Genomic DNA, 72,089 nt, shown 5'->3' on the forward strand with positions numbered 1-72,089 from the left:
CTCCCAGTTGACTGTGCCTGAAACCCTATGTCAGTGATTCACCAACTTCCTGACAGATAGGAAGCAGCGTGTGAGGCTGGGAGAGCACATCTGAGACCCGCTAACCCCCAGCTTAGGAGCACCGCAAGGCTGCGTATTCTTCCACTCCCCCTTACTCTCTCGACACCAACGACTGCACCTCCACAGACACCTCTGTCAAGCTTCTCAAGTTTGTGGACGACAAGTAAGTAAGTAAGTATGTTTTATTTATATAGCACGTTTTAAGTCAACTCGCATTGACACCAAAGTGCTTTACATAAAATAGCTAATAAGTTTCCATACCATAGAAAAAGGTTAACAAAAAAATAAAGAAAATGGACACAACACATAGAGTTCAACACAAACATCCCCCCGCAGCAGAATCAAAAATTTCCACTGTGGGGAAAGGCACCAGAAAGTTAAGTCCTCTTCCTCTGAAACACCCGAGGTCGGGGCCCATTTGTGGCCTTGCAGCCAGTCCGATGATTTTCAGGGCCCTCTTGCCGAGAAGATGGAACTCCGGCGTCGGGTGAAACAATTCCTCAAGCGGCTTGGAAAGTCTGGAGCGGCTGCCTCCTCCCTGGAGACCGGGGCACTCGTAGCCCTCAGGCCGCGCCGGTTGGAACTCCGACCCCAGCGAACTCGATCCCTGGCTCCGCGGCGCTCCAAATCCAGCGTCGCCCGCGGCCGGACGCCCGCAACCACAGCTCCGCGATGTTGGGAGTCAGTGGCCACAGCGCTCCGGAGCTTACCGCACGGCGACCAGGTAAGGCATCGCCCGCTCCCTGTTGGTATCCCAGCGCTGCACCGCCGCCGAAGCTGTAGTCCCGGCCGGTCCCGACAGGAAACGCCGCTCCACTCTCGATGGCAGGCCGCGAGGACGGGGCGAAGAAGCAGCTTGGAGAGATGCTGCCTCTCCAACCAGGTAGGGGACTAAAAAATAAAGTTTCCCCCTTCCCCCCCCCACCCACCACATAAAAGACCTCCAACTAACTAACAAACATTTTTTTTTAACAGGTCTTAAAATAAAAAAAAGTGAAGAGACGGACTGCGGGCAGGCTCCCATACACAGACGGCGCCCACTCCTGCACATCCGACAAAACCCTGATTGGACTGATCCAGGATGGGGAGGAATCTGCCTACAGACAGGAAGTGACACAGCTGGCGTCCTGGTGCCATTGCAACAACCTGGAGCTCAATACTCCAAAGATGGTGGAATTGATTGTAGTCTTTAGGAGAGCTCCCCCGCCCCTCCCCCAACTCATCATCAACAACACCACAGTCTCATCTGTGGAGTCATTTAAGTTCCTTGGAACCATCATCTCCAGGGACCTTAAATGGGAGGCCACCATCGACTCCACAGTCAAAGAGGCCCAACAGAGGATGAACTTCCTGCGGCAGTTGAGGAAACACAATCTGCCACAGGCCATGATGGTCCACTTTTATACTGCCATCATAGAGTCTGTCCTCAACTTCTCCATCGCGGTCTGGTTTGGCTCAGCCACCAAGCACGACATCCGGAGGCTGCAGGCAGCGCATCGTTCACTCAGCCGAGAAGGTTATTGGCTGCAACCTCCCCCCCCCCCCCCCATTGATGAACAGTACACTGCAAGGACCAGGAAGCGAGCGGGTAAGATCATCTCTGACCCCTCTCACCCTGGCCACAAACGCTTTGAAGCACTTCCCTCTGGAAGGCGACTCCGGATTGTCAAAGCCAGACATAAAAACAGCTTTTGTTCCACAAGCAGTAGCTCTACTCAGCAGCCACAAGTCTGTAACCTGCTTTTGCCCTGGTATTTTGTTTCATTCTTCACATGTTTAAATTAGAATGTTTTACTTTTAATTGTCTACTGTATATTGTGTTGTTTCTTGCGAGCAAAGCACCGGCAACTTCCTTGTATGTATACATACTTGGCAAATAAAATTTACTCAATTCAATTAAATCCTTACTGCATCCCTTCTGTGCATTTACACCTTTCTCGTAATGTGGTGACCAAAACTATACAAGTACTCAAGCAGTGGTGTAATCAATATTGTCTAACTTTCCAGCATAGCCTCCTGTTATTATATTTTATGCCTCTCAAATTAATAATGGTTCAATAAAATTGGCACATTTTCAGCTAACCTTAGAAAAATAATAAGCTCTTTGGTTCCATTTTTCTTTGCATAAAGCCATTCATCTTTACTGCAGGGTCATTTATCTTCTGTGAGCACAACATTTATATAATCAAGTTCCACTTGCACAAGCTCATTTTTCACAGTGAAATGTCATTTGAGTCTGCCAGTTGTGGTTTGATAGATTCCCATACAATTGTGTCTTCAATTTCTTTAAAATATTTTATTGGAAATTGAAGATATATGATGCATGTTTCTGCTGACTCGTAAGCTGTCTTACATTTAAGTCAATTTCAAGTCAAGTCAATTTTATTTCGACAGCACATTTAAAAACAACTCTCGTTGACCAAAGTGCTTTACATCAGTGCAGGTACTAACGTTCTACAAACAGTGGTACATAGATCTAACAATACATACATAAATAAATACATACAGCGCTCCCTCAGAGGACCTCAAAAAACGCTTGTGAGTAAAAATGTTTTAAGTCTAGACTTAAAAGAGTTGATGGAGGGGGCAGTTCTGATGGGAAGAGGGATGCTGTTCCATAGTCTAGGTGCTGCAACCGCAAAAGCGCAGTCGCCCCTGAGTTTATGCCTGGACCGCGGGATGGTCAGTAATCCCAGGTCGGCCGACCTGAGGGACCTGGAGGTGGTGTGGTGGGTAAGCAGATTTCTGATGTAGGTGGGGGCAAGCCCGTTAAGGGCTTTGTATACATAAAGGAGGAGCTTGAAATTGATTCTGAACCGCACAGGGAGCCAGTGGAGAGAGGCCAGAATTGGGGTGATGTGGTCCCTTTTTCGGGTGCCCGTCAGAAGTCTCGCTGCGGCGTTTTGGACGAATTGCAGTCGGGACAGGGATGATTGACCGATGCCAGTGTAAAGGGAGTTGCAGTAATCTAGGCGGGAGGAGATAAATACGTGGATGATCTTTTCCAAGTTGTCAAATCGGAGGAATGGTTTTATTTTAGCTATCATGCGAAGCTGGAAGAAGCTAGCTTTTACCACGGCATTGACTTGTTTGTCAAACTTCAACGCAAAGTCAAATATCAGGCCAAGGTATTTGACGTGAGGTTTGAGTAAGGGGGTAAGGCTTCCAAGGCTGCCTGCTATCGTTTTGATGGAGTCCGAGGGGCCGGGTAGGATGACCTCAGACTTGCTCTCGTTTAGTTGGAGGAAGTTCTGGGCCATCCAACACTTTATATCCTCGAGGCATTGCATAAGGCTGAGTAGATTTGATCAGTTGGTGGGTTTCAGGGGGAGATAGAGCTGTGTATCGTCTGCATAGTGGAAGGAAATGCCGTGCCTTTGAATGACTTGGCCTAAGGGGAGCATATACAGGGAGAAGAGAATGGGGCCTAGGATAGAGCCTTGTGGAACCCCGCAGCAAAGGCTAGCTAGGGAGGCTAACTCCTATCTTTGAGGTAGGAGACGAACCAGCTCAGGGCAGTGCCATCAATACCAACCCTGTACCGGAGACGGTCAATTAGGATGGTGTGGTCCACTGTATCAAATTTAAGACCATTTCATGTGGTGGCTCCATGCTCCTCCATGCACAAAGAGTGACTTTCGCCCTCAATTGTGTGAGTTATCACACAAGGGCCAGTAAGAGTTTGTATTTAAAAGTAAACTAAAATATTAGATCTCACACCTTGTAAACACTAGGGACGTGATGTTAGAGTAATTCAGGTGAATAACCAGTGCATTTTGCAGCCAAATTACCACAGTAGTTTCCCTCTCACCTGACCCAGTCACAAGAAGGGTCTCGACCCGAAACATTACCTATTCCTTTTCTCCATAGATGTTGCCTGACTCCTGCATTTTGTGTCTATCTTCAGTGGAAGAACAAATGTTGCTTTTTCCTGAATGCTGTTGAGTTTCTTCAGTGACATTAGCTGGTAGTTCCATGCAAGTGGTAGTATTCGATCAGACTGGGACCGGAGATTGCAAGAGTGTTGGAAGGTCAGGATGTGAAATACTCACCACAGATGTGGCTAGTTTTCTCTTACACGTATCCCCGGAGTTCAAAGTGGCCCTATCTGTGGGGAAAATCTAGTCAAGGGTCAGAGAGCAGAAATCTTAGAAGTTTATTGAAACTGTAAATGTTAAAAGCAAAATAATGTAAACACAAGGTCATAAGAGATAGGAGTAGAATTAAGCCATTTGGCCCATCAAGTCCGCTCTGCCATTCAATCATGGCTGATCTATTTCTCCCTCCTAACCCCATTCTCCTGCCTTCTCCTCATAACCTCTGACACTTGCACTAATCATATGATTCATATGTACTAATTATATTCAATTATTATGTATTAAATTACCAAAGATGGCATCAAATACTACAATTGCTGCATACCAAACTGATTTCTGCATTTTCGATCTCAGTGCAAACTGGCAACAATTTTCCAAAACCCTCCTTCCCTTATAATCCAAACATTGTGGCGGTGCCTGCTAGCGCACGCAGATATCGAACCCGGCGTTCGGAAGCCGCGGTCACGTGACTCGGGAGGAGCTGTTGTTTTCGCGCGGTTTTTCGTTTGCGCGTGTTAGTTCAGCGCTGACCACCGTTGTGGGCAGACATGTCTAACAAGCCTGCATGCTGGATATTGAACTTTTGAATAAAGATCTGTTGGAAACTCCAGTAGTCGTTTCTCAGACCATTAAAACATAACCATGGTGACAATTTGATTGATCTGAAACGTCACAGGTGACACTTTTGTCTCGATCTGAAAATTTGACTATCTATTTCTATACATAGATGCTGCCTGACCAGTTGACTCTTTCCAACAGTTTGTTCATTGTTTGGGATTCCAGCATCTGCAATCTTTTGCATCTCCAAATGTCATGGGTAATTTTTAGATACTCCTTTGGAGTTGTTGACTGACTACAATTTATTTGATGCAAATGGTTCTTGCCACGTATCAACCCGGCGGGAACACTCTATGTCTCCCTGCACGCAGGCATGGGCTGCTTCATATTCCATGGAGTTGCTGGTGGAATTGGACATCACCGTTCTGGAGGAAGGTCATTGTTATGCTGTGGCTGGAATGGACATCAACAATGATGTCCTCAGATCAACTTGACAAATGCATATGTGTTGAGGGTCGGAGCGCCGCGTCCGGCCCCGCTTCACCTGTCTCGACGAAGTGCAGCCCATGGAGTGCAGCAGCAGCGCCTCGCCCGTGGCCCCGTCAGTCGGCAGCCCGGCCTGCTGTCAAGTCAAGTCAAGTTTATTTGTCACATACACATACGAGATGTGCAGTGAAATGAAAGTGGCAATGCTCGCGGACTTTTGTGCAAAAGACAAACAACCAAACAACCAAACAAACTATAAACACAATCATAACACACATATTCTTTTACATAATAAATAATGGAAGGAAAAATGTTCAGTAGAGTTAGTCCCTGGTGAGATAGGCGTTTACAGTCCGAATGGCCTCTGGGAAGAAACTCCTTCTCAACCTCTCCGTTCTCACCGTATGGCAACGGAGGCGTTTGCCTGACCGTAGCAGCTGGAACAGTCCGTTGCAGGGGTGGAAGGGGTCTCTCATGATATTGTTGGCTCTGGAGTTGCACCTCCTGACGTATAGTTCCTGCAGGGGGGCAAGTGAAGTTCCCATAGTGCGTTCAGCCGAACGCACTACTCTCTGCAGAGCCTTCTTGTCCTTGGCAGAGCAATTCCCAAACCAGATGGTAATGTTCCCGGACAAGATGCTTTCCACCACCGCTGCGTAGAAACACTGGAGGATCCTCGGAGACACTCTGAATTTCCTCAATTGCCTGAGGTGGTAAAGTCGCTGCCTTGCCTTACTCACGAGTGCTGAGGCGTGTGATGCCCATGTCATATCCTCGGAGATGTGGACTCCCAGATATTTAAAACAGTTCACCCTATCCACAGGATCCCCGTTTATCCTCAATGGAGTGTACGTCCTCGGATGATGTGCCCTCCTAAAGTCCATGTCCGACCTTCGCTTACCGCCGACACCACCAACCCTCCTTCTTTTGACCGATCGTCGGTTCATGAGTTGGATGGGGTGCCGAGTTTGCGCGCAATATCGCGCCCGGGCCAAAACTCCTCAGCTGACCCGCCGGCTGGGCTTCGTGCAGTCCAGCACCCGGGCCAACTCATCATTCACCCAAACACGGCCGAGTCGGACAACGAATTGTCGTTGAGAATTTGTCCCTTATTTTGACCTTTTGTCCCTTAGTTGGGAGTGAGAAAGTTGGCAACCCTAGTAGAGGACAACAGTGTATTCCCAGTTGGGCGTGTGAGCATAAGGAAATAAACAAATTTGGGTCAGGCCAATCTGCCCTTCAAACCTGTTCACCAGGTGATAAGATCATGGCACATCCAACCCAAGCTTATTTGTTAACTGTCCATGGGGTATCGCCTCAGCGCAGAGGGAGAAGAGGAGGGAAGAGACAGCAACCCTAAGACTTTTGCCTCCATCACAGTGAGGAGGTGCTTGGTGAACCCACTGTGGTGGATGTTAATTTGTGTTTATTGTGTGTTGTTTATTATTACATGTATGGCTGCAGGCAACTACATTTCGTTCAGACCGAAAGGTCTGAATGACAAATAAATAAATAAAGGATTCAATTTCCCAACACCACTTTCCCCTGCTTTCCCCATACACCTTGGCTCTCGTGTAGTTCAAATTACTCTACATTCTCTGCATTGAATAGGTTCAATTACCATCTCCACAGCTCTTTGATGGAATAATTCCAAAAAGTTCCAGTGACCCGGCCTTGAGCGAAGAAATCCTTCTTTATCTCCATCTGAAATGAACACCATTTGAATCCATGTTCTCCATAGATACTGCCTGGCCCGCTGTGTTATTCTAGCACTTTGTGTCCTTTTTTGTAAACCAGCATCTGCAGTTCTTTGTTTGTACTCTCATATGCTGTTTGTATATAATTTACTAGCTTACTTTCTTACTCTATCTCCTACCTCTCTATTACAATGAGATTTGTAGTACCTTCATGCCAAATGGCTGCTCTCTCTCTCTCTCGGATATGTTTCTGGCTGGACGTCCCTGGAGTGCGAGCAGCCAGTGTCCCTGTGTTCTGGACCCAGTGAGAAATGCAAGGACTCAACCCATACTTTTATTGGAGAAACAAGGAACTGCAGATGCTGGTTTACACAAAAGGCGATGTTTCCGCCTGAGCCACTGAGCCAGCACTCTGTTGAGTGGTTTGTGTCCAAACGCTTGGTGATATATATATATTTTAAAACGATATGGAAATTAAATCAAATAAAACAAACGGGGAGCCGGGGATAAGAGCCAAAGAAACAGAAATTTGGACGCAAACTGGTCTTCCCTATTGGGCGGAGAGTGAGACCGAAGCCGCTAGAGTCGCGTGGAATCTGTAGGGGGCAGCATTCCACAATGACTGTTCAACGTTCGAACATTCGACCGATGTGTGCGTCACAATGAGCGGATGGAACGTGAAACATTAACTGACGGATACTTGTGCAATGATTACATTGAGTTCTCAAAAGAGCTAAAGTCACGAATTAATGATTCTACAGACTGGAATCAGGCCGATCTCACACACTCCTGTTGTCAAGTACATATATTTATAACAGTTCCTGCATGAATGGGGGTATAGCTCAGTGGTAGAGCATTTGACTGCAGATCAAGAGGTCCCCGGTTCAAATCCGGGTGCCCCCTCTTTTTGCTCTTATTTTTGCGACAATTTTATTTATGTGCCTTTTAAGATATATTATAAGATTTAGTTATAATAAATTTGGAGATAATAATCTGAAATGTATTTTTGCAGGTTAATTTATTATCGTCACATGCATAAATATACTGTTAGAAACGCGCGATCTTGGCAAATTATACCATACATGGGGACATACCAAGCTGTGATGTATTTCAATAGTATTTATATGATTAATTTCGAATTTTTGAGTTGTTGGAGACATGAAAATGTCCTTCATTTTCTGATGAAGTAGAGGTGTTTGTGTGCTTTCCTGGCCATAATATCAATGTGTTTGAATGGGACAAATTGTTCATGCTCATAAATTATAGAAGCAAAATTAGGTCATTCGGCCCATCAAGTCTACTCCACCAATCTATCTTTCCCTCTCAACCCCATTCTCCTGCCTTCTCCCCATAATCCCTGACACCCTTCACTGCCATCTGTGGCAATTAATTCAACAAATTAATCACCCTCTGACTAAAGAAATTCCTCCCATCTCCTTTTGAAAGGTACATCCTTTTACTCTGAGACTATGGCCTCTAATCATATACTCTCCAACTAGTGGAAACATGCTCTCCACATCCACTCTATCCAAGCCTTTCACTATTTGGTAAGTTTCAATGAGCTCTCCCCTCATCCTCTAAATTCCAGCGAGTACAGACCTGGTGCTCATCATATGTTAACCCAATCTTTCCTGGGATCATTCTGGTAAATCTCCTCTAGATCTTCTCAAAGCTAGCATATCCTTCCTCAGATATGGGACCCAAAACTGCTCACAATATTCCAGTGCCTTAGCATTATATTGTTGGTTATATTTAGCCTAGGAACATGAAACGTTTGCAAATCCCCACTTTAGCGCTATTGATACAGACTAGGGTGTGTACTTCACCCTGCTGCCTAATATCAATGATTGCTCCTTCATTTTGTGGACATCAAGGGAAAGGTTGCACTCATGTTACTAGGATCTCCATCTCCTTCCTGTACGCTGTCTCTTAATTGTTTTCCATCCGGCCCACTATAGTGGTGTCATCTGCAAAATTGCAAATGGAGTTAGAGAATATATATTGGTTACACAGGTCGTAGATGTGTAGGCTGTATAGTAAGGGACTGAGAATGCATCCTTGAACCAATGTTTAGAACTATCTTGGAGGATGTTTTGTCAGGTATCCTGAATGAATGTGATCTATGATCAGATCCATTTGCAGTCATAGGTCCAGGGTTTTGGAGATGGGTTTGGTTAGAATGCAGAGATTTATGAAGATGTTGCCAGGATTCAACGGCCTGAGCGATAGAGAGGTTGTGTAGGAAGGAACTACAGATGTTAGTTTACACCGAAGATGGACACAAAATGCTGGAGTAACTGAGCAGGTCAGGTAGCTCTCTGAAGAAAAGGAATAGGTGATGTTTCGGGTCAAGGCCCTTCTTCAGACCAAAGAATATTATAGAAGGTTATAAAATCACGAGGGGAATACCCAGCAAGAATGCATGGTGTCTTTATCCCTGGATAGGTAAATCAAGAATTACAGGGCATAGGTTTAAGGTGAGAGGGAAAAGATTTACTAGAAATCTGAGTGCCAACCTTTTCACACCGAGTGTGGTGAATATATATAATTAGCTTCCAGATGAAATAGTTGAAGCAGGCACAATAACAACAATTAAAAGACATGGAGGATGCTAGGAGACTGCAAGGTGACTTGGATAGGCTGGGTGAGTGGGCAAATGTTTGGCAGATGCAGTATAATGTGGATAAATGTGAGGTTATCCATTTTGGTGGCAAAAACAGGAAAGCAGACTATTATCTAAATGGTGGCCGACTAGGAAAAGGGGAGATGCAGCGAGACCTGGGTGTCATGGTACACCAGTCATTGAAAGTGGGCATGCAGGTGCAGCAGGCAGTGAAGAAAGCAAATGGTATGTTAGCTTTCATAGCAAAAGGATTTGAGTATAGGAGCAGGGAGGTTCTACTGCAGTTGTACAGGGTCTTGGTGAGACCACACCTGGAGTATTGCGTACAGTTTTGGTCTCCAAATCTGAGGAAGGACATTATTGCCATAGAGGGAGTGCAGAGAAGGTTCACCAGACTGATTCCTGGGATGTCAGGACTGTCTTATGAAGAAAGACTGGATAGACTTGGTTTATACTCTCTAGAATTTAGGAGATTGAGAGGGGATCTTATAGAAACTTACAAAATTCTTAAGGGGTTGGACAGGCTAGATGCAGGAAGATTGCTCCCGATGTTGGGGAAGTCCAGGACAAGGGGTCACAGCTTAAGGATAAGGGGGAAATCCTTTAAAACCGAGATGAGAAGAACTTTTTTCACACAGAGAGTGGTGAATCTCTGGAACTCCCTGCCACAGAGGGTAGTCGAGGCCAGTTCATTGGCTATATTTAAGAGGGAGTTAGATGTGGCCCTTGTGGCTAAGGGGATCAGAGGGTATGGAGAGAAGGCAGGTACGGGATACTGAGTTGGATGATCAGCCATGATCATATTGAATGGCGGTGCAGGCTCGAAGGGCCGAATGGCCTACTCCTGCACCTAATTTCTATGTTTCTATGTGGACAGGTACATGGAGAGGAAAGGTTTAGAGGGATATTGGCCAGGTGCAGGCAAATTGGACTAGCTTGGAGGGCCATCTTGGTTGGCATGGATGAGTTGAGTCTCTGCCCTATGACTTTTAAAACCTGCTACTTTTGTTTTAAAAACCTGCTACTTTTGTTTTTAAAACCTGTTACTTTTACCTTTACTCACTGTTACTTTTACTTACTTGCCCGTTTTGGTGGCATATACATTTTGTGTTTATTTTGCAAATACAGTAGCACATTTCTGGACGCTAGTACAGTCTGAAAGCAAAGGTAGAATATATATTTACTTTAATCATTTCACACATAAGTTCCATTGCAATATTTTGAAGAACAACCATGAAGTAATAATGAACAAGTATTACAACAGGCACTGATATAACATATACTACTTCATTAAGGAAGCCAATTTCTCAATTTCTTGAAGCCAGACCTTTTGACAAAAGTAAATTGATGACAAATTATACACAAGAGCACATGGTAAATAATTCCTGGTCATTCTTTAATACCACAGCTATATCAATGTTCAACCAAGAAAATAAGTTATTTTAGGTGATTTCACTATTCAAAAGTAAATTTATACTTGGAACAGCTTTTTGATGATTCTTCAATTGATTTCTTCTTGGTTAACAGCTGTACTGAGCAATGCACTGCCTCATGCTTTGTTGAGCTTTACAAATAGAAGACTGCCGAGTCCATTCTCTGAGGGATAGGATTGTCTAAAAATAAATTCAAAAAACAGAATTTAATGCATGATTTTTTAATATTTGGCTCTAAGAGTCTTTATTTAAAGACGTTAGCTTTTTAAGCTTACAATTATACATCTTATTTGGCTATTGCAAACTTACAAAATGCATTTGGGAAATACATTTTGGGTTACAATATACAGAAAATGAAATCTTTAAACAGATTGGTAACTAATGGATTACAATATCCAAAGGGAAAGTTCAAGTTCAAGTTCAAGTGAGTTCAAGTGAGTTTATTGTCATGTGTCCCTGTGTAGGACAATGAAATTCTTGCTTTGCTTAAGCACACAGAAAATAGTAGGCATTTACTACAAAACAGATAAATGTGTCCATATACCATGATATAAATATATACACACATGAATAAATAAACTGATAAAGTGCAAATAGCAGAAAGTGGTTATTAATAATCAGAGTTTTGTCCGAGCCAGGTTTAATAGCCTGATGGCTGTGGGGAAGTAACTATTCCTGAACCTGGTTGTTGCAGTCTTCAGGCTCCTGTACCTTCTACCTGAAGGTAGCAGGGAGATGAGTGTGTGGCCAGGATGGTGTGGGTCTTTGATGATACTGCCAGCCTTTTTGAGGCAGCGACTGCGATAAATCCCCTCGATGGAAGGAAGGTCAGAGCCAATGATGGACTGGGCAGTGTTTACTACTTTTTGTAGTCTTTTCCTCTAAAGGGCGCTCAAATTGCCGAACCAAGCCACGATGCAACCGGTCAGCATGCTCTCTACTGTGCACCTGTAGAAGTTAGAGAGAGTCTTCCTTGACAAACCGACTCTCCGTAAACTTCTCAGGAAGTAGAGGCGCTGATGAGCTTTTTTGGTAATTGCGTTAGTGTTCTCGGACCAGGAAAGATCTTCAGAGATGTGCACGCCCAGGAATTTGAAGTTCTTAATAATAATAATAATGGATGGGATTTATATAGCGCCTTTCTAATACTCAAGGTGCTTTACATCGCATTATTCATTCACTCCTCAGTCACTACTTCTGTAGCCACAGCTGCCCTGGGGCAGACTGCCGGAAGCGTGGCTGCCAATCTGCGCCTACGGCCCCTCCGACCACCACCAATCACTCACACACATTCACACACATTCACACACAGGCAAAGGTGGGTGAAGTGTCTTGCCCAAGGACACAACGACAGTCCTTTCAACCATCGACCCGTTGATATAAATGGGGCTGTGGGTCCCCCTCCTACTCCTTCCAAAGTCCACAATCAGTTCCTTGGTTTTGCTGGTGTTGAGGGCCAGGTTATTGCACTGGCACCATATGGATAGTTGCTCGATCTCCCTTCTATATTCTGACTCATCCCCATCAGTGATACGTCCCACAACAGTGGTGTCATCAGCGAACATGATGATGGAGTTCGCACTGTGGTTGGCTACGCAGTCATGGGTATAGAGTGAGTACAGCAGGGGGCTGAGCACGCAGCCTTGAGGTGCTCGCGTGCTGATTGTTATCGAGGCTGGCACATTTCCACCAATACGAACAGACTGTGGTCTGTGGATGAGGAAGTCGAGGATCCAGTTGCAGAGGGATGCGCAGAGACCCAGTTCTGCGAGTTTGGTAACCAGTTTGGAGGGGATGATTGTGTTGAATGCCGAGCTGTAATCGATGAATAACAGCCTGACATATGAGTTTTTGTTGTCCAAGTGGTCCAGTGCGGAGTGGAGGGCCAGCGAGATCGCATCCACCGTTGATCTGTTGTGGCGGTAAACGAACTGCAGTGGGTCCAGGTTTTTGTCGAGGTAGGAGTTGATTTGCTCCATGATCAACCTCTCAAAGCACTTCATCACCACCGGCGTTAGTGCCACTGGTCGATAGTCATTGAGGCACGTCACCTTACTCTTAGCACCGGTATAATTGATGCCCTTTTAAAGCAGGTGGGGACCTCAGACCTCAGAAGTGAGAGGTTGAAAATGTCCGTAAAAACTCCCGCCAGTTGGTCCGCACAGGTTTTTAGAACACGACCGGTATACCATCAGGACCAGGTGCTTTTCGGGGGTTCACCCCTCTGAAGGATTTCCTGACATCGGCCTCTGTGACTGAGACTGAAATGCCATCACAGCGAATGGGGGATCGGGAAGGCACATCAGTATTCTCCCTGTCAAAGCGTGCGTAAAACGCATTGAGCTCGTCAGGGAGTGATGTTTCACCGACATTCGAGCTGCCTCCTGGTTTCGCCTTGTAGGAGGTGATTGCATTCAGGCCCCGCCACAGCTTCCGAACATCTGTCTCATCCTCCAGTTTGGAGCAGAAGTCCCTTTTGGCCTTTTTGATGGCCTTACCAAGGTCGTATCTGGACTTCATGTAGGCCGCTGTATCATCGGACATGAATGCCCTGTGACTGGACTTTAGAAGAGTGCGGATCTCAAAGTTCATCCAAGGTTTCTGATTGGGAAACACTCGGAAGGTTTTTGTAGGGATGCAGTCCTCCACACATTTCTTTATGAAGTCTGTAACGACTGTGGCGTATTCGTTCAAGTCCGTTGCCGAGTCCTTGAACATTGCCCAGTCTACAGACTCCAAACAGCCCTGGAGTTGTTCTTCTGCCCCACCCCCCCCCCCCCCCCGACCAGCTCTGTGCTGTCCTCACTTCTGGGGGTGCGCTCTTCAATTGCTGCCTGTAGGCAGGAAGAAGCAGCACCGCGGTATGGTCGGACTTACCGAAGTGAGGGCGAGGGATAGAATGATAGGCATTCTTGATGGTGGTGTAGCAGTGGTCGAGGGTGTTAGGTCCTCTGGTGCAGCAGGAGACATGTTGGTGGAAGTTGGGGAGTGATTTCTTGAGGTTCGCCTTATTGAAGTCCCCAGCAATGGTGGTAAATGCCTCGGGGTAAGACGTCTGGTGTTTGTTGACCATGGCGTGCAGCTCCTCCAGTGCCAGACGGACGTCTGCCTGGGGTGGGATGTAGACCGCGGTCAGGATAACGGAGGTGAAAGTAGTTTAAGAAAGAGAATGTGCCCAAAATAGAATACATTTCCTTAATCCATTGTTACCTGCCCTTCTGTTACATACTTTAGTTTCAGTTTTAGAGATATAGCATGGAAACAAGCCCTTCAGCCCACCAAGCCCATGCCAGCCATCGATCAACTGGTCACACTATGTTTTGGAAAGAACTGCAGATGCTGGTTTAAATCAAAGGAATAGAGTCTGAAGAAGGGTCTCGACCCGAAACGTCACCCATTCCTTTTCTCCAGAGATGCTGCCTGTCCCGCTGAGTTACTCCTGTATTTTGTGTCTACAAACTGTTCACACTAGTTCTGTAATCGCACTTTCTCATCCACTCCCTACACACCAGGGGCAATTTACAGAGGCCGATTAACATACAAACCCACACATCTTTGGCTTGTGGGAAGAAACCAGAGCGCCCAGAGGAAACCCGGGTGGTCAGAGAGAACGTGCAAACTCTAAACAGATAGCACCCAAGATCAGGATGAATCCTGGGACTCTGGTGCTGTGAGGCAGTGGCTCTACCAGCTACACTGCTTCATCGCCCTACCTCAAAAAGAAAATATCCAGTACTTTTGTGAGAAAGTTTAATGATTTTTGTGCTTGTATATTCTTTATGGCATGCTAGAATTAAAACCAAATTACATCTGTCCAAAGCGCATAAATTCATTCGGTCAACAGCAGGACACTTGTAGGTATCAGGGGAGTATTGATATTTAATTATCTTACATTGTTTCTTGTTTGCCTAATGGTGTGTTCATTGATTCCAAAGGGTGAATCATAGTTGTATTATTCCAGCAATTGTTCCCTGTTCAATATTTTGCATAAGGAAGAATTACATTTATTTGCAAATGCTCTGTGCTGTGACTTTAACTTCACCAGTTATGGAGCAATAGAGCAGCAGTTTTGTGTCTATATCTCATGGCTTCTGTATTTCAATGCAGGTAAATGTCTGGTCAATGATGACTCAGTGCCCAACATCTACCCAGAGAGATTCACGGATTCATACAATATGGAAACAGGCCCTTCGGCAGAACCCTTCCATGCCAACCAAGATGCCTGCCTAAGCTAGTCCCATTTGAGGCCTAGACAGGGTAGACAGTCAGAACCTTTACCCAGGATGGAAATGTCAAAGACTGGAGGGCAAACTTTAAGGTGGCAGGGGCAAACTTTAAAGGGGGTGTGCAGGTGAAGTTTTTTACAGAGGATATTAAGTGCCTGGAACGTACTCTGTGGGGTGATGGTGGAGGCAGATTTGAAATTTAGAGACTTTTAAGAGACTTTTACACAGGCACTTGGATATGCAGAGAATGAAGGGATGTGGATTATGTGAAGATAGCTAAGAGTTGGTCTTGGCATCATGTTCAGCATAGACAGTGTAGACCGTTCCTGTACAATACTTTTCCATGTACCTGTACTATGTGCCTGTGCCTGTATTTGGCCCACATCCCTCGGAACCTTTCCTGTCCATGTACCTGTCCAAGTGTCTTTTAAGTGTTGCAATTGTATCTACCACTAACAGATCCTCTGGCAACTCGTTCCATATATCCACCACCCTCTGTATGAAATATTTACCCTTGAATGAATTAATACGTTTATGAATGAATGAATAAGTTTATTGGCCAAGTATTCACATACAAGGAATTTGCCTTGGTGCTCCGCCCGCAAGTGACAACATGACATACAGTGACAGTTAGGAATGACACATAAAACATTAAACATTAATAATAAAACATTATTGATTAAACATGTGAATTAAATAAAATACCAGAGCAAAAAGAGGCTACAGATTTTTGGTTATTGAGCAGAGCTACTACACGTGGAAAAAAGCTGTTTTTATGTTGGCTGTGGCAGCTTTGACAGTACAGAGTAACCTTCCAGAGGGAAGTGATTCAAAGAGTTTGTGGCCAGGGTGAGAGGGGTCAGAGATGATCTTACCCGCTCGCTTCCTGGCCCTTGCAGTGTACAGTTCATCAATGGAGAGAAGGTTCAGCTCCCTTTGAATCTTTTGCCTCTCAACTTAAGCCTAGGTTCAGGTTTAGGTTCAGGTTTATTATTATCATATACCCCAAGGAACAGTGAAAAGCGTTGCTTTCCATGCTATCCAATCAGTAAAGATAATACTACACATAAATACAGTCAAATCAAATTCAGGTCCAAGGAATTGAGCTAAGGGGAAGATATAGAGTGCAGAATCTAGTTTTCAGCATTGTAGCCCTCTAATTTTCAATTCCGCTACCTTGGGGAATAAACAGTAACTTTCTACCTTTACCTATGCCCCTAGTGAATTTATGAACCTCTGTAAAGTCAACCCTTGTCCTCCTCTGCTCCATGGAAAGCAGTCCCAGCTTTTTTGTCTCTCCTTATAACTCAAGCCCGTCAGCCCCAGCAACATGCTATTCCATGACATTGAATGGGGAGATCTAAAAGCCCCATTCATGATAAAAGGATGTAGTTATCAAGGATGGCAAATGTCTCGCCACATCAGCCAAAGCCTGAATGCTGTCCCGGGCTTGTTACATTTCTGATTGATTCATGATCTAAGGAGCCACAAATGGAACTATAGACTATACAATCAGCCATGTTTGATATGATGGAATGAAGATCATTGATGTAGCAGATTGTGCCTAAGGCACTGTCCTGAGGAAATCCTGGACTGAAAGGGTAAACTATCAACCTCAGCCATCTCTAAGTGCCAGGCAGGTCTCTGGCTAGTGGAACAATTACTTTGATTCCTACTGAAGTTTATGATAGATCCTTAATACCACACTCAGTCAAAGTCTACCTTGATATCAGGGATAGTCAACTCTGGAATTCAGCTTTGTTGCCAATGTTTGAACCAAACTGAAAAGAGGTTGTGGGCAGAGCATCCTAACAGATCCCAAGCTGAGCAGCAGTGATCAGGTCATTAGAGTGTAAGTGCTAATTGATAATATTATCTGTGGCACCTCCCTTGATTAATAAGGGTGTCAAACATTGTTGGGAGAAGGTAAGAGAATGGGGTTGAGAGGGAAAGATAGATCAGCCATGATTGAATGGTGGAGTAGATTCTGACCCAAAACATCGCCAGTCCATTCTTTCTGCAAATGTTTCCTGACCCAATGAGTTCCTCAAGTACTATGTTATTTTTTATACAGGAAATACTGAATCCAAGTAAAGAGGTACCTTAGTAAACCGCAGAAGAATTGCTACTTGCAATTTCCATCCAGTCCATTAAGTATCTGAAAAATAATTAATTTTTAATTTATCAATGATTCTCTATTCATAGTGTTTTATGAAATATAATTTATACTCTGACAGATATAAAAAGACTAAGAAGCAAACACTGTTTTTGGGGGCTTATTTTTATATTTATCTCACTGCTTTTAATTAATTGGTTATCCGGCAACCTTTATGACCCCTGCATACCTCAGACTTTTAACACGTAGAGTACTTATGTTTAGGGCTGAACATTAATGTTCTGATGCTATGGATGAGTGTGCGATGTGAAAGCTTCAAAACAAAAGAATCCCGTTGCTTTGGTTTGAAACAGGAAATAACTTTATAAGTTCATAAGTTATTGGAGCAGAAATAGGCTATTGGCCCATCGAGTCTATTCTGCCATTCAATCATGGCTGATCTATCTTTCCCTATCAACCACATTCTCCTGCCTTCTCCCCATAACTCCTAAATATAATAGAAAGGAGACACCTGAAACTGCTGGATTCTTGAGCAAAACACCAAATTGTGGAGGAACTCAGTAGATCAGGCAGCATCTGTGAGGGAATAGTGTGATATTCATATCCCAAGACTGATGAAATGATCATTTTAGTCAAAAATGATTGCAGTGTCACTGCTTAGTTATAATGTGCATGTCATGAAGGAAAGTGGAGTAAAACCCCAAATTAACCCATACAGACTGTAAAGCATATTGTAATGACAAACCTTACATGTATATTGTGAACCTAACTCTAGCTCCAACAGCTATAACTGTAATTTATTTATTTGAAATTAAATATAATTAATTTACTTTTCAAAATTCAGTGCATTGGTCCATTCGATCAGCTCATCCACTTCCCAGTCTAGGACTGCATTCGGGCCATGTTGTTCTAAACTGTTGAATACTCCCTCTGTTGCTCTTTGTACTAAAACAGCTGCAGTTGGATCCTGTGTTTGAGCCTGCAGAATGCCCTCTCGGTACCTAGAAGGCAATAAATTGACATGGAGAACAGAAAGCCTTTCTCCAGCTTACATTGTGACTGCAAGACTGGCGATATATTTCTCCTAACTTAACAATCCAAATGTGATTGGCCTCTCTTTAAACAAGGAAAGGCCAAACGGGTGACATCATTTGTCAGGGTTTACTCTGCTTGCATCACTCTAGTAGTAGCAGCCTGAATGCTGGTCAGATACTAGACATATTGAGAGCTGTAGGGGTTTTCTGTTGGAAATCGGGGGGGGTGGAGGATGGTTTAGGTTTATTATTGCCACGTGTACCGAGATATAGCAAAATGCTTTTGTTTGCATGTTGACCGGTCAAATCAGACAATAAAATGAATGAATGAATGAATGAATGAATGAATGAATGAATGAATGAATGAATGAATGAATGAATGAATGAATGAATGAATGAAAACTTTATTGTCATTCAGATATACACCTAGACACAGTGCACCTTGAACGAAATTTCGTTGCATTTGACTCTCCAAATCAGGTAAATAGTAAAAATGCTAGGTGCGTCCATAAAAATGCCTCATGTGCATGGTTCTGTAAAATAAATATATATAAAAAGTTTTTTTTAAATGTCGATATTTAAAAAGTTCTAGCCTCAGTTTTGTTGATTGTTCAGTAATGTTATGGCCTGGGGGATGAAGCTGTTGCAGAACCTGGTTGTCCCGCTCTTCATGCTGCGGTACCTCCTCCCAGAGTTAAGCAGTATAAACAGTCCAAATTGTGGGTGTGTGGGGGCTCTGGTAATGCCCTTAGCTCTAATCAGACAGCGCTTGTACCCCATGTCCATGATGGAAGGAAGAGAAGTCCCAATGATTTTTTCCGCTGTCCTCACCACTCTCTGAAGGCACTTCCAGTCCGCAGCTGTACAGCTGCCGCACCACGTAGAGATACAGCTGGACATGACCGACTCAATTGTGCTTCTGTAGAAAGTGGCGAGGATGGGAGGGTGGAGGTGTAAACTTCTCAACCTGCGGAGGAAGTACAACCGCTGCTGTGCCCATTTTGCCAGAGATGTAATGTTTGTGGACCAGTTTAAGGTGTCCGTTATATGCACCCCCAGGAACTTGATCCTTTTCACCTGCTCCACTGCTGAGTTGTTGATGCAGAGTGGAGTGTGACTGGGCTGAATTTTCCTTCTGAAATCGACGACAATCTCCTTGGTTTTGTTCACATTTAGGAGAAGGTTGTTCCTGCTGCACCAGCTCACCAGCTGTTCCACCTCCTCTCTATATGCCTGGTCGTCGTTATTGCAGATAAGGCCCACTACTGTTGTGTCATCCGCGTATTTGATGATATGGTTAGTAGTGGACCTGGCGACACAGTCATGTGTCATCAATGTAAAGAGCAGCGGACTCAGGACACAGCCCTGAGGGGAGCCGGTGCTCAGTGTGATGACCGAGGAGGTGTTCTTCCCCACCCGCACAGACTGGGGTCTTTCAGAAAGGAAATCCAGGATCCAGTTGCATAGTATGGTATTGAAACCTAGGGGTGCCAGTTTGCTCACCAGATGCTGGGGGATTATCGTGTTAAATGCTGAGCTGAAATCAACAAACAGCATCCGCACGTGGGTGTTCCTCTCCTCCAGGTGTTGTAGGCTCAGGTGGACTGCAGAGGAAATAGCATCCTCTGTGGAGCGGTTCGGGCGATAAGCAAACTGGAACGGGTCAAAACTGGAGGGGAGTTTAGAGACCATGTGCTGCTTAATAAGCCTCTCAAAGCACTTCATTATTATTGGTGTGAGTGCTACGGGGCGGTAATCATTCAGGCAGGTTATTGTAGACTTTTTGGGAACTGGTATGATGGTGGCTGTCTTGAAACATGATGGAACAATGGCCTGGTTCAGGGAGATGTTAAAAATGTCTGTCAGAATATAATGTATACAATCAAGCTAAACACGTACAAAAGGCTGGGCAAAAAGAAAGAAACCAGAGTGCAGTATATAGTTGGTACACAAAATTGCTGGGGAAACTCAGCGGGTGCAGCAGCATCTATGGAGCGAAGGAAATATGCGACGTTTCGGGCCGAAACCCTTCTTCAGACCCTGCAGTATATAGTTCTCAGCATTGCAACGAAACAGTCTAAAGAAAAAGTCCAATGTCCATAATGAGGTAGGTTGGAAAAACAGGGCTGTACCCAAGCTAATGGAAGGACTATTCAGAAGTCTGATAACAGAGGGGAAGAAACTGTTCCTGAGTCTGATGGCACACACTTTTGTATGTAAAACAAGCTTCTGTGTTTTCTATAAGATAGACACAAAAAGCTGGAGCAACTCAGCGGGACAGGCAGCATCTCTGGAGAGAAGGAATGGATGATGTTTCAGGTCGAGACCCTTCTCTGTATCATCTGCCTGATGGGAATGGGGAGAAGAATGGTGTGGGAAAGCTTAATTATGTTGGCTGCTTTCCCGAGGCAACATGGTGTAGATGGAGACAATGGCAGGGAGATTGGTCTGTATGATGAACTAGAATACATCTATATCTCTCTGCAATTTTGTGGGGTCTTGGTAGAGCTATTTCCAAACCAAGTTATGATGCAAGCTGATAGTATTCTTTCTAGGGTGCATCTGTAGAAGTTCGTAGGTGTCGTTGGAGACACTCCGAATTTCCTCAGTCTCCTGAGGAAATTGAGACAATGGTGTACATTTTTGCTGTCCTGTCCACGGCAGGGAACGTTTAAAAATATTCATATCATAATGATAAAGTAACTGGAGATATACTGTATAAGGCCAAGCTCGTGAGAGCAATATATGGAAATAGTTTGGGAGATAAAACTGCTGAACGATTGATGTGAGACCTTACACCAATTCTCAACAAAACTTTACAGCTGCTTGTATATTAACCTGTGCACATAACAGCTTTTATCCTCTTTGTCTCTGTGGTTCCGTAGCATCTTACATCTAATTCCCATTATAATTCTCATTGTTGCATTTACAAAAAAAGACAGAAAATGCTAACATGGATAGGTGTCATTTCAGGTCAGGGTCTTACTTCAGCCTAATTGTTGGAAGAAGGCGAGAAAGCTGGAAGAGGGGGGGAGGGGGCAAGACAAAGTCTGGCAGATAATGTGATACATGTGAAGGGGGAAAAGACGGAGATTATAGGTTAGTTACCTAAAATTGGATAATTCAACGTTCATACTGTTAGGTTGTAAATAACTCAAGTGGAATATGAGGTCCTGTTCCTTCAGTTTGCATGTGGCCTCAGTAAGGGAATGGGAAGAGGAGTGAAAGTGATTAATAACCTGGAGATCCAGTTGGTCTTGGATGGGCCATGATCAAGTGTTTGGCAAAATGATCGCCTAGGCTACACTTGGTTGAAACATTGCCTTTCCATGATCCATGATGCACTGCCTGGCCCGTCTTCTTTGGCTTCTATTTTCTTTCAAAACATTGCTTTGCTGAAGTTGAATGAAAATTTGATTTTGGTGGCTGACACAAAGCCTTGTTTGAATATTGTTTTTATGATGCAGGAAAAATCTAGCACTCTTGTATTTTCTTTTACCACGGAGGACTTCATCCTGATGGAATTGCATCAACTTTTCTTCAAACTCACATCTTTTTCATCCATTCAATTTTCCTCTGTTTTTGCCTTCTCATGACATCTTGTCGTCTCTGGGCTATGCAATGATGAAATACTGTTGTCTTTCTGGTTGGCTCAAACTGCATGTAATCTGTGGTGGTTCCAAGGTACTGACCAAGACACAAACGGAAATTAATTAACAGATACATTTCCCATGTTCCCATATTTAAATTAATAGTACTAAGAATTTATCATATTGTGGATAACATTAACTTAAAGGTTTTCAATGAGACTTCCCTCAGTGAGTCACAAAATGGATATGACGTACACATCATGGACTAGCACAATCACCTAATTTTGAACAAATGCATCATCTAATTCTGAAAAGCCCAACCTACATGATTAATGCAATCACAACAAACTCGTGCTTTTTGTTTAACAGACCATCCTAAAGGTCTGAAGAAGGGTCTCGACCCGAAACGTCACCTATTCCTTCGCTCCATAGATGCTGTCTCACCTGCTGAGTTTCTCCAGCATTATTATCTACATCCTATGGGTAAATATATTTAAAAATATTCTTCTTGTGTTGCATTGTTCTCCATATATTAGTTTTCCTTAATTCTCATCTATTTTTATACTTTTGAAGTTGCCTTCATTGCTATTAGACCTGACTATTCAAATACACTTCTGGCCAACCTCCATCTTCATAAGATTACGATTATACCAAACTCTGTCAATCATCAGGGCCGCACAATGGCACAAGTTGCTGCCTTACTGCACCAGAGACCAGGGTTCGATCCTGGCTGTGGGTGCTCTCTGTATGGAGTTTGTACAGTCTCCCTGTGACCCATGGGTTAATCCGGATGCTCCGGTTTCGTCCCACACTCCGCAGACGTACAGGTTTGTGCGTGAATTGGCTTTGGTAAAATTGTAAATTGTCTCTGGCGTGTAGGATAGTGTTAGTGTAAGGGGTGATTGCTGGTCGGGGCAGACCCAGGGGCTGTTTCCGTGCTGCATCTCTAAAGTAAAAAAAGTAAATCTAATTCACAACAAGATGTGTTCACCCACCATTCCCACACGCGATGTGGCTTTATGTAATGATCTATTTTTTGAAATCTCATCCACCTGTCAAATTGCTTCTTGGGTAACTCTCTCTGTAACAGGTTACAACACCACAATCTTGAAATATCAATGATTACCTAATTCTGCGCTCTGCGGCAGCATTTGTTTTAAGTGCTCTGTTTTTGGCAATAGTTAAGGGCCACCAACCTCAAGATTCATTTTATGTACATATGTGCAACTATAAACATCATATCTCAGGAAAATGGTTAGTAGTTTTTTACCTTGTCTGAAAGACTTCTCCAATCATTATTCTCTATTCGTTTGTACCATCCACTACGATCAACTTCTTGAGTTTTGACAAGATCATGGTTATGAACTTGCCTGGGGACTTTCTGTTTCACTGCAGGATTGGTATAGTCTTTAGGACTGTTTGCACACAAATCCACAATCGGGCGGTGCGTGAATATTTTGTAGTAGATTTCTGGAGGAAATGTTTCCTATAAATCAGAACATGAAGAATCAATTTAGATTGAATTACATTAGGAAAATGTGAAGGCAACTATTTCTAAACACTGGTACAAATGGATGCTATCAAATTTGATAATGTGGAGAATAATGCACAACAACAGATAACAGTGCAAATGAGAACTTTATAGAATCAAGGATTCTGCATTGTGTTTGTATAAAAGCGTGTGTGTGCGCTCGTGTGCGTGCATGTATCTGTTGCATCGTGTGTGTGTCTATGTGTTTCTGTGTGTGTGCGTGTGTGTCTGTGTGTTTCTGTGTGCGTATGAGTGTGCCCGTGGGTGTGTGCATGTTTGCGTGCGTGTATCTGTTGCATTGCGTGTGTGTGTCTGTGTGGCTCTAAGTGTGTGTGTCTGTGTGTTTCTGTGTGCATATGAGTGTGCCCTTGTGTGCGCATGTGTGAATGCGTGTATCTGTTGCATTGCGTGTGTGTGTCTGTGTGTTTCTGTGTGCATATGAGTGTGCCCTTGTGTGTGCATGTGTGCGTGCGTGTAACTGTTGCATTACGTGTGTGTTTCTGTGTCCGTATGAGTGTGTGCATGTTTATGCGCGTGCATGTATCTGTTGCATTGCATGTGTATGTCCGTGTGGCTCTGAGTGTGTGCGTATGAGTGTGCCCTTGTGCACATGTGTGCGTGCGTGCACACGCACAACAAAGAATTGTGACCAGGGCTGTTTTCTGTTTCAAGACAAATATATTCAGAAATTTGTGTCAGAAGCTGAGGTTTTATGTGAATGATAGAAAAAAAAGGTGATATATATGGTTACCTAGATAAAGAAAATACTACTTTTTATATTGGTAGGGAACACATTTCTGTTTTGTAGCACTGGTGGGAATTTCAACTGCAATTAGTATTGAAATATCAGCCAAGTTCCCATTAATTCAAACAAAAGGAAAATCACATAAAAACACAATTTTCTGTGATTGAAGGCAGATGAAGTTCCCCACTGAAGTCACCCTGTGTAGAAATCACTTATTATTGAGTGAATTTGTTCAAGATTAGCACATATTCCATTCATGGGTAATCTGTCTCTCGCAAGGACAAAACGGCACCTGGCTTCAAGGCCTCTAAGGAACGTTACACCTTACTGTTAGGGGGAGGGGGTAATGCCTAACAAGGCTGCAGTGTAATAATAAGGAACTGCAGATGCGTGTTTATGCCAAAGAAAGACACAAAGTGCTGGAGTAATTCAGCAGGTCAGGCAGCATCTCTGGAGAACATGGATAGGTGATATTTTGGGTTGGGATCATTCTTCAGACTACTTAAATTAAAATCAGTGCTTGTGTATCATTCTGCAAACCCCATGCTCTCAAAAGCTATGTAAAAAAACTCTCACTAGTTCATTTATTTTCAAACACCAAGGTGTGGGCTACTGGTCATATTTTCCCCTAATCTGTACCATTTACATACATTCCGATGGTAAAAATATTTTTAATTTAGGTATTTTTGATAAATGCACTGCTTTTCAGGAACATAACCCCTGCATAAAATGAGAGGCGGCTATTTACTAGTGCAGAATTCTAATTGAACAATTTTCATACACAAACACACACACAATGCCTAAAAGGCGACAGTACTGAGTATGCATGGGCAAAAATAGTATTCATTTCAATTAATGCTAACAAAAATGACTTACTCCCCCCAGTCTGAATCGCACATGAACTCCAGCAGCACTGTCCAGTAAGTCTGCCTGTGAATGTATAGGAGCAATGGATTTAGATTAGACAATGGCAACTTTACAAATTTCTCATTGATAGATTTTTCTCAACCTTCATCAATTACCTTTCGTCAAAGATAATTTAGAGGTAGAAATGTCCACTGGTGATTTGCACAAATTGCATTTCTATTTGCAAACCTTCAGCAACTAAAACAATCCATCCCTATTGAAGATAGACACAGAAAGCTGGAGTAACTCAGTGGGTCAAGCAGCATCTCTGGAGAGAAGGAATGGGTGACATTTCGGTTCTAGACCCTTCATCAGACTGGTTAGGGATAAGGGAAACGAAAGATATAGACGATGATGTAGAGAGATAAAGAACAATGAATGAAAGAAATGCAAAAAAGTAACAATGATAAAGGAAACAGGCCATCGTTAGCTGTTTGTTGGGTGAAAACAATTGAAAACGAATGGTAGAGAGCATACTAACTGGTTGCATCATGACCTGGTTCGGTAACTCCAACGGCCAAGAACGAAGGAGGCTGCAGAAAGTGGTGAACATTGTCTGGTCCATCACAGGCATTGGCCTTCGCACCATGGAAAGGATCTCCAGGAAGCGCTGCCTCAAAAAGGCAGCTTTAGTGCATTAGAGATACAACATGGAAACAGACCCTTTGGCCCATCGAGTCCGCACCAGCGATCACCCCCTACACAAATCTACCGCTGCACCACTATGCCGCTCAATCTCTGAGTCAGCTAATATCAAAGATCCACACCACCCTGGCCACATACTCATCTCACTACTTCTTTTGGGAAATAGATACAGGAGTCTGAGAACCACGTCCTCCAGGTTCAAAAACAGCTTCATCCCATCACCCACTAGGCTCCTGAACCACTCTGCAACCCTAACCACAACCCCACCCTCAGTAATGATCTGCCATGGGCCTTGTTTAGATTGCACCATGTACCTTGGTTTGCACATTGCGATCATGATGCTCGCTGCAACTAGAGCAATGATTCATAATAATCAGACAAACAAAAACACAGCAAAACATTTTTATTTTGCATATATTTGGCATGAACCATTGCGGGAGAAGGTAGGGGTAAGAGCACAAATGATTCACTGCTAAAGCAAAGATATATATCAGTTTTCCAAATACTTCACAGCCTGCTGGGTTGAATTAAAAAAAGACCTAGGTGAGAAAATATGAATGTTTTAGTAATACATCTTTTCCCTTACCTCAATAGGGTTAATACATTTCATCATGAATTTAGGATTTCCTTTCCCTCTGAAATTAATCATATTCCTGTAATGCTTAAACAGCTGCATGTCCTACAAACAGAAAATCATGATAATTACATCAATGAGTAAAAAATAATGCATGTTTCTCAAATCAAATAATATCAGATAATAATGTGCAAACATTTAAATATAGAATGCATATTTAATTTCACCAAATGCACATAGTGACTGTAGCTCACAGCCATTTCAGGAACATGCCTCCTTTAATAATGGGAAATCAAAGGGAAAAACAAAATAACCTTCCAGATTCTGCGTGCTTTACATTGGCATGAAGTGTTCCAGATACTTGGGTCAAAAGATTGTCCTGGGTCTCGTCCTGATATACCTCATCTTCCACTTGGTTAGCTTAAAAAACCAACGGTATGAACATTGAATTTTCCAATTTTAGGTGCTCCACCTAGATGCTACCCATTTCTCCCTCCCCCCCCCCCCCCCCCCCCCCCCCCCCCCCCCCTTACCTCCCCCCCCCCCCCCCCCCCTTTCGTCCCCCCATTCCCACCCCCCCATTTCACCTCACCCCCCTCCTCTTCCACGTCGATTCCTTTTTCTGGATTTACATTTTGTGCCTCATCTATCCTTGTCTCCTTATCTCACACTTTTTGCCTTTTCATCTCTGGCCTTTGTCCAACCATCTACCAATCAAACACATCCCCTCTTTCACTTGTATCCATCTATCATTTGCCAGCCTTTGTCCTTCCTAGGGTTGCCAACTTTCTCACTCCCAGATAAGGGACAAAAGGTCAAAATAAGGGACAAATTCCCGACGGCAATTCGTTGCCAACTCGGCTATGGTGGGTGAATGATGAGTTGGCCTGGGTGCTGGACTGCACACAAAGCATAGCTGGCGGGCCAGCTGAGGAGTCGCGTGCAAAGTCCGGCACCCCATCCATCAATGAGAAGGAGGGGTGGTGGTGTCGGCGGTAAGCGAAAGTCCGAAGGTCAGTCAGCTGATCGGGAGACCGACCGACGGGGCCACGGGTGAGATGCTGCTGTTGCACTCCATGGGCTGCACTACATCGGGACAGGTGAGGCGGGGCCGGACACGGCATTCCGAACCGGACAGTCCCCTCGACCCGAATAGTAGCAGTCAAATACGGGACAAGGGCGGTCCCGTATGGGACAAACCAATTTAGCCCAATATACGGGATGTCCCAGCTAATACGGGACAGTTGGCAACCCTAGTCCTGCCCCCATCTCTCTCCCTTTCTCCCCACCCACTATAATCAATCTGAAAGAAGGATCCTGGCCAGAAACATTGCCTATCCGTGTTCTTTAGATTAGATTAGATTCCTTTATTGTCATTCAGACCTTTCGGTTCCATGTTCTCCAGAGATGCTGCCTGACCCGCTGAGTTACTCCAGCACTTTATGTCTTTTTTTATAGTCAACATCTGCAGTTCCTTGTGTCTAGATATGCTCCTGATTGGTCCCAAGACCTGTTGCTGACCTGTGATGTCAATGTATTGACCATACATCTACTTTCATCAAGCAACCTTGACAGTAATCCTCTGAAAAGGTACCAGTTTGTCCTAAATGGGATGGTCTCTTCCATTGTGACCTCTGATGAACTTTAGTGTGTTGTGACCACTGCCTTCTGTCACATTTAGTACTTATCTGCTGTAAAGGGATCTGATTGTGATGGCAGCTGTGTCTTTGATCTGGAGAAAGTAAGTGGAATTGACGGAGGAATTGTTCAATGTATGAATGATTTCAGCCAGGTGAAGGAGAGCAGTTGTGGAAGAGGAATGGTTTGGCTGATGTTCAAGTAAGGAGTGAAGGGACCTCAGACCATCCTATTATGGGATGGTGTGGAGGGAAGGGAATTCTATGGTAAGGATTGACCTATTGGCACCTGGAACTATCAAAGTGGTGGTAGCCATGAGATGTAATATGGAAATAAATAGAAAGGGGGAAAAGAGTAGGGAAGTCAAGGTAGGAAAGCAGGCTGAAATAATGGCTTAATCAAGACAATGCTACTTGTGGGTCTTGAGGCAGAAGTATGCAGTGCAGTGCAGTGGGAGTTAAAGGCTGGAGGCTGTGGAGGGTAGATTTCTTGAGCTCAGTGATTGGGAGGCAATGACCTGATGTTCAGAGGTAGGGGACAAAATTTAGTGGGAGGTATAAGGAGAAGTCTTAGTATAGTGCTAACATTGGTCTTCTTAAATGTAGGGCTAGTTCACCAAACCATAACAGCTTTGCCTTTCCCACGTGTTTTATTGATATCAGGGTTGGTCTTTAGTTAGTGTTTGCTGCAAGCCCAGAGTTGGGTGGGGAAGAAATATTTAGACCAAATAAGTGTATGACAGGAAGTGTTTTATCATTGTGTCATTGTTTCATGAGTTGTCCTGAAAATGATCGCAATAGAAAATAGACAATAGGTGCAGGAGTAGGCCATTTTGTCCTTCGAGCCAGCACCGCCATTCACTGTGATTATGGCTGATCATCCACAATCAGTACCCCGTTCCTGTCTTCTCCCCATATCCACATAGTTGCAGAATAAGGGGGGGCTCTTTTAAAACTGAGATGAGGAAGAACTTCTTCACCAAGAGGGTGGTTAATTTATGGAATTCACTGCCCCAGGGAGCAGTGGAAGCAGAAACGTTAAATATATTTAAGTCTAGAATAGATGGTTTTTTAGCTGCCGAGGGGATAAGGGGCTACGGGGAGAGGGCAGGGATATGGACCTAGGTATGGTTAGTATAGTAAGACCTGAGTGATCTCCTGGACAAGTGTCGATCGCCTGGATTGGGGTCGGAGAGGAATTTCCCGGATTTTTTTTCCCGAATTGGACCTGGGTTTTTATCCGGTTTTTTGCCTCCCCCAGGAGATCACGCGGTTCTTGGGGTGGAGAGGGGTGATAGCGGTATGAAGGGGAGGGTAGTGTCTTGTGTTCTGTGTCTTGTGTCTACTGTTTGTGGGTAAGTGTGTCTGTTTAGTGTTCAGCCATGAGCGAATGGCGGTGCGGGCTCGACGGACCTGGTGGTCTACTCTCGCACCTACTTTCTATGTTTCTATGTTTCTATCCCTTGACTCCGCTAACTTTAAGAGATCTATCTAACTCTCTCTTGAAAGCATCCAGAGAATCAGCCTCCACTACCTTCTGAGGCAGAGAATTCCACAGACTCACAACTCTCTGGGTGAAAAGGTTTTCCTGATCTTCGATCTAAAGGGCATACCCCTTTTTCTTAAACTGTGGCCCCTGGTTCTGGACTCCCCCAACATTGGGAACACATTTCCTACCTCTAGCATGTCCAATCCCTTAATAATCTTACATGTTTCAATAAGATCCCTCTCATCCTTCTAAATTCCAGTGTATACAAGCCCAGTCGCTCCATTCTTTCAACATATGACAGTCCCGCCATCCTGGGAATTAACCTTGTAAACCTACGCTGCACTCCATCAATAGCAAGAATGTCCTTCCTCCAATTTGGAGACAAAAACTGCACACAATACTCCAGGTGTGGTCTCACCAGGGCCCTGTACAACTGCAGAAGGACCTCTTTGCTCCTATACTCAACTCCTCTCGTTATGATGACCAACATGCCATTAGCTTTCTTCACTGCCTGCTGTACCTGCATGCTTACTTTCAGTGGCTGATGTACAAGGACACCCAGATCTCGTTGTACTTCCCCTTTTACTAACTTGACACTATTCAGATAATAATCTGCCTTCCTGTTTTTGCCACCAAAGTGGATAACCTCACATTTATCCATGTTAAACTGCATCTGCCTACTCACCCAATCTGTCCAAGTCACCCTGCATCATCATAGCATCCTCCTCACAGTTCACACTGCCACCCAGCTTTGTGTCACCTGCAAATTTGCTAATGTTACTTTAAATCCCTTCATCTAAATCATGAATGTATATTGTAAATAGCTGCAGTCCTAGCACTGAGCCTTGAGGTACCCCACTAGTCTGCCAACCAATTTTCTATCCATGTCAGTACTCTACCCCCAATACCATGTGCTCTAATTTTGCCCACTAATCTCCTATGTGGGACCTTATCAAATGCTTTTTGAATGTCCAGGTACACTACATCCACTGGCTCTCCCTTGTCCATTATCCTAGTTACTTCCTCAAAAAATTCCAGAAGCTTAGTCAAGCATGATTTATCCTTTGTAAATCCATGCTGACTCGGACCATTCCTGTTACTGCTATCCAAATGTGCCGCTATTTCATCTTTTATAATTGACTCCAGCATCTTCCCCCACCATGGGTGGAAATTGCTTTTAAAACAGGGACACAAAGAGAGAGGGCATAGAGGTGAGAGAGAGAGGGCAGAGGAACGATCACACGTTATACCATGCCGCCGACCCATTCTGACCGTTGCCACGCCGCCGAACATCGCCCCCGCCACTGAACCCATTTTGGCCGCCGCCGAACAACCTTCCCCCCCCCCAAACCCCCACATTGCACCCTTCTTCACGGCGACCCTGTAATTGCTTGGGACCTACCTTGTAACAACACTATGAGCAGTTCCGGGCCGCCTGCTCCCCGACTCGAATCGACTCGACGCCTAACTGACATACGCTCCGTCCTGCGCTGAGCTTGCTGCGAGCCGGATAAAATCTCGTGGCGGACCAGTTGTGGCCCATGGGCCATAGTTTGGAGACCCCTGATGTACGCGTACGTACGTACCCATGATATGGTAATTACAGTTAGCACTGGCTTAATTGGGAAGGGTGTAGTGCTAGCTTCCTTCCGTGGTGAGTGGGAGCACTTAGGGGATATATGGAAAGTGTGTCAATGAAGAAACTGAATGTTCATATAATTTCTCAAGACATACTAAAATGCTTTGCATTTTGACATTTTAAGAATTTATTTACGGTTATATGGTAAGACACATCAGGCATAATATTGGAGCAAAAAAAAATAGAGAGCTGCTCAAGACCCCCCATCTCGACCGTGACCCAAAATGTTGACTGTCCATTTCTCTCCACAGATGCTACATGGCCCGCTGAGTTCCTCCTCCAGCTTCTCCTTTTCTTGGCTTCGGGTTCCAGCATCTACAGTCTCATATGCCTCTATGGCACAATATTGATATGCACAAAATTCAAAAATATTCATATTTACCATATCATCCCTGCAGTGTATTTTGTCAATTTTAGTATATGATAAAACTCACGATATGCCTTCTCCATGCTCTTTGTATTATTCTTGCTGAATTTTCTAATTTCAAAGTTGCTTGTTGCTTCACAGATGCAGCCATGTCACGTACATATATCTTGGTTGCATATAGTCCACTGGCAGCACTACTGCTTGCAGGACTCTCTTCTTCCTCATAACTTCCACCAAATATGAATGCATAATTGCTTAAAAAATATGAAGAAATTAACATTAGTCCATGAGTGAGTAAACAGCAGCTCAATTTGCAAAAGGCAATTTTGAGACATCTTCCTGAACTCTGAGTAACGTATAATTTTTGTTTGATTTTCTTTCTTGTTTGCCCTGGGCAGAATTGGTAAAAGCAGATTCCAAATGGTGTACTGAATAAATTATATATTATCTAAATCTTGACCCACTAATGGAGTAAGTTCACAAATATGCATACATAAATATTATCTTTGCTCCTCCCATCTGTCCAGTAAGTATCATAAGTGAGTTCTGTATCTCGCTCTCGCAATGAATCATGGGATTTGTCAAAGGTCATTTGGGATTAACAAAGAGTGTTGCTAGTGATCGCGAACACAGCGCTGTATAAACTGTGTTTACATATTGGGCGGAACTGTGTAAAAATAAAAATTTCGGTCTGTTTTCATCTTCTTTGTATCTTAAAATGCTAGCAAGCAATCTTCTATCGCGTGTACAGCGATCATGACATGCCACCTCCTAAATATTAATCTGGCATATTTTTATCAATTATTTGCAATTCCAAAGCACTATGATTTCCCCCAACATTTTATCTACCTGGGACATGAAGAATTATTAAAAACGACACAGCAGATATGCAAAACAAGATCCCGACATAGTCGTAGTCATTGTTGCTTGAAATTTTTTTTAATCTTAAAATTGTTTATGCAAATGCAACTACACTGGGCCTTCACAAACTAAATGTATAGTTCAGTACTGTCATACTGTCAGAAAAAAATCCACCAGTTTGTATACTAATTCATAGTAACCAATAGTTTCACAGTTTTGTGTTTCTTGCAGTCGGACCATGTCAAAGCCTGCAACTGTGAATGCCGTGGTTGTTCTATAAATATCTCTGTGCAGTCGAGAATGCATCTCAGTGCTGGGCATTTATTTATTATCTGCTGCGTGGATCTTATCAAATCACGATCTGGCCATAAAATCAGGAGTTTCTATTGGATGGCTCGGAATTTAATCCAAGTATTGAATATTTTAGAACATGTACCCCCACTGAGTCCAAACAAAGTCACGAAAAGCACCATCGACAGCCCAAGGAGTAGCTTCATCAACACGAGTACCATTTTATCCTTGATGCTGAGTTTTGATCTGGGTCCAGACTTCTTTGACAATTGTTTAAATGTTCTTGATACATTAGTACTGATGACTTTTTTCTTCCCTTCCCAATATCGCATTTTCATTGTTTTATGCTTCACATACTCACATGGATTGTCTAAGTCTTCCTTTGAAGAAAGCCCTGTCAATCTTCTCACATTTTTGTCGGGTTTGATATTGCTACAAAAATGCTTATTAGCTGCAGCATTCTTCAGTTTTAGTTTCAATCCTTCTACCTTGCCTTCCAACATTTCAACTGTCTCCCATGGCTATCTGAACTACACTTCTTCCCACCCTGCTTCCTGTAAGAACTCCATCCCCTACTCCCAATTCCTCCGTCTACGCCGCATCTTCACCCAGGATGAGGTGTTCCACACTAGGGCATCGGAGGTCCTCATTCTTCAGGGAACGGGGGTTCCCCTCTTCTACTATAGATTACGCTCTCACCAGGGTCTCTTCTATACCCTGTAATTCTGCTCTCACTCCCCATCCCCCCACTCGTAACAAAGGCAGAGTCCCCATTGTCCTCACCTTCCACCCTACCAGCCGTCACATACAACAAATAATCCTCCGACATTTTCGCCACCTCCAACGGGATCCCACCACTGGCCACATCCTCCCCTGTCTGCTTTCCGCAGAGACCGCTCCCTCCGTAACTCCCTGGTCAATTCGCACCTTAGGTGGTGTTATGTGTGGGGGGGGGGGGGGGGGGGTGAAACAGGGCTTTCTGTCTCTCCCTTCGGGGGAATGCGACTTTTTTGTCGTATCCCCCTTCTCTTCCCCCGTCTGCGCTGAGGCCTAATGGCGGAGCTGGCGGCCTCCAACCTGCTACCGACCTCGAGGGTCCAGAGGTAGAGCCAGCCAGGACTCACCAACGCGAGGCTGGCCGTCTTCGAGCTGTGGCGACGTCCGGGCAGCGGCACGACTCGGCGCTCCGGTGAGGGCGGACGGCGCGGGGCTGAGACACTCCCGTGCGGGCGGCACGGCTACCGGCTGGAAGGCGCTCCCGTGTGAGCGGCCTGGGTCCCGGCTGGAAGGCGCTCCCGTGGGGGCAGCCCGGTGCGGGGCTGAGACGCTGTCATGTGGGTGGCCTGGCTACTGGCTGGAAGGCGCTCCGGTGAGGGCGGACCAGCTCCCGGCTGGAAGGCGCTCCCGTGGGGGCGGCCCGGTGCGGGGCTGAGACGCTGACGTGTGGGCGGCCCGGTGCGGGGCGGAGACGGTGCTCCGGCGGCTGAGGCGGCGTTCTGGTGGTGGCGACCTGGATCCGGGGCTCGGCCGCGGGCCAGTGGATGACAATGTCGGGAGCTCGCAGGTCACAGGCTGGTGCCTGTTTTCCGGAGCTCCCGTTGCAACAGCTGCGTCCGCTGGACTGGAGGGCGGCAGCTTCGACCACCCCCGGGCCGCGGAGCTTGAACCGCGGGACTGATACCATCGCCCGGTGGGGTATCGCCTCGGCGCAGAGGGAGAAGAGGAGGGAAGAGACAGTAACTCTAAGACTTTTGCCTCCATCACAGTGAGGAGGTGTTTGGTGAACTCACTGTGGTGGATGTTAATTTGTGTTTATTGTGTGTTGTTATTATTACATGTATGGCTGCAGGCAACAGCATTTCGTTCAGACCGAAAGGTCTGAATGACAATAAAGGAAATCTAATCTAAAAACCTTCCCACCCAAACCACCCCCTCTCCTGGCACTTTCCCTTGCAACCATGCGTCCATAATTTAAACCAAAAGAAAAATCTAAATGGTGTTTCTGTTTGTTCAAATCAGCAACACAATCCATTAATGTAAAATATTGCATTTATGAGATTAAGCAGCATTTATGTATTAATAAGTTCATTATCTTGAAAAAATAATACTACGCCATGGGAAGAGATACTGAGGAAAGATAGCCAAACACTTGGATATCAACAGTCAACATTAGCCTCTGTTAATTTTAGTAAAACCAAGTGGTCTTGTAACTGCAATTATACATGTACTGTATTTGGTATATTAATGGATGCAATGAACTCAATTATGACTAATTTGTGCTTTGGTTGTTTCTTAAAGCTCTTAATTCTTGTGCCTCTGTTTTTACCCTGTGCTACTGCCAGACCCTCCCTGATTTCCTATATTGATGCCTACTTTAGAATTGCTTATATTGTATACTGTTGCATAATTTCTTTAGAACATATAACATTAATGTTTTATTCAGTGTGTGTGACTTTGTCAGGCCTTGAAAGAGGGGAATCATCAAAAAGAGGACCTGTACCTTATTGCTATTTGCAAGACATGAGTGGTAATCTTGAACACGTCTCCTTCTCTTGATTACAATATGCTGGTTATGCATCCTTTCATAAATGTAGAGTCAAAGCATGTTGGTCATGCAGCCGGAAACAGACACTTCAGCCTAATGACTCAACACTGACCATCAACTACCATTCACACCAGGGCCGGATTTAGATGAAGAGAGGCCCTAAGCTATTTCACTTGTGTGGCCCCCCTCCCAAACCCCCACTGCCATGACTAGAGGACCATGACTACCGGACAGTGACAATGTGACTCTTTTAAATCCTACCGTATGTTGTCATTAAACAGTTGGTTTTAAAATACATATTGGATTCATTGCGGAGTGGGCGATGCCTTACCTGGATCGCCGTCTGAAGCTCTGGAGTGTTGGGCCTGTGGCAGGGATGGGGGTTGGGGCCGGTGGAAGGCAGGTGTGGACTGAGGCCAAGGCGATGTCTGATGGAGGGGTGGTGGGTGGTCAGGGGGGAGGGGGGTATGAGGACTGTAGTGTGGGTGGGGAAGAGCTGGGGTCACGTGGTTTGAGGGGAATGGGGAAGACCCAGTGGAACAGCCACTGAGATTACCAGGGTTGGGGGGGGTATAGCACTAGGACCCAGCGCAGTCAAACCCAGGGGAGTGGGAATCTGTAGCGTGGAAGCTTCAGGCCCGGTGCTGAGTCCAGGCTGCAGGTAAAGCGACGGCTGCGGTCTGCTGGAGGGCGGTGGAGTGGCCAGGGTCAGTGGGCAAAGAGTAGGAGGTCCCGGTGGGCGATTGGTCGGTGAGGCAGCGAGGTGAGTAGGCCCCTCTAGATCTCAAGGCCCTAAGCTTAAGCTTGTCTAGTTTATATGTAAATCTGGCCCTGATTCACACTAATCCTACAATCATCTGTTCTTCCCATATTCCCATCAACTCTTCCCAGATTCTAAAATGTAATAATAATAATAATAATAATAATAATAATAAATTGTATTTATTGGGGCCTTTCAGACATCTCAAGGACACCTTACATAGGTTAACAGGAAATATAAACATATAATCAGAATAAAATAAATAATAAAGAAATCACAGAAACACAAATTAAAAACAGAATTCAGTCCAAAAACAAAAATCAAAAACACAATGTGAAGAGAGAGCAGCGGCAGCTAAAGCGCCAAGCGTCCACTCTCCCTTCACGGCAGCCATCTTGGACAAAGACTAACAGGATTACTTTACAGACAAAAAATCATCCCCCCACAATGGACACCACTGTGGGGGAAGGCACAATGTCCAGTCCCTATCCCAAGTTCACCCCAAAGTCAGGCCTATTGAGGCCACCGCAATTGCCTCTACGGAGGCCCGATGTTCCTGGCCGTTCTCACCGGGTGGTCTTGCCCCGGCGGCGGGAGAGTCCTCTCAGCGGCTGGGCCACTTGGAACGGCCGCTATCTAGCTGGAGACCGCGGCTTCCGTACATGTACACACATGGGCCCATTTAAATGTAAATCTGAGTAGCTCAGTTCTGGTAAGAATAAGTGCAAGTACAGATAATAGAATTAGAATGAAAAAGAAAATGCTGGAAATGCTCAGTGGGTGCATGATAAATAAGTGGGTGAAATGCCTAGTCGGTGCATCTATGAATGAAGAATTGTGTTCATCGTTCAGTTCATCGTGGGAGGAGCCATCTTGGTGAACGGCTGCTAGCAGCAGCCGTCCGTCTTAAATTCGTTTTTTTTTTTAGTTTTTAGTGAGTCCTGTTTTTTTGTTTGTAGGGGATATGGTCTTTTAATGTGGGGGGGTAGGTGTTACTTTATTTATAGGTCCCTACCTGGTCGGTGTGGCAGCCTTTTTTCCGGGCTGCCCGTCGACCCGTCGTCGTGGCCTACCAGCGGGCTTGGAGCGCCGTTTCTTGGCGGGAACCACCCAGCACCTCGGCCTGCGTGGCGGCACTGCATTGGAGCGCTGGAGCGCTGGAGCTCTGGCGAGCTGGACCGCCGTAAGCAACATCTCCGGGCTGCGGGTTTGCGGAGCGGAGAGGCGGCGTGCGGAGAGACGGCGTGCGTAGAGGCGGCAAGGCGGCAGTGAGGAGAGCGGGGCGCCGACTTTTTCATCTGGAGCCTAGGAGCGCCAAACCGGCGCGGCCTTGTCGGCTTCGGCAGCCGCGGGCTCCAACCAAGAAGCGGCCGTTCCAAGTGGCCCAGCCGCCGAAAGGACTCTCCCGACGCCGGGGCAAGACCACCCGGTGAGAACGGCCAGGGACATCGGGCCTCCGTAGAGGCAACTGCGGTGGCCCCAATAGGCCTGACTTTGGGGTGAACATGGGGTGGGGACTGGACATTGTGCCTTCCTCCACAGTGCTATCCACTGTGGGGGGATGATTTTTTTTTGTCTAACTGTAGTCTTGTAGGTCTGTGTCCAAGATGGCTGCCGTGAAGAGAGAGTGGACGCTGGCACGATTTGGTTGCCGCTGCTCTCTCTTCACACTGTGTTTTTGATTTTCTGTTTTTGGATTGAATTCTGTTTTTAATTTGTGTCATTGTGATGTCTTTAATTACTTGTTTTACTCCGATTATATGTTTTTATTCCGATTACTATGTAAGGTGTCCTTGAGATTTTGTATGAAAGGCGCCCATTAAATATAAAATTTATTATTTATTATTATTATCTGTTTGGACTAGAATTGGAAATTTTAAATCTATTTGTGTCATTTGTACACAATGTTATTGTTTATCTTTGTTTGGAATATGTATAAATAAAAGGTAGGTATTTCAACCATTGCCCCACTCTAAGGTAAAATACTACAAACACAAATAAAAACTTAAGTTGCTTAAAATTGTTATTAAGCTTAATCTTATCAATTGATCAATACATTAAGAAAAAGGCTTTAGGCTTTGAATTATCGATTCTTTATGTATTGCACGGGCAGGTATTTAAACAAAACATATGAATAAGGACAGGAAACGATAAGCAGATTTATACTTATCCTGCCATTAAGCAATTTCTACACACCTTCAGCTCAATTTTGCACCCCACCCTAACTCAACACAATGTTACCTAACTTTCTGGGTTGGGAAAACAATCAAAGGAAAAAAACATAACAGCAATTACAGAAAAGTATTGGGAAATTCCACTCCAATGTCTGGTTGAGCAAGTTCTGAAAGCCACAATTGCTCATCATTCACCAATTTATCAAATGTATTTTCTGGGACTTTTCCTAATTATTTTCTATTAGCCACTTATTCCAAGTGTACCTATAGACTGCCACATGTTATAAATTATAAATGGAGGCTCTGGGCTTCCGAAAACTATCTAGCAGAGCACCAAATGTAATTACTTTTTCATTCGATTGAAAACGTGAATTGTACTTGCTCAAAACATTCCTCCAGTCATGGACACACAGTTGATGTTGTCTGCACACAAAGGCACCACACATTTATCGGGATTAAAATGAATCTGCCAGATTTTCTCCAGGGATGCATGCTTGATTCATTTTTAAAATTTTTATTTGGAAGGTCAGGTTTAAAAACTATATAAGTATCCACAAATGGGTTATGAATGATTCGTTAAGATAATAGATCCACTATAACATTTTATTCTAATGATGCCTAAAATGTTAAAATTGTTTCTTACCGGCCACTGTTAGATTGTGCTACCTCTTCACTCATGTCGTGGTTACTTCAAGGATGACTTCATTATATTAGTAATTATTATTAAAATTCCATAATTTTCGATATCTAATGAATATAAGATATTTAAATAACTGATAACACAATCACAATTTTTTTTTAAACATTACATCAATTGGGGGAAATACCTGGTGTTAATTTGCAATGAAACATTTATTGAATGGATTTTAGTCACTGATGATATTATCAATACATTTTATATAAATCCAAATTATTTGTGACATTGTTCCATGTTATCAAAGGGACATTAAACCAAATATTATTACTGCTGATAGAATCATAGCCATACAGCATAGAAACAGCCACTTCGCCCCAACTTGTTAATTCCCACCAAGATGGCCTATTGTGGTGGTGAGTCATTTGCCACATTTCCCTCAAAACAATTCCTGTCCTTGTACCTGTTCAAATATCTTTTATCCAAAAGCATTTTAATGTTTGTTAATCATTTTATAATATGTGATATTAATGGAAAATAATTTATTTGAATAGACGATAATTCCATTACTGGAGATTTACAAGTTTAAAGGTATAAATCTGAGACGGTTGATTTAATGATGAAAAAAGGATCTAGTTTGTAAATAAGCTGATTATTCAATATTTGTATCTGCATATGTAATGTAACTAATCTAAAAGAAAAGATTGCAAATATGAAATCTATCATCTTTCAGAAATCTCTAAATGTATGAGGATTTTATATGTAAGTATGAACTCTCATTGAATCAATGGGATATGCAGCGCCCAAACAGTCTGTTCAACGCTTCCAATCCATGTAGATCATCAAGTATCATCTACTCTTTGTACCTATTTACCAAGACGTACTCCATGGTCCTCAATGACTTTGCTTGATATTACTTAAAACTGGTGGGAATCTCTGCTTCCACAACCTGTTCAGTCTCAGCTTTCATCACCCCTTCTGTAGTTAAGCGTTCATTTTTTATTTTAGTGCCAATATGTCATATTAATTGACATTAATAAACACTGCAATATAGCACATTTACAATTTGCTCAAGCTATCAACTGACTGGTAACAATATAGTCATTTGATTTTATGCAATGTATTTTGATTTGATGTTTCAACATATATCATGTGACAAAATATAATGGAAGTTATGGTTAAAATCAGTTGTTAACTTGATCAGAACTTTTGACACACCAAGATTTCAAGGTGCCAAGTAGCCTTATGGGCCTGTTCCATATAGGCGATTTGTTTAGGCGACTACAGGCAACTAGGCTGTCGCCACATGGTCGCCGGGTGTCGCCTGTATGGTCGTGAGTAGTCTCCTCAGTCGCCCAAAGAGTCGTAGCGTCTTTCAGGTCGCTGCTAGATTTTCAACATGTTGAAAAATTTGGCGACCGTGGGTTTGACGCCAATGAGCGTAGCTTGACGTAGGTGCTGTCATAGGTTGTCACCAGTTTAACGTAGGTTGTCACCAGGTGACGTAGGTTGTCGCCGGTGCTGACTTCAGTGAATTCCATTGAATTCCAGTCGCCTAAAAATCGCCTAAGTGGGACAGGCCCATAACACAACCAGGAAGAACACGAATCAAAAGAGTCTTTATGTATTTGGAACTCCTGTTTCAACATCTACCTCTTTTAATATATTAACAATTCTAGATTTAAAAGAAAAACAGCAATTTACTAAATACATTTATATTTATTTGCAAGAGTATCTTCTAAAATATTATTAAATGTTAAATTCCACTCAGCATGAATAAAGAAATGTTCATAAAACTTTATAATAGCAGAAGCCATTTGTCTCATTGTTACCCTGCCATAGAAAAGAATAGGTGATGGTTCGGGTAGAGACTCTTCTTCAGTCTGAAGAGATGCTGTCGGACTTGCTGTGTTTACTCCAGTTTTTTGTGTCCAACTTTGATTTAAACCAGCATCTGCAGTTCTTTCCTACACAAGTAGATGCAGATGGGGCACAGGGGAGGGGGGGAGTAAGGGGGAAAGAAAAAGGAAGGGGCAAGGGGAGCAAGAGGGGGGGGGGGGGGGTTGACCAATTGGAGACATTGCTACAGACTGCTGTGGAGGTCGTCAATGTCTATTTCTAAGGTGGAGATTGATAGATTAGTAAGGATGTCGGGGGTTATGTGGAGAAGGCAGGAGAATGGGGTTGAGAGGGAAAGATAGACCAGCCATGATTGAATGGCAGAGAGTAGACTTAATGGGCCGAATGGCCTAATTCTGCACCTAGAACGTATGATCGCATGGACATAAACATGGTATGCTTCAGCAAAATGAAACAAAGTGCATATTTAATGCTATACCTGTGTTATTTGTAGGAGGATAACTACAGCACATTGCCAAGGGCGAGTGTATTTGCAGCGCTACCGAGGAGCGTCCCGTCGTTATGGTTACCCCGGCAATGCCGTCACTGACGGCGCTAGCGAGGAGGGCGGGGAATGTCAACGAGGCGGCGCTCACAGCAAGTCACATACTGTCTACCCTGTATAGACGCATCTACGGTTCCTTTCTGCACAAATTGCCCCTTCCCAGCATTGTCCTCTGTTACTCAGCCTTGCACTCGCCGGCTCTTTCCAAAGTGCCTTAAAAAGTGGAATGATTACCAAAAATATTAGGATTTATTATTAATAGTTATTTCCAAAATTTCCCTAGATTCGTGGTTTTGAAATGTATTTTTTCTGCCTCATATATTAAACCCAGCAGGTTTGCAACAAGATTAACGGTGAATCCGATTTACCAATCCGAAAAAAAAGGGACACAAAGTGCTGGAGTAACTCAACATTATGTTTGGAGAATATGGATAGGTCACAAGAGACTGCAGATGCTGCTTTACAAAAATACTATACAAGTGCTGGTGTAACTCAGCAGGGTCAGGCAACATATCTGGATGTCACAAGAAACTGCAGATGCTGATTTACAAATAAAAAGACACAAAGTACTGGAGTAGCTCAGTGGGTAGGGTGTGTAGGAACTGCAGATGCTGGTTTACACGGAAGATAGATACAAAATGCTGGAGCAACTCAGCGGAACAGGTAGCATCTCTGGAGAGAAGGAATGGGTGACTCTTTCGGGTCGAGACTCTTTAGACAATTACCCCTAGTGTGTAACGCGTGGATGAGAAAGTGGGATAACATAAGAACTAGTGTGAACATCGAAATTAGGTGCAGGAGTAGGCCATTCGACCCCTCCAGCCAGCACCGCCATTCAATACGATCATGGCAGGGATTGACTGGGAGCAATGTGAGACATTCTATACAGGTCCTTCAGCCCACCATATCTGTGCCAACCAGCGATCACCCTTGTGAGATTCAATAATCACAAATGCTCTTGAGACAAATTCAGACAAAGAAGTGTTTTTATTAATTTCATATTCTGCAGAATAGGTGCCTCTCCACCGATGTCCCCTAGAGGCACACCGAGGATCGGGATGTCTTTTATCTTTATACATTTCTTTTCATTATTATCACATTCTCATCTCTCCCCATTGAGCTTCTTCCAATCATAACATAAAGCCCAGATTCCCACGAGAACGTCGTGGAACGCCCACCCAACGTCAAAGGCACCTCCCCTATCATGCATCGCATGTGCATTTAAATTAGGCATCTTGTCATAGTGGGTGTGAGTACATTTTCATGGCATCCCATCAAGTAAGTGCAGTACAGAGCAGCTCATGCCCCTTCCCCCAGTCCTCGTTATGTTCTTGTGTGACTGTGGTTATCTTCTGACTCTCATCCTTGAAATGTCACCATCTACTTGCTGCTATTATCTAGAATTTCTCTCTGTTCTTTATATTGTTACTTTCTATTCTACCAGCAGTCTGGTTTCTGCTGACACCTTATTTCTTTCTAAGTTATATTTCTATCCCTAGTCTAAATCAACTACGTCTGTTAACCCTTTTCTCACAATCCATCCTCTTTCTTTTTGCTACGCACCCTTGATTTACACTATCTCCTCCTTTTCTAATGCTAGCAGAAGATTCTTCACCTCCCTATCCTCCTCCCGTTGGTCATACTGTGTTCTGAAGGCCATTATGGTGGCAGCACTGTTCTTCGTCAGGGCTGTTTCTATCAATCGCTGAGCCAATCCCCGTACGCAGGGAATGATACAACATCCGAACAAACACAATAACCCTACTATGACTATTACTGATGTTAGGGCAGATGTAAAGATGTGCTTCCATTTCCCAAACCAGGAGTGTAGAAACCCGGTCCAGGAGGTGTCTACTCCAGAGTTCTCAGCCAATTCGATAGACAGAGAGGTGAGACCTGCTAGGGCTCTTGACACTGACCCATCCGGAGCAGTGTTGTTGGGGATGTATGTGCAACATTGTTCGCCAAACATTACACACACCCCTCCCTTCTCAGCCAATAGCATGTCCAAGGCCATGCGATTTTGCCAGGCCATTTGGCTGGTAGCTGTCAGTTGTTCCGCTAATCCTTCAACTGCTTCTCGAGTGTAATTTATAAAGCGTTGTTGATTGTAGTATAAGTAGTTGATCCAGTCCACATTTTTATTAATTGTGGACCACCAGAAGAGCATGGACTCAAAGCCCGCAGCTATCTGATTTCTGGCTTTAAATCCATCGGGTACCCCTCTTGGCACCCCTATCGCATCTATATAGATGTGTGTGTCGAATGATCCTCTCACCTTTCTCTTTTGTCGTCGGCTTCCTTCATCGAGTTCTACAGCATGTTCTACTGCTATGGTGAAGGGCATCATCAGTTGTATGAGGGTACAGGTTCCCGTCCATGACCCTGGTAACCGGGGCCACAGGGTATTCTCCCCGCACCACCACCAGACATCGGCTCTACTGACTATCTGCTTGTTCAGCCAGGAGCTATTGAACAGTGGCCCCTGTTCCTCAGCCGTTATATTATACGTCTTATTGCAGTTGAGCACCTCCCCCATGTCCTGTCCCTCTGGGTTACTTCTTGTATAGCACTCAAACCCCTCCTCCCCAAAAGGAATGGTAAATGGAGGAGGTCGAGGGTCTTCCCTTCGGCCCTTCGTATTGTTGTTGCTGGCTGGAAATAGGTAATGATAACTCTGGCATATCACATTTTTTGGTAAGAGCGGATTCGTGAATAGCTGTAGTATACATGTCATAGCCCTAGGTGATCTATCCCAATTCAGGGGAAATGGTACTGGGACCAGCTGAGGCCTAGCTCCAGCGCAGGCGTAACAATTGGTTCTTTGTATACTTCTGGCTGTGTACATCATCCAGGCAAGCCAGGTGTTGGCTCCTTTTCCCCCTGTTGGTATTCCTTTCTTATATAACTGCCTTAATCCTGTTTCTCCTGCTACTATTATTATCTTCAGATCCTTAGACTCATCTTCCCTGGTGACATTGCTGACTACTGGTGGTGCTGGTGTTGCCCCGGGATCCCTATTCTGACTGTCATCTATCTTGAACACCTCTCCCCTATCCTCGTATATTACCATCTTCCCATCTTGCTTTACTTCTATCTCAAACTTCAGACATGCGTCCTTCCCTGTTGTATCTGCACATATCCAATACCTACCACTTTCCTGTATTTGGACACTCTGTATGCTCACATATACGCGTCCTGGCAATTTCTCGTTCGGGTTTTGATATACTCTCCACCTATCAGTTTGATAGGTGGTCCGATGCCACCCATATTTTGATGAAGTAAACACTGCGTGCCAATCTTTACAGGGATGGGTGCATACATACATTCTATAGCCGCACCACCATTTTCCTTTACATACATTAAATGGGATGGTGGTGGACCTTCTATTCTGTGGTATTGTGATTTTTATGCATGTTACATTACTTACAAGTTGGGTAACCACCCAACACACGACCCACCAACACGAAATCTTCATTTTTCCTGCGGGTTCTTGGTAAATATTAAAGTCAATGGTTCTTTTCCTTTGCGCACAGTCCACGGGCTGATATCGTCTGGTGGGGCCTCCACAGGACCCTTAACTCGACTTGCGTGTGTCCACCCTTTCTCTTTTGTTCGTACTGCTGTCTCCGTGATTAGTAACACCAGGTAGGGTCCAGTCCACTTAGGTTGCAGCTTTTCTTCTTTCCACGTTTTTATTAATACCCAGTCTCCAGCCTTGACTGAGTGAATCGGAAAGTCCAGTGGTGGGCTCTGGGCCAGCAATCCTTTAATTTTAGTTCTGCAAGAGATTGGGACACTGCCAGTAAATAGTTCCTCAGGAACACATCGTTCCCTTGTATTGTTGGGACTCCTTCTATCTTCCCTAAGTATGGGAGCCCGAATAACATTTCATATGGTGATATCCCTATGTCTTTTCGAGGTGCTGTTCGGATTCTCAACAGGGCTATCGGGAGGCACTTAGTCCAGGGGAGTCCCGTTTCCTCTATCAACTTGGTGATTTGGGTCTTTAAGGTGCCATTCATTCTTTCCACCTTTCCTGAGCTCTGGGGATGCCATGGTGTATGCAATTTCCATTCTATTCCCAGTGCTTCACATATCATTTCATGTGTTTTGGAGGAAAAATGGGTCCCTCTATCTGAGTCTATTGTTTCCACAATCCCATATCTGGGTATAATTTGTTCTAATAATATCTTGGCTACCGCCTGTGAGGTGGCGGTTGCCGTGGGGAATGCCTCTACCCATCTGGTGAAATGGTCCACTACCACTAACAGGTACTTCCATGTTCGTACCCGGGGCAGCTCGGTAAAATCTACCTGTATTCTTTGGAAGGGCCTAACTGCTAATGGTTGTCCTCCTCCTGGGACTGCTCTCATGATTTTCTTATTAATTCGCTGACATATTACACAGCCCCTTATGACTTGTTTGGCCATGGTAAATATCCCACAGCAAGCGTAGGTTCTGAGGAGGGTGTCACAGAGGGCTTGTGTTCCCCAATGGCTTTGTCCATGTAATCTCCCTAATAACTCCCTCATTATTTCTTTGTTCAATAGCTGCTTTCCATTTGGTGTCCACCATTTCCCATTTGAAGTACGCTGAGCCCCCATTTCTTTCATGTTTTCCTGTTCTTTCTCACTAAAGATAGGTATCTTTTCCTCTGGTTCCCTTAAAGGTATTAGTGACTTCATTTCTACCATCTGTTCTGTGGCTGCTCTTTTTGCAACCCCATCCACTGCCCTATTTCCTCTGGCCTCCAGGGTGTTACCCTTCTGATGCCCTGCCACATATGCTATGGCTATTCGTTCTGGTTTTTGGAAGGCTTCCAGTGTCTGTCCTACCAATTGCTCATGCGCTAATTCTTTACCTCGAGTTGTTATCATTCCTCGCTCTCTCCAGATCTTCCCAAAGGTGTGTACTACTCCAAAAGCGTATTTTGAATCGGTATATACTGTTCCTTCCTTCCCCTCCAATAATTCTAAAGCTCTCATTAATGCATATAATTCACAAGATTGAGCTGACCAACTACCAGGCAGCCTGCCGCTTTCAATTTCCTCCATCGTTTCCCCGTTCACTATACCGTACCCACTATGTCCTTTTCCATCTATGCACCTGGAGGATCCATCTATGAACCACCGGCTGCCCTCAGCCAGAGGTTGCTCTTCTAAGTCTTCTCTACTTTTTGTCTGTAAATCTATTATTTCACTACAGCAGTGTACTGGGCCCTCTTCCTTGTCACCCTGTTTCTCCGCTGGATACAGGAATTGGGATGGGTTAAGGTTCTTATCCGTAATTATCATCAAATCGTCTTTTTCCATCAGGATGGCCTCATACTTTTAAAAGTCTGTTAACCATCTGTTGGATTTCTGAGTGAGTATGGTTCTTACTGTGTGTGGTGTAGAAACAACCAGAGTGCCTCCAAAGGTTAATTTCCTACTCTCTTCCACCAATATTGCGGTAGCTGCTACTGCTTGTATGCATCCCGGCCATCCCCTGGAGACGGGATCTAATATTTTCGAGAGGAAGGCCACTGGCTGTCGATTTCCCCCTCTTTCCTGGGTGAGTACCCCTAGTGCCACCCCCTTGTCTAAATTTACAAATAGGTGGAAAGGTTGTTCTACTGAGGGCAGAGCCAACACGGGAGCAGTAATCAAACTGTTCTTTAATTTCCCAAATTCCAACTCCTGTTCTGGGGTCCACTGAACTTTGTCTTTTTCTTCTCCCAATTTATCATATAGGAATTTCACTTGTCTGGAGTAATCATCTATCCACAGTCGACAGTATCCTATCAATCCCAGGAATTTTCGGATCTCTTTCTTATTCTTTGGTAGTGGTACTCCCGTGATCCCAGCTATCCTTTCGGGGTTTATTCGTCTCTTTCCTCCACTTATCAGATGTCCCAGATATTTTACCTCTTGTTTCACAAATTGAAGCTTGTTACGGGACACTCTTAACCCCTTCCTTCCCAAGAAGTTTAACAGGCTTATTGTGGCGTCCCTTACTTCATCTTCTCTCTCTCCTGACAAAAGGAGGTCATCCACATACTGTAATAGTTGCGTTTCCCCGTGTCCTGGGAAATCCTCCAATACCTGCTCTAAAATTTGGCCGAATAAATTTGGTGATTCTGTAAAACCTTGAGGGAGCACCGCCCACCGGAATTATTGCTTTCGCCCGATTTTTAGGTTTTCCCACTCAAAGGCGAACAAGTCTCTACTCTCTGTTGCCAGCGGACAGCTCCAGAAGGCATCCTTTCTCTTCCTCTTTCTGTCTGTGTCTGTCTCTCTCTCTCTCTCTCTCAACGCTGAATAGATTCAGGACTGGACATGGCCCCTGCTTGGCCAGCCTTCACAAATGGGGCAGCAGCCCAACCCCACGGTGTGCTTGTGGCACTCCCTTACAACACATCATTGAAGCATGCCTTCAACAAAGACTCAAAGGAGGACTTGTCACCCTTCATACAGCAGATCAAGAGGCAACTGTTTGGCTAAAGGACTTTGCATTCGCTAAATAAATAAAAATCTCTCTCTCAAGCAGAGAGAGAGAGAGAGAGAGAGAGAGAGAGAGAGAAGAGAGAGAGAGAGAGAGAGAGAGGAGAGAGAGAGAGAGAGAGAGAGAGAGAGAGGAGAGAGAGAGAGAGAGAGAGAGAGAGAGAGAGAGAGAGAGAGAGAGAGAGAGAGAGAGAGAGAGAGAGAGAGAGAGAGAGAGAGAGAGAGAGAGAGAGAGAGAGAGAGAGAGAGAGAGAGAGAGAGAGAGAGAGAGAGAGAGAGAGAGAGAGAGAGAGAGAGAGAGAGAGAGAGAGAGAGAGAGAGAGAGAGAGAGAGAGAGAGAGAGAGAGAGAGAGAGAGAGAGAGAGAGAGAGAGAGAGAGAGAGAGAGAGAGAGAGAGAGAGAGAGAGAAGAGAGAGAGAGAGAGAGAGAGAGGGAGAGAGAGAGAGAGAGAGAGAGAGAGAGAGAGAGAGAGAGAGAGAGAGAGAGAGAGAGAGAGAGAGAGAGAGAGAGAGAGAGAGAGAGAGAGAGAGAGATCTCTCTCTCTCTCTCTCTCTCTCTCTCTCTCTCTCTCTCTCTCTCTCTCTCTCTCTCTCTCTCTCTCTCTCTCTCTCTCTCTCTCTCTCTCTCTCTCTCTCTCTCTCTCCCCTTGTATGTCTACCATAAAACAACATAAAAGCTGGTCATGTTTCATCAATTAACTTATTTCCAGTTAACTTTACTGACAAGAAATCTAAAAGAACATCAAGAAACGATTTTTACAACTTCTCTTTTTCAGGTTACCAGGATACAAAGAGTTAATTTTTGCAGCTTGTTCGCAATCCCCCACGGCCCAAACACAGTGGGAATTCCCACCTCCGCCACGGGGGCGTCTGTGTTCAATTTTACAACTTGCTCATTTCAACCATTTGTTCCAAACCGGTTTTCAAACAAATCACTTTGTTTCATTCTTACTTCAAATAGCTTATTCAATTTATATTTTCTCCCTGCCTGCACTGTTGTCCCCGGCCTTTGCCGTCTTCTATCACATCCCCCTTTCGCGGCCTCTGCCGTCTTATCTGCTACTTTCGGGAGTAACTCCCTTATCATCCTGTCTCAGGAATTTTCCTGTCTCTCAGGAATTGATCTAACTATTCTCGTCAGACCTAATGAATCTTCAAGGAGGCAAACTCCCTTCCCCCTCAAGGTCCTCTCCTAGGTACCTCCCTCAGGCCTAATTTCTACCGAACTTCTTATCTTCCCCTTCTGCCCTTTGACTCCCCGTCTTGTTGGCCAGGTGATCTTCGTCCACCCCGGCCCCTGTCTTCTCTTTCCCTTGGGTATTCCTGCCCCCAGCGGCTCTGCTCTTTCTGTGGGTATCTCCTGCCCATATGCAGCTCTGCATTTTCCCAAACTGACTATAACATAATTGTTGGCTTCTCCAACCCCTGGGTATTTCCTGTCCTCCAGGGTCCAGCATTTGCCCCCAACGGACTATTGGGCAGAATGCGGGGATTTGGCCCACAGCCTTTTCCCCTCCCTTCTGGGTTTGCCTTGCAGCCCCCTGAATCCTTCAGGGCGTTAACCACAAGGTCTTATATTCTTAATACCTTGTTCATCGTACCGTGTTCATCATTCTCAATAGCCCAGGAAGTACTTAATAGTAAAAGTTTCTTACCGGGGTCTCTGCACAGAATCACTCGATTTTCGCGATCTCCTATCACTTTCACTTCTTTGCCGAGTCTCTGTTTGGTCCGGATACTACTGCTCAAACAGCTGACGGCAAGCAAGGAGTCTGAGACCGCTGAATTCAGCAGGGTGCACCTTCCCTTCGTCCGTCTACTCCCGTCAGCTGTCTAGAGTATTGGATCTCGGAAACGAGCCCCCAAGTTGTGAGATTCAAAAATCACAAATGCTCTTGAGACAAATTCAGACAAAGAAGTGTTTTTATTAATATCATATTCTGCAGAATAGGTGCCTCTCCCCCGATGTCCCCTAGAGGCACACCGAGGATCGGGATGTCTTTTATCTTTATACATTTCTTTTCATTATTATCACATTCTCATCTCTCCCCATTGAGCTTCTTCCAATCATAACATAAAGCCCAGATTCCCACGAGAACGTCGTGGAACGCCCACCCAACGTCAAAGGCACCTCCCCTATCATGCATCGCATGTGCATTTAAATTAGGCATCTTGTCATAGTGGGTGTGAGTACATTTTCATGGCATCTCATCAAGTAAGCGCAGTACAGAGCAGCTCATGCCCCCTTCCCCCAGTCCCCGTTATGTTCTTGTGTGACTGTGGTTATCTTCTGACTCTCATCCTTGAAATGTCACCATCTGTACTTGCTGCTATTATCTAGAATTTCTCTCTGTTCTTTATATTGTTACTTTCTATTCTACCAGCAGTCTGGTTTCTGCTGACACCTTATTTCTTTCTAAGTTATATTTCTATCCCTAGTCTAAATCAACTACGTCTGTTAACCCTTTTCTCACAACCCTGAACTAGCATTATCCTACACAAGGAAAAATTAAACATTTTTTTCCTGAAGCCAATTAATCTACAAATCTATACATCTTTGGAGTGTGGGAGGAAACTGGAGAAAACCCACGCATCATAGGGAGAACGTACAAACTCCATACAGACAGCACCCATAGTCGGGGTCGAACTCGGGTCTCTGACTCTGTAAGGCAGCAGCTTTACCGCTGCGCCACTGTGCTGCCGTCAAGTGGGGACCTCTCACCCTCTTGCTAACAACATTGCTTTTTATTTCATATACTGTGTGTACATACAGAATCTAATACAATGTGCATTTATTCTTGCACATAAATTTGATGTATAGTGAGGGCCAACGATATACAGTGCACATACAGGATCTAATCAATATGCAATTGAATTGAATTGAATCCTTTATTTGTCATTCAGACCTTTCGGTCTGAACGAAATGCTGTTGCCTGCAGCCATACATGTAATAATAACAAAACACAATAAACACAAATTAACATCCACCACAGTGAGTTCACCAAACACCTCCTCACTGTGATGGAGGCAAAAGTCTTAGAGTTACTGTCTCTTCCCTCCTCTTCTCCCTCTGCGCCGAGGCGATACCCCACCGGGCGATGGCGGCCCGGGGGGTTGTCGAAGCTGCCCTCAGCTGTTGCAACGGGTGCTCCGGAAAACAGGCACCAGCCTGTGACCTGCGAGCTCCCGACATTGTCCTCCACCGGCCCGCGCCCAGGATCCAGGTCGCCGCCGCCTCAGCCGCCGTAGCACCGTCTCCGCTCCGCACCGGGCCGCCCACAAGGCAGCGTCTCAGCCCCGCACCGGGCTGCTCACACGGGAGCACCTTCCAGCCGGTAGCCGTGCCGGCCGCACAGGAGTGTCTCAGCTCCGCACCGTCCGCCCTCACCGGAGCGCCGAGTCGTGCCGCTACCCGGACGTCGCCACAGCTCGAAGACGGCCAGCTTGGTGAGTCCTGGCTGGCTCTACCTCCGGACCCTCGAGGTCGGTCGCAGGTTGGAGGCCGCCAGCTCCGCCATTAGGCCTCAGCGCAGACGGGGGAAGAGAAGGGGGATACGACAAAAAGTCGCATTCCCCCCGAAGGGAGAGACAGAAAGCTCTGTTTCACCCTCCCCCCACACACATAACACCACCTAATAACCAAAAAAATTACTAAACTAGACAAAAAAAACCGACATAAAAAGTAAAAACAGACAGACTGCAGGCGAGCCGCAGCTGTATCACAGCGCTGCCACTTCCGAAATTTATTCTTGTACATAAAAGTTGATACATAGTCAGGTCCAACAATGGCTATTTAGAACTAGATGTGGTGAATATAATTTGCCAGATCCAGTCAAAGCTCATCCCGACTCATTTAAAAGACACAACCAGTTTTTCCCATGAAGATCTTTTCCTCTGCCCCCCCCCCCCCCCCCCTCCCCTCCCCCTGAAGGGGAGTTACTTTGTATTGGATATAAACTGGAATCTGCAAGTTTGAATCATAATTATATTCCCATATTCACAGTGAATATCTTTAATTTACCTTACAAACATGAAGTACAATATTTCTTGCAAGTTTCAGTATTTAATATAAACATTTATCTGAGGCAAATACATTAGAATTGTGGTGTACAAAACTCATATATATTATAATACACAAAAGCATGTACTGAAGTAAATTAGTTCTGAAAACTACCCTTTTATTGCAAAACAAATTCTGATGTTAAGAACGAGTGAGATGTTCCCTGACAGACTAAATGCACCATCTAACAAATAAAACAAGCTCAAGTGCACTTAGACTATTTTGAATTGTAAGTAATAGCTTAAAAAGGGTTTCATACAACTACAAACTAATTTTAAAATTTACAAACCTCAGCACATTATTCCTGCTATGTTCAGTCTTTAATTTCACATTTCATACCGTCAATTTGTAGACGCAGGGGCAGAATTAACATTATACACAAAAGCAGCATAGGGTTCAGAGTGTAGTGAATAATGACCACCGAGTGACATTTTTATTCATGTTTAAAATAAACATTACTCCAGGCCCTTTCAAGAAATGCACCACGAAAGATGGATTTCTCAAATAAAGCACACAAAATAAACACAAAGCAATGATATAAATTAGTTAAAGTTCCTCCTTTATATTGGAAGCTCTCTCGCAGTTGCATGTGGATTCATGATCAGAAGGCTGTTCAACATGCTCCATTCCCTCACGAATTTCTGGTGTATTAGTCTGCCGGCTCGCATACTCCTACAATAGCAAAGAAAGAGTACGGATTAGGAGAATTGGTGGGAGGTCATTATAATTTTGTACTCTGTAGAGAAGATACTTTCTAAAGAAACACAGCAAGCTATAACCTGTTGCAAAGGATACTTTAAAGAGTCTCAAATTAGGATTAGCATGAGGTTACTCGGAATGGCAAAATTCATTACCAACTAGGCAAGTTATGTCTGATTAAATCCCTACATCTGATCCCTTCACTGACAACACAGTGGTTTTTGATGGGCAGAGATTTTGTTTGAGAAGGGTCACGACCTGAAACATCACCTATCCATTTTCTCCAGAGATGCTGCCTGAGTTACTCCAGCATTTCGTGTTTATCTTTGGTATAAACCAACACTTGCAGCTCCCTTTTTATTACATTTGGTCATGACAGTTGTTAATCCGATTTATCCAAGGGTGGCACGGCTGAAAGAGTTGGTGTCTCACAGCGCTAAGGACCCAGGTACGATCCTGACCTCAGGTGCTGTCAGTGTAGAGTTTGCACGTTCTCCCTGTGACAGAATGGGTTTCCTCGGGGTACACCGGTTTCCTCCCACATCCCAAAGAGGAGCAAGTTTGTAGATTAATTGTCCTCTGCAAATTGCCCCTAGGTATGTAGGGGGTGGATGTAAAAGTGGGATAACATAGAACATAGAACTAGTGTAAACAGGTAATCGATGGACTCATTTGGGCCTCTTTCCATACTGTATCTCTAAACCAGAGGACAACGACGAGAACATGGAGAGAGACTTTTAAACCAGCCCTTCCATCTATCACCATGGGAAATGTTCGCTGTCTAACGAACAAACTAGACGAATTAGAAACCCTGGTCAGGTACCAGAAAGTGTACCGGGAGAGCAGCATTGTTAGCCTGACAGAGACGTGGCTGACGGAACACACGCCCGATTCTTTGATCAGTTTCACCGGCTTCAGGTCGATACGTGCGGACAGGGACACCGGAGCGAGCGGTAAGCAGAAAGGTGGGGGGCTTTTACTGCTCGTCAATAACAAGTGGTGTAACCCTAATCACGCTACTATCAAAGAACGGATATGCAACAAGGACATTGAACTCTTAGCGGTTAGTTTAAGACCTTATTACCTACCCAGGGAGTTCACTGTGGTGGTAGCCATTGTTGTTTATATTCCTCCATCTGCCAAGGCGGAAGTCGCGTGTGACGTGCTGCACACCACTATAGCGGGACTCCAGTCCAAGTACCCAGAGGCGTTCATTGTTGTATCGGGAGATTATAACCATGTCTGTCTCTCTAAGACTTTGCCCACCTTTAAACAGTATATTGACTGTACAACCAGAGGTGATAAAACGCTGGATCTCTTGTATGCAAATGTCAAAAATGCATACAAATGTACTGCACTGCCCCCTCTTGGTCGATCAGACCACGACATGCTACATCTCTCTCCCTCCTACACACCAGCTGCCAAGAGGTTGCCTGTCACCATCAGAACATCAAGAGACTGGTATCCTGAGGCAGATGAAGCCCTGAGGTATTGTTTTGAGACAACAGATTGGGATGCGTTCTGTGAGGAGTATGGGGAAGACATTGACGGCCTAACAGAATGCATTACCCATTACATCAATTTCTGTTATGATGACATCATGCCACCCAGGGTAATTCGTTGCTACCCCAATAACAAACCCTGGATTACCAGCAGCCTGAAGGCCTTACTGAATGAGAAGAAAAAGGCTTTCAGGGAGGGCGACAGGAATAAAATCAAAGAACTTCAAAAGGAACTGAAGGTGAGGATTAAGGAGGGGAAAGAAGCCTATAGGTTCAAATTAGAACGACAGCTGCAGCAAGATGGTGTGAAGCAGGTATGGGCTGGAATGCGAAAGATCACGGGCATGAAGCAGAAAGGTGGTACACTGCCTGATGGTGAACAGGGTCTGGCTGATGATCTGAATAGATTCTTCAACAGATTCGACGGCTCCACACCACCCCAGCCTCCCCCACCTGGTCTGCTGACCATTGCTGCTTCCTCTCCACCTCCCATCCCTCTCTCCATCACTCCTGAGATGTCACCTGTACGGAGTCCCCTCTTTCCACCTCCCACTCCACCGGCAGCCCCACCCATGACTCTTTATACTGCTCAGGTCAAGGTGATGCTGGACAGACTGAAGCCAGGGAAGGCAGTGGGGCCTGATGACACCAGCCCAAGGCTACTGAAGACTTGCTCTTCAGAGCTGTGTGGTATTTTAACACACCTGTTCAACCTGAGCTTACGTCTACAGAGGGTTCCAAGGCTGTGGAAAACATCTTGCCTGGTACCTGTCCCAAAGAAGACCCATCCCACTCTCTACAATGACTACAGACCAGTAGCGCTCACTTCTCACATAATGAAGACATTTGAGAGACTTGTCCTTTCCTACATCAGGACTAGTGTGTCAAATCACATGGATCCTTTGCAGTTTGCATATCAGCCTAACATCAGTGTCGATGATGCCCTCATTTACATGCTGCAGAGGGTGTACACACATTTGGACACTGCTGATGCATCTGTAAGGATTACTTTTTTTGACTTTTCAAGCGCCTTCAACACTATTCAGCCCCGACTGCTAGGGGAGAAGATGGAGAAGATGAAAGTGGATCCATCACTGGTACTGTGGTGTTTGGATTACCTTTCCCTCAGACCACAGTACGTGCGCCTACAGAACAGTGTCTCGGGCACCATCTTGAGCAGCACAGGGGCTCCACAAGGAACTGTGCTGGCTCCGTTCCTGTTTACCATCTACACAGCGGATCTCCAATGGAACACCAACAGCTGCTTTTTGCAGAAGTATTCGGATGATACAGCTGTTGTCGGCCTCATTAAAGGGGGCAATGAGGAGGAATACAGAGACATTATAAGTAACTTTGTGGAGTGGAGCGCACACAATAATCTCCATCTCAACACCAAAAAAACAAAGGAGATAGTGGTGGACTTTAGGAGGGGGAGGAGGAGGACTCAAGCAACGCCGATCACCATTAAGGGCACTGAGGTGGAGGTGGTTGCTAATCACAGGTACCTTGGGGTGCAGCTTGACCGTGAGCTGAACTGGAAGTGTCATATGGAGGCGGTGTACAGGAGGGGACAAAGCCGACTGTATTTTTTAAGGAGGCTGAGGTCTTTTAATATCTGCCAACCCCTACTGTGCAGTGTCTACCATTCAGTGGTGGCCAGTGCTCTGTTCTTTGCTGTGGCCTGTTGGGGAGATGGCGCCCGTATAGCGGATAAAAACAGATTGGACAAACTAATCAGGAAGGCCGGCTCAGTGGTCGGGGCTGAGCAACGAACGGTCCAGCAGGTGGCAGAGGCCAGAACTCTAAATAAACTAGGTTCCATAATGACAAACCCCACTCACCCACTCCATGCCCTGAAGGTGATCAAGAGCAGCATCTTCAGCCAGATGCTGATTGCACCAATGTGCAAAACGGAGAGATACAGGAAGTCCTGTTTACCAGCTGCTATAAGACTTTATAATGAGCATAAATAACTGCACTTTTTTTAAATTAATTGTATTTTAACTTGTATTTTAACGTATTTTAACTTGTTATGTATGAAAGCGTGGTGTTATGTTTGTCTTGAAGCTGTCGTGGCACTGTAATTTCCTGAAAAGGATTATTAAAGGAATAATCTAATCTAAATCTAAATTATTCATCTGTTACCTGCTGCACAAGGAAACATCCCTCAATCAGGCATTTCTTCATTTTTCATTGATATCTAGGAGCTAGGCCCTATCTTGTGAATGCCCCAAACCTTTGCTGGGTCCAACTCAGCAAGCCAGCCAGCATCACTGGAGAACTGACTATCTCTGAAGATAGGTGATGTTCCAGGTCGGGCATCGGCTTCAGACTGGGAGAGAGGAGAGGCAGGACAAAGGGTTGCAGGTAATAGGTGAATGCAGGCGAGAGGCTGGTTTGATAGGCAGACGGTTGAAACAGAAGCCAAAGATTAAAACAGAAGGTGCGAGACAAAAAGATTGAAGAGCCCCAAATAGTGAAGCCAGTGAAAGGAATGTTGGTGGAGGAAGGAATTGTAAGCAGTTAGCTCATATTGGAAGTTTTCATTGTTTTCTCTGTAACACGTTAGCTTCAAGCCCAGCAGGTGGCAATATCACAGCAGATGATGCCTCTATTTCCACATTACTTACCAAATTGAAATAAGAAAGTCACTGAAAGTTGGCGTGCAGGTACAGCAGGCAGTGAAGAAAGCTAATGGAATGTTGGCCTTCATAACACGAGGATTACAGTATAGGAGTAAAGGGGTTCTTCTGCAGTTGTATGGGCTCTGGTAAGACCACATCTGGAGTATTGTGTACAGTTTTGGTCTCCTAATTTGAGGAAGGACATCCTTGTGATTGAGGCAGTGCAGCATAGGTTCACGAGATTGATCCCTGGGATGGCAGGACTGCCATACGAGGAAAGATTGACAAGACTAGGCTTGTATTCACTGGAGTTTAGAAGGATGAGGGGGATCTTATAGAAACATATAAAATTATAAAAGGACTGGACAAGCTAGATGCAGGAAAAGTGTTCCCAATGTTGGGCGAGTCCAGAATCAGGGGCCGCAGTCTTAGAATAAAGGGGAGGCCATTTAAGACTGAGGTGAGATTTGTGGAATTCCCTGCCACAGAGAGCAAAGGAGGCCAAATCACTGGATGGATTTAAGAGAGGGTTAAATAGAGCTCTAGGGGCTAGTGGAATCAAGGGATATGTGGAGAAGGCAGGCATGATCTATCAGCCATGATCACAATGAATGGCGGTGCTGGCTCGAAGGGCCGAATGGCCTCCTCCTGCACCTATTTTCTATGATCAACACAAGAGAAATAAGAAAATGTGTCAGAGGTTATGGGGAGAAGGCAGGAGAATGGGGTTAGGAGGGAGAGATAGATCAGCCATGATTGAATGGCAGAGTAGACCTGATGGGCCAAATGGCTTAATTCTACTCCTATTCCTTATGACAATTTAAGAATAATTTTCAGTCTTTAATTCCAACCCAGTGATTGAAAAATTGCATTGTTAACATCACCCTAAACAATTTTCCAATTACAGATTTTGTTCTAACAAATATCTGACTACTTCACTGATGCAAACATGTACACATTGCTATATCCAAGGTTTATCAGGTTTATGCTTTCCAGAAATATTTATTTACATGGAGTAATATGTGCTGAATTATCTAGCACGAGTTGTACTAAATCAGTGATTACCATGAAACCTTCCAGAATAAGTAAGTTAAAATGGGCAGCAAAGTGGCGCAGCTGGTAGAGCCGCTGCCTCAAAAGCTCAATGACCCGGTAATTTGGAGTTTGCACGTTTTCCCTGTGACCGCCTGGGTTTCATCCAGGTGCTCTGGTTTCCTCCCACATCCCAAAGATATGTGGGTTTGAAGGTTAATTGGTCTCTAAGATTGCACCTTGTGTGTAGGGAGTGGATACGAAAATGGGATAACATGGAACTTGTGCGAACAGGAAATCGATGGTCATTATGGGGTCAATGGGCCAAAGGGCCCGTTTCCATGCTGTACCTCTAAATTCAAAATTCTAAAGTCTCCTTCTACTTACGAATCCATCAATGGATCCAGTATTAAAGTAATGATATCCTAAATAATTTGGAATGGAGCTCTATGCACAATAATAAATTGATCTATTAAGTATCTCAAACCTGTAAGACTTTGTAATAGTAACAGTAAAGACTTGAAGGCTGCAAGAGTTCTCGTGCGAGAATTTGTCCTAATCTGGCAATTTTCTGAGCTTCAGCATCATTTTCCTAGAACAAAAATCAAAGAACAATATTTTATATGTAGAATTCCATTCCGTTACAAATTTTCCATTAGCCACAGTTTTGTTCGATAATACAGTGAGGAATACTCTTTGGCATATGCATTTAAAGAGCTTTTTTGATTTTAACTACAAGGATAGATTACCATTGTTAGTCCACAACACAAATGCATAGCTGGGCAAGATAGAGGGCCAGTCTCACTAGCTTAAACAACCCAGGACCTAAACATAGCCTTTGTGTGTAGACCATGTCCAGTCTTACAACAAACTTAAAGACCTGCCACACTTTGTCCAGCCACTCCTCTTTTCCAGCTTTCTTCCCCTCTTTCCCCCACCCCCGCCACCACCACCTCCTCTAAAATCAATCTGAATATTTGGAGAGAAAAACAGTTGATACTTCCAATAGAAACAAGGAACTGCGGACACTGGTTTAAAAAAAAGACCCAAAGCACTGGAGTAACTCAGCAGGTCAGGCAGCATTTCTGTACAGGTCTGAATCAGTCTGAGGAAGGGTCCCGAACGGAAACATGCCAACCCATGTTGTTCAGAGATGCTGCCAGACCTGCCGAGTTACTCCAGCACTCTGCACGTGCTAGAATGCGACTTCTTACAGATATTGCTTTCCACATTCCTTAATAAATGTGGGATATCGGGTTGGCAATACCTGCATGAAGTCTGGAGTTTTAGTATCAAACACCAGCAGTTCTGTTCAGAACTACCAGCATTAGACAATGAAATTTGACCCATTGCTTATTCATTTACCCCCATGTTACATGCATTCTTCTTCATTGCCAATACGTATATGCACTGCATCAACTTTTCAACACATGGTTTACAAATTGGTAGACACAAAATGCTGGAGTAACTCAGCAGGTGAGGCAGCATCTCTGGAGAGAAGGAATGCGCGACGTTTCGGGTTGAGACCCTTCTTCAGACCGTTGTCAGGGGAGGGGGTGGGACAAAGATAGAATGTAGGCGGGGACAGTAAGACTAGTGGGAGAACTGGGCTTTGATGGAGGCACAGGCAAGTCCCGAGAAAACAAACGTGGCTGTGGCAAAATGTGGTCGTAGAGTCGGAGGGAAGTTTTGATGGAGGTATAGGTAAAAGAGCTGAATGTTAATATCTAAAAGAGAATTTTCACATTAAAAATGAAAGCATAATAGATTAGAAAATGGTTCCCACCCTTTTAGTAACAATCTACTTGCAGCACACACTAGTTACTGCTAAATTTCCATGTCAAGATTAATAATCAGATAAGGCTCACTTAACTTAAAGTTATGGTGTAGATAATGATTGTGATCAGTATTCTTTTTCAAACAATATTTAATTTTATCACAATTATGTACAGTGGCACTGTAGTCATTAATAGCGCTTATCAGTAATAAACCATTATTAACTGACATTATGAAACAGTCATAAATTCATTAAATTGCTTCTAAAAAGAAGCATTCATCGAGAAAGCATTATTGAAGAATGTTGATTTGCCGAGCGCAAATTTAATTAAATTCTGGCACTATGCTGTGTTTTTCTCTCCATAGGTGCTGCCTGACTTGCCGAGTGTGCAGAGTTAAAATGCAAACAGCTAGCTTTTGGAGATAAAACCATGTAGCTTCTATGTATTATTTTTCCTGAATGGCCTTCATGGTCTAATAGGCAGATTTCAGGAACAGGCAAATAATAGGTACCATGTTATATTTTACTTCCTCCAATTTATTTAATATGCCACATCCATGATTACAAGAGACATGTTGAGACTCAATGAGCTGTGCTGTTTGAAGGAATTTATGCTACATGCCACAACATGGCCCGTCTGCAACCTGTCCCTTGTCACTGGAATACGATGTTGACAACTTTACCCTTTGGGCAAATTTTACATATACAGGTGCACAACCTTTTATCCGAAAGCCTTGGGACCAGACACTTCTCGGATTTCAGAATTTTTCGGATTTCGAAATGGAAGATTTTTAGCGTAGATTAGGTAGGTAGTGCGGGTGGCTTGAAAAGTCTGGAGCGGCTGCCTCCTACCCGGAGACCGGGGAATAATTGTAAATCATTGCTTAAATGTCAGTCAGTTAGTTTGGAGGGATTTTATGTGGTGGAGGGGAGGGGGGGGGGGGGGGGGGGGGGGGGGTGAAGGGGGAAACTTAATTCTTAGTCCCCTACCTGGTCGGAGAGGCGGGGAGCAGACAATGCCTTACCGGGTCGCCGTGCAGTAAGCTCTGGAGCGGGCGGCGCCGGTTGGAGCTCCGACCCCGGCAACTCAACCCCTGGCTGCGCGGCGCTCCAGATCCAGCGCGGCCCGCGGCCGGACGCCCGCAGCCCCAGCTCCGCGATGTTGGGAGTCGGCGGCCACAGTGCTGGGATACCAGCGGGGAGCGGGCAATGCCCCCTTACCGGGTCGCCGTGCGGTAAGCTCCGGAGCGCTGTGGCCGCCGATTCCCAACATCGCGGAGCTGGGGTTGCGGGCGTCCGGCCGCGGGCCGCGCTGGATTTGGAGCGCCGCGCAGCCAGGGGTAGAGTTGCCGGGGTCGGAGATACAACCGGCGCCGCCCGCGGCCGGACGCCCGCAGCCCCAGCTCCGCGATGTTGGGAGTCGGCGGCCACAGCGCTCCGGAGCTTACTGCACGGCGACCCGGTAAAGCATTGCCCGCTCCCCGCCTCTCCGACCAGGTAGGGGACTAAGAATTAAAGTCGCCCCGCCTTCACATAAAAGCCCTCCAAACTAACTGACTAACATTTAAGCAATGATTTATAGATGTTTAAGTGCCTCCCCGGTCTCCGGGGAGGAGGCAGCCGCTACAGTAGTACAGACCTGGGTTGACCGTGGGTCGTTTCGGGTCAAGTTTGGCGCCAAATGCGAGCTTTGGTGTGCAGACGACATCCTGGAAAAAATGTCCGGTTTTCGGAGCTTTTCGGTTTCCGGAACTCCGGATAAAAGGTTGTGCACCTGTACAAATGTAATAATGTTACAGTGGACTTACCTTCACCCATTTAATCTTTTCTAAAAGGTCACTTAGGTCTCTCTTCACTGGAATGTAATGTACCCATGGTTTTAGGGATTTGTAGAAGTGCTCGTAATATTTTGAATCCTGTTTCAATACAAGGCTGTCACCCAACATAAGGTAAGGGAATCTGTAAGCTGCCACAGTGCCATCCACATTCACTTGGTATTTATACTGGAAAAATATTCAGAAACACACATCAACATTTAATGGTTCACATGAATAGAAACTGAAACAAGGAACTGCAGATGTTGGTTCATACCAAAGTTGACACAGCATACTGGGAGTAACTCAGTGGGTCAGGCAGCATCTCTGGTGAAAATGGATAGGTGACGTTTCGGGTCAGGACTTTTCTTCAGACTGACGATTTAGACTGAAGGTGGTCCTGACCCGAAACGTCATCTATTAATTTCCTCCAGAGATGCTGCCCGACTCGCTGACTTACTCCAACACTTTGTGCCTATATTAGAAAATGTGCAAAGCACAACATTTCTTCTAAAATTAGGGATACATTGTAATTAATGCAATTGACAACCAGAAAAAATACAATCCCAATTAAAAAAAAAAAAATTTGAACAATAAAATTAGTTTTACTGTTTCAATTTAAATTATATTCTTCACCAACGTCTTGTTTAGACATTTAAATAATGCAGAGCAATGCATTAAATAATAGAAAACAAGATGGAAAGTTAATGGGGACAAAAGAAATTACAGATGCTGGCATCTTGAGCATAAAACAAAGTGTTGGAGGATCTCAGCAAACCTGGCAGTATCTGCAGCGGGAAAAGGACAAATTAAGTTTTGGTTCTGTTCTTCCAGTACTTTTTTTCACTCTGAAAAAATTAATTGCTGAACCTCCTTCTCAGCAATATGAATAAACAAAAGCAAGAAATGCAACCGTAAATATTGCTACAATACGTGCGTATGCTGTTCAGTCTTCACACTAAAGATAGGATGTACTTTGCCTTTTCAATGGAGTTAGATATTAGGCTCCAATGTTACCAACTATCCATGTCTAAAACAACCATATAATGAACAATTTAGCAGCTGGAGATCCATGAACATTCAGACCAAATGTTTTGTCTCTTTCAAAAAATGAGGTGTCTCAATTTTCAAACAGTTTGTCTGTATTCACACTAGATATTCAACATCTTTCAGAAAAATTGCTGAGGAATATTTCAGGATCAGGAGCATCCTACTTGGTAGCAAGAGTGCTGGTTCAGGCTGAAGCAGCAAGAGAGAAGGACAGCCCACACGGACACTTGAAAACTCAGAGTGGAGCCAAATATAAACAACTTTGAACAGAGGTAAGAAAGCCCACCAGACAGGTAAAATTGGTCAGTGTGCACATCTTTTGATCTTTTAGATAGACATTAGAACTAGGAAGAAATTATAACTTGCAATTCTTATTATATTAATGAACATTTAAAAAAATCTATTGAAATTAGATCAGCAGCCTCAGGGAAGTGGAAGGGAAGTGATTGCCATCTTGAGAATTTTTTTAATACATGGGTTTTTCTGGTTGGATGAATTTGCCTGTTTCCATGCTGTATGACTATATGGAAAAGGACTATATCCACAAAAATCATACCTTAAAGAAATCAAAGAAACTGATCAGTTGGGCTTTTCCAAGAGCTTTCTCTTCCTCATGAAAAAAGAAATAGGCAGTTATCCCAGCATCCAGAAGATTGGGATTCTTTTTGGAAATCCTCACTAGTTTCAGCCTCTCCTCACTGCTGTCCCTTCCTCTCCAAAAAGCTTGTTCTGTCTTATTGCTCCAGGAGGGACCTGTTGTGAAAGAAATAATCATTGAGCTATTATAAAAACACATCATCAATTTTAATTAGAACACAAAGAGCAGGAGTAATAGACAGAGACAGCATCTGTGGAGCACAAAGTGCTGGAGTAACTCAGTGAGTCAGGCAGCATCTTGAGAATCATACACTGACCAACATGCCCCATCCACATTAGTCCCACCTGCCCGTACTTGGCCATCACCCTCTAAACCTATCCTATCCATGTACCTGTCCAAATGTCTCTTAAATGTTATATTGGTATCTGCCTCAGCTACCTAAAAAAGTAACCTCGGTTCCTATTAAATCTTTCCTCCCTGTGGAGCACAAAGTGTTGGAGGCACTTTTACTGTTTCAAACTTAATGGTCTCTTAATCAGCCGTGATCACAGTGAATGGTGGTGCTGGCTCGAAGGGCCGAATGGCCTGCTCCTGCATCAATTGTCTATTGTCTTACTGTAAGAAGGCTATTAAAAATGTCACCCAAATCCTTAAAAAGACAATAAAGGAATAATTTCCACAATGGGCGGTTTGGGAGCGATGTCCAAAGGCTTGGTTGAAGAGACATACTTTGGAGGTTGAGTTTTAAGTTGGGCAGATAGCTAGAGTCAACAAAAATAATTTCATAAACAGAAAGAAGGAACTTTTGATTTCAAGGAACTGAAATACAATGCTCAACAAAGTTGTTTGTTTATTGATACAATAAATATGTTCATACACTGAAAATTACAGCAACACTCCAAGACATCTTGTTTTATGGTTACATCTACAACTGTTAATTATAGGGCTAGCAAATGAAAAATAAATTGGGCTACAATTTAATGCCCATTTACGTCTACTATACCCATAGGTTAAGGATGAGGGTCATAAAACCGCAAACCAATAGTTCTATGGGCAATGTGGTGACACTGCGCCTGTGGCTCGCCTGCACTGTCTGTCTATCTTCCATATTTGTCTTATCGTCAATGTTAGATGTATGTAATAGTCTATTTTTAGTTGTGTATTATGTGGGGGGTGGTGGGTGGAACTTTTTAAAATCTCTTTCTTCAACAGAGATGAAACTTTTTTTCCATGTCGTATCTCTGTTCACGCTGCGGCCTAACATCAAGGAGCTGGGCGGCCTCCAGCTAGAATTAACCTCGAGGGCTCCGATCGCAAAGCCTGTGTACTCGTGGAGCTGGCTGACTTTTGGAGGCTGTGGTGGCGCTGCAATTGTGACTGCGACACTACTTTCAGAGACTTCAGCCACGGGCCCTGTGGTCTGTAACATTGGGAGCTCATAGGTCCCTGGTTGGCGACCGGCTTTTCGGGAGCTCCGGCCACAGCAGCTTCGTCCGCTCCGAATCGCAAGGCTTGAATCGGCCCGTTCGCAGGACCTTTCATCGCCCGGCGCGCCTCGGACGCCGGAACTTCCATCGCCGGGCGGGGGCTTCAATATCAGGAGCCTCGATCGCCTCGACGTAGCAGTTTGACTGCATGACCGTGGGAGAAGCAAGGAAGAGATTACTTTTTTTACCTTCCATCACAGTGAGGAGGTTCCTGGAGGAGATCACTGTGCTGGATGTTTATGTTACATTTATGTAATTGTGTGTTTTTTTAAATTTATTGTTATGACTGTATGGTAATGAAATTTCATTCAATTTTTTTTTGAATGACAAATAAATTCAAGATAACTAATTGTTTGCTAGTCAGATACTCCAAAGTGTATAATAAACCAATTAGGAACATATTCAATTATTGAAATGTATTAACTTAAAGAATGCTAGATTAAATTCTGGAGTAAACACAATAAAGAGTGCCCTAGTATCTTGTGTATTTAGATGAGAAGAATGTCCATGCTGTAATGTAAATGTAATATCAATGCCAGCGCCCCTTGAGGCCAGGAGTAGAAGCTGCCGAGTGTGCCTGTGCCTCATGACTGATAACATGTGACCTTCTAGAAGTTTCTGGTAGTTGTTGGAAAATAAACTCTTCTTACAAGATGTTGGACGTGTATTCATTGTGCTAGCCACAACTGGGTCATACAGAAGACATTACACATGCAACAACTGAACATTAAATTGCACTGCCTTATAATTTGTTTGGGGGGGGCGGGGGGGGATGTTCCTAATGTGACTACTGTCATATAGCTTGACAGCAAGGTTATCTAGTCTTCACTCCACAATTTAGTTAACAATTTCCATGATCTATCTAATGAATGGAGTTTATGATTATCAAACCCAGATGGCCCATTCTAGACGTGTAAAAAACAGCTAGGAAGTTGGCGCAGAAGCACTGGACAACCTAAAGCACAAATGTATCCCTTTCCTGAATAGCATCACTCAGATCAATGACCAGAGGATAGAGAAACCTAGACTTGGCACAATGTATAACACAATAATGCACTCTGGAATACCAAAAACCAAACAAAATCTCTGGGTTTTGAAAGTTTGCCACAAAAAGACCAATACAAATTACATAATGTTACAAAACTGCAGTTAGAATGAGTAACAAAGTACACAGTGATCACAGTGAGTGACAAGCATGGAATACTAATCGTGGATCAATTTACATAGCACTTCCATCAATGGAAAACATTAACGCATTTCACACTTCAGATGAAAGGGCATCAAAAAGATAACTAAAAATTTATTCACAGAAATAATTTTATTACTTTAAAAGAAGGGAATTTTGAGGATTGAAGCAAGACTTGGACGACTGAAGGCAGAATAACTTATGGCGAGGGAAGGGCGAGGTGGACGTTGGAACTGGAGGTAAGTAGGGTTCTTGGACAGTCGTGAGGTGGGGGAAGGGGGGGTAAATTGCAGAAGCAGAGAAAACAAGACAAGTTAAAACTTTGACACCAAGATGAGATTTTTTTTAGTAGTAGTCAGCATACACAAGGGTGATGAAAATAGTAACAAGGAACTGCAGATGCAAAAGGACACACAGTGCTAGAGTAACTCAACAGGTCAGGCAGAATCTCTGGAGAATTTGGATATGTATCTTTTTTCAATCTGAAGAAGGATTCCAAACTGAAATGTCACCTATTAACATTCTCCAGAGATGCTGTCTGACCGAGTCCCTCCAGCACCCCAGTTTCTGCAGGTCCTTGTTTCGCCAATATTATATGAAACTGACAAGGGATAGTATAAAAAGCAATAGGTACTTTGTATCCGAGAGCACCTGCCCTTGAACAGGAAGCATCTGCCCTGGGACGTACGAGTCTCTAAAGTTGGCCAATTTGTAATAAAGATAGTTTACTCTGAAAGTAAATACAGGACTGCACTTGAATTTCCCCGTCTACAACTGGCAACCACAATGTTTCGAGGAGGTGATTATCTCCAGTGTAGGGAATTCCATTTCAAATAAAAGTATTGAAACAATGGATTTTGGCTCCATAACATTTATTGTGAAAGATCATTGTAAATGTATACCAATGAAAGGAAACATAATCAAACCTACCAGTCTGTCCTTGAATAGAAAGTAGATCATTCGTTACACCACGCAGTGTTTCTAATGTAGACCGCGTTATATCATATGTTGGAAGGACAATATCTGCAGTGTCGTCAGAGCCACACCAAGAAATGATAGGCAAGGGGTTATCTTTTGTTTTACGGGTTTCCAATGGCCAATCTCCAACATTTACATAGAATTCAACATCGGGTAAGTGAACCTAAAATAAAGTGAACAACTGTCTCATTATGTAGCAGAATATAAACAAGCAAAAATTAAAAAATTAAATCACTGCAACTGTAAAATTGACATACTTTCCTTGCTAAAGATAGAAGCATTTCATCTGAAAACATTTTGAAGTCCGTGTACCGTCCCATGGTTCGTCGATAAATCTGGTTATTTAATATGGTGCAGTGGACAATACCTCGATCACCAAATCTGTTTGGCACTTCTTCTAGCAGAAGTGAAAGATCTATACTGGGAAAGTTAACAAAGTCACTAGAAATTTGTTCTTCTTTTGCAGGACATGATACAGTGGCTTTCCATTTTTCAGGCTCCTCTTCTGGACAGTAACAGTACTCATGATAAACTGGACCTGATGACAGAAGCAACAACACGATATGTTACTAAGTGTATTTATGCATTGCCTCTAATAATAAACTGTTAAAAGTGATTGCTTCAAAGATTTTTAAATAAATGACAAAATTAAGTCATGCAAAAGAGCGAAGTTTAAATAAATATTTGCAATTTACAAAATACGTTCATCACATGAATAGTATGTTCTTTGACGTCTATCTATATGCCTGTGCAACTGATGATACAGCAAATCAATGTGCAGATAATTTATAACTACATTTAAAAGGGAACTTTGCTAAAATATTTGGTAAGAGGACTATTCCAGCTACAGCATCCCAAAATAAACATTAAATAAGAGCATGCAAGATTATCAAGAAGACATCACTGAAATACTGCATTTCTAGTCTTCTCGGGATTTGGGGAAAGCGAGGAAAAGACCAGAAACATTAAAAGCAAGTTAAAACAGATCACAACATTCCAGAGTGAGCATCCAACTAATTACCTTTCTTGCCACCGAGTCTCCCAAAGCAAAACTACCTGTTCTGAGCCCTGAGGGGAAATACTGCAATTAAGAAGCATCACGTAATGGTGACATAGCAGAAACTGGACAGTCAGCACAGCACAGAAACAGTTCCTTTCAGCCTAGTTGGTTCTTGGCGATCGTGATTCCTGCCTATGCCAATCCCATTTGCCTGCATTAAGTTTACATCTCTCTGCGCCTTTTCTATTCAAATACATTTTTGTTAAGTTTTGTTTAAGTTTAGAGATACAGCATAAAAAACAGGCCCTTCTGCCCAGAGTCCATGCCTTAGAATGATCCCTGTGCACTAGCACCGTCCTACACACCAGGAACAATTTACAGAGGTCAATTTACCTACAAATATTCACCTCTTTGGGATATGGGTGGAAACCATAACACACGGAGTAAACCCACGTGGTCACAGGGAGAACGTACAAACTCTAAACAGACAGCACCCGTCATCATAATCGATCTCGGGTCGCTGGCGCTGTAAGTCAGTAACCCTACCCGCTGTGCCACCTGGCTGCCCAAGTACTTAAAAAAATCTCATGTAGACGCAAGGAAATGCAGATGCTGGTTTCCACAAAAAAAAGACAAAGTGCTGGAGTAACTCAGCGAGTATGGCAACATCTCTGGAGAACATGGAAAGGTGACATTTTAGGTCAGAACTCTTCTTCAGCTCACTTTGTTATTGTCAACCACAATGGCTGCCTAACCATTTGCCTGCACGTATAATGTAAAGCCTGAAGAAGTGCTGACCCAAAACATCGCCAACAAAATGTGATTTAAAAAAAAAATATATAGTTTCTTTAATACAAATGTCAAAGATTCCCCTCTAGAAATAGAAACTTGCATTTATCCTGCATTCTTCACATGATCCTGAACCCATTCAAAGACGATGAGAGATTCTTGAAACACTCCTGGTGAGTGGCGGGATGGGAAACCCGGGGCGGGCATCAGGCCACATCAAGTGAGCAAAGTCCCAGCAGTCGGGTCAGAGCCCCGAAGTAGAGTCGGACGGAAGAAGAGGTCGGGTTGGGGCCTCGAACGGAACCGGGCCGAGGACGGAGCCTCAAGGATGAGGTTGGGCCGAGACGCCGAGGACAAAGGGGGACGCAGTGGGGGGGAGGGGTGGCCGAAGAAGGGACGAGCGCTTTTTGTACCTTTGTCGTTGCCTTTGTGGTGACACTTTTGTGTACTTGGCATGCAGAAAGAAAGAATTTCACTGCACCTAGCTAGGTACAAGTGACAATGAAGTATCATCATCATCAGATACTTTCTGACCCAGCTTGTGCGTTTTTAAAAACAAATGTCCATGGATAGAGAAAATGTAAAAAGGACTGTGAGAATATTCAATTCATAAACTGGTCCCCGTTTACAAGGTGTACATCCAGATTAAAAATATCCATTACACAAAATGAACAAAAGAAGAAACAATTCAATAGTACTGGGATTCAAATGACGTAGCTGTCCACATGATTCACATGCCACTAAATTCCTTGGGAAGTAATCACACAGAACAATTGCAGCTTTCGTTTTCACACAATAAAATTCCACCAACAGAAATGAGCTGAATGACGAGACTTGCAAAGATCAGTTCTCAGGCACCTACCGTTTCCTTTGAAGCGTGTTGACAGCTCGCCTCAACATTTTTCAACTAATCTATATCTTTGCAGACAATTGACCCAAACTTCCTGCCCGCTCAAAAAATAGTTGGCAGCATCCAAATTCTTGCATATCCTACAAACCCCAAGTTGAGTTTCTCATTTTGGATTCTGTTTATTTCACAGCACAGAGGTGGTCCCTTGAGTTGAATACATTTGATCACAGAGTCCATTAGTGCAGCACTGGAAGTTGTTAAACAACCTGTTTTGTTCGAAAGCTTCTGTGCATAATAGCTCTTCAATTGGTCACATTCCATTGTAGAAACAAAGAACTGCAGAAGCTGGTTAATACACAAAAGGACACAATGTGCTGGAGTAACTCAGCAGGATAGGCAGCATTTCTGGAGAATATGGACTAGTGACATTTTGGGTCGAGACCTTTCTCTAGACTCGCATTCCCTAGTTGTTACTTGATTACCTGGTAAATTCTCTTCAAGTACTTGTTTAATTATTTTAGGACTAACTATTACTAAATTCATGGCCGATCTTTCGAGATCATTACTAGCTCCAAAGGTTCTTCACGTCAACTTTAGTGCTTTTGTCGTATCCCTTAAATCCACACCTTTTGTGAACTAAACCTTCTGACACCAGAAGCAGTTTCTTCTGACTTCTTCAGCAGTTTCTGTTGGTCACGGAAGACCTTATGCACATCCTTATGTCTTCTCCAAGGCATAAAAGGATTCTGCCCGTACTGATAAATGGGATGCTTGTGAATGGGACGATGATTGGTGTGGTTATGGCGGATTGAAGGACTCGTTACTGTGCTGTGCAATTCTGTGAATCATTCCAAAGCATGGTCCTTAGTACTAAATATTTCAATTGTTTAAACAGTAATTTATGTATTTAAAACAACTTTCTTACATTTGTATTGTACTCCATCAATAAAGCTAAGGAACCACTGTTTATTCTTATTAAGATTCTTATTAACCATCCCCATTCTTTGTTCCTGTATCCTTTTTAGAATTACACTACTTAATTCACATTGTCCCTCATTCATCTTCATTCAAAAATGCATTTCATACTTTGCATAAAATGTTGATATTTACACCTATTGCGTCCTTGTTCTCCTGTAGACCTTCACAAGATTAACATTTCTGAAGGTTGCATCAGCTGCAAACTTTGATAGACTAAATCCAAACCATTAAAAAGATGCAATTCCCAACCTTGAGAAATGTTGAAGAACACCACTCGACACCTGCCTGTCATCTGAAAAAGAACATCAACTGTTGGCCAGGCCAAAAGGCTTAAATGTGATAGCCAAATACGCATGGACATCTGTCCTTAAATTGGGCAAAACCAAGATGTCAAACGTTTCCATTACAACCCCATGATGGGTTCTTGTCCCAAACATAGGATAGGATTCAGAGGAGGTTTACGAGAATGATCCCAGGAATGATTGGGTTAATGTATGATGAGCGTTTGACGGCTCTGGGCGATTAGGATGACTCACTGAAATTTACCGATACTGATATGCCTGGATAGTGGACGTGGAGAGGATGGTTCCACTATTGGCAGAGTCTAGGGCCAGAGGGCATAGCCTCCGAATAAAAGCACAAAACATTAGAAATGAGACGAGGTGGAATTTATTTTGTCAGAGGGTGGTGAATCTGTCGAATTAATTGCCACAGGTGGCTGTGAAGGCCAAGTAATTTATGTATTTTAAAGCAGAGATTGATGGATTCTTCATTAGTAAGGGTGTCACGGGGTTATAGGGAGAAGGCAGGAGAATAGGGTTGAGAGGGAAAGATAGATCATCCATGATTGAATGGTGTAGTAGACTTGATGGGCAGAATGGCCACAATTGGTAAAGAACAAAGTGTAGGCATTGCTGCAAATTAAATCTCATGTTATCAGGTTACAAAGGAACCACCTATCAACTTCCTCCTATCCTATTAATATTTAAGGTGATGGGGGAAAGATTAATATGAACCCAGGGGTAACTTTTTCATTCAAAGAATGGTGGGTGTATGGAACGAGCTGTCGGAGGAGGTAGTTGAGGCAGGTACTATCACACCGGTTAAGAAACATTTAAACAGGTACATGGATAGGATAGGTTTAGTGGGATATGAGCCAAACACAGGCAGGTGGAACTAATGTAGATGGGACATGTTGGGCCGAGGGGCCAGTTTCCATGCTGTATGACTCTATAACTAATGAATCGGTTCTCCTCTATAAACAACGCCCATGTAAGCATTGAAGGTGGAATGGCACAGAGAGAAGCTGCGTCGGTTATGGGTCAACATTCATTACTTAAGTGGCTCATTACAAAAGCCACTGACGAAGTGCTGCAAGATACACCACAAAAGCTTTTCACTGTACCTCGGTACAGGTGACAATAAACTAAACTAAGGTGCGATGATGCTCATGCTGGCTTCCTCCCAAATTTTTCACTACCCCGGAAACCAGTCCTAACCCACTTAATTTCACTTGCTAAAGTACCAAGGAAATACAGAATCCACTAAGTGCTGTCAAGAGGATTGTAATATCCCAAAAAATGCCTAAAAACATGCCACAACACCTGCAATGAGACCAGCAGTCACACGACTGGCGTTAAATGAAAAAATGAAAATTTCCTCACGTACATGCTGTAAAAAATGGGAAATTACAATTATCAGTCTTGTTTCAGTTTGCAGCAAACTAACGGAAGGCATCACCACTGTGCTTGTGTGTTATTTACTAATAACCTGTGCACACATCTTCAGTAAATGGGACAAATTGGCTCCAATCCTAATACACCTGCACCGGACACCAATGAAAGAGGTTAGATGTAGTTACAGACCATGAATGATCTTAGTGTAACTGAAGTCAAGGTGAATCAAGAAAAAGACCTCCAGATGGTGGTGGGTGGCCAGACGCCAGTCCGGCCAAGCTGCATAACTACAACAGATTTACCACAATAACCACTGGGATACGGTGGAGTAAATCAGGCAGCATGAAAATAGGCCCTCCGGCCCAAATTGCCCACGCCGACCA

At 44.0% G+C, this 72,089-nt stretch overlaps 2 protein-coding genes and 1 non-coding gene across 5 annotated transcripts in view; 1 reads left to right on the plus strand and 2 right to left on the minus strand.

The window, feature by feature from the left end:
* Positions 1 to 7,729: 7,729 nt before the first annotated feature.
* trnac-gca lies at positions 7,730 to 7,801 on the plus strand. The gene has a single exon. It is a non-coding gene; the product is annotated as a tRNA-Cys (tRNA).
* Positions 7,802 to 10,690: 2,889 nt separating this feature from the next.
* c6h11orf65 (chromosome 6 C11orf65 homolog) lies at positions 10,691 to 41,158 on the minus strand. Of its 2 annotated transcripts, XM_033022702.1 has the most exons (10): positions 41,057 to 41,158; positions 38,728 to 38,831; positions 31,521 to 31,707; positions 26,334 to 26,426; positions 25,073 to 25,126; positions 23,191 to 23,406; positions 21,881 to 22,017; positions 18,127 to 18,297; positions 17,283 to 17,338; positions 10,691 to 11,134 (listed from the first exon to the last, which is right to left on the minus strand). In XM_033022702.1, exons 2-9 carry the CDS (start codon positions 38,760 to 38,762, stop codon positions 17,284 to 17,286), a joined length of 948 nt encoding a protein of 315 aa, XP_032878593.1. In that variant the 5' UTR covers positions 38,763 to 38,831; positions 41,057 to 41,158; the 3' UTR covers positions 10,691 to 11,134; position 17,283. The 2 variants fall into 2 exon arrangements, with proteins under 2 accessions (XP_032878593.1, XP_032878594.1); XM_033022703.1 differs by lacking the exon at positions 18,127 to 18,297 and having other exon boundaries at positions 10,712 to 11,134.
* A 10,444-nt stretch (positions 41,159 to 51,602) lies between these two features.
* poglut3 (protein O-glucosyltransferase 3) overlaps positions 51,603 to 72,089 on the minus strand; it is a 26,048-nt gene continuing 5,561 nt past the window's right edge. The window contains exons 2-8 of one of the 2 annotated variants that reach the window (XM_033022705.1): positions 67,435 to 67,481; positions 66,671 to 66,951; positions 66,366 to 66,576; positions 62,721 to 62,917; positions 61,109 to 61,303; positions 58,011 to 58,115; positions 51,603 to 52,338 (exon numbers count right to left, since the gene is read on the minus strand). In XM_033022705.1, coding sequence (XP_032878596.1) covers positions 52,213 to 52,338; positions 58,011 to 58,115; positions 61,109 to 61,303; positions 62,721 to 62,917; positions 66,366 to 66,576; positions 66,671 to 66,733 — 897 coding nt within the window. In that variant the 5' untranslated portion in view covers positions 66,734 to 66,951; positions 67,435 to 67,481 and the 3' untranslated portion in view covers positions 51,603 to 52,212. The remainder of the gene's footprint in view (positions 52,339 to 58,010; positions 58,116 to 61,108; positions 61,304 to 62,720; positions 62,918 to 66,365; positions 66,577 to 66,670; positions 66,952 to 67,434; positions 67,482 to 72,089) is intronic. The other variant, XM_033022704.1, reaches the window with a different exon arrangement.

Source organism: Amblyraja radiata, chromosome 6 (assembly GCF_010909765.2).
Source record: "Amblyraja radiata isolate CabotCenter1 chromosome 6, sAmbRad1.1.pri, whole genome shotgun sequence".
NCBI lineage: Eukaryota > Metazoa > Chordata > Chondrichthyes > Rajiformes > Rajidae > Amblyraja > Amblyraja radiata.

What these genes read in the sequence shown, in the direction of transcription:
- c6h11orf65 (XM_033022702.1), bottom strand. Translation starts at nt 38,762, where the DNA reads ATGAGTGAAGAGGTAGCACAATCTAACAGTGGCCG. An exon ending in GAGCATGGAGAAGGCATATC is followed by an intron (nt 26,427 to 31,520) that starts GTGAGTTTTATC and finishes TTCTGTTTGTAG; the next exon opens with GACATGCAGCTGTTTAAGCA. An exon ending in ATTGAATGGATGAAAAAGAT is followed by an intron (nt 18,298 to 21,880) that starts GTGAGTTTGAAG and finishes ATTGCCTTCTAG; the next exon opens with GTACCGAGAGGGCATTCTGC.